Raw genomic sequence first — 72,089 nt, 5'->3', positions numbered from 1 at the left:
GCTATGCATGATTGTATCAAGAATGTGTTTACAGTTGAGAAAGGTGGCATGAAGTTTTCACTAATTTCTTTATAGAATGAGGAACTTGGTAGAAGGAACCTAAATTTTAGTAATTGAGTTGAATTGAACAAAGCTGAAAGGGTTAGAGATCAATGTGGAAAATAGACATGTCGTACACCATAGAAGGATGTGAAGAAGAAAAAAATATAGTTGACTATTGTTGGAAGTGGTTGGAAGAAGTGGAATAGAGGAAAGAGTGTACAAGTTGAGGTCTTGGAGGACATGTATGTGAAGAAAAAAATTGAGGATTATGTGTTGAATCCTAGAAGATGTTCTTCTAGTTACTAAGAACATCTTTTTCACACCTGGGGTGTGTAATGAAGAATCATCCTAGGGTAGTTGGAACTCTTGTATGTTGGGAGTTCATTGACCTTGGAGTTGGAGAACCCAATCAAAGAAGGGTTGATTCTAAGTTATTATAGCTTATTCTTGGGGTATAATGTTATCTAAGGAACTCATTAATCAAAGGACCTCAATGAATATTGAGCTCATGCTCTATTGATATTTCTTGGTCATCTCTTGGTAGTGCTTTTTAGACATGTAGGGTCAACAATTATTTGATTTCTCAATGATGCTTACTAAGAGAAATAGGTATGTTGGATTGACATTTCTTGTCTTGTTCACTAATTCTTGGGGACCTCAAAAGGCATGTTGGTTTGGTGATGTTTGAGTTGCTTGATAGTTTATCTAATGCTCAGTCATGTGATTTTCCAACTGTTACTCTTACTAATTTGATCAGTCAGCTTGGTTTATTTAATGTGTGTAGCATATCAAATCATGACATGGATTGATTATAGGGATGTGTTTAGACCTATTTGGGTCTTGGTTATTCATCCTAGGTGTATGTAATGATTATTTTAAGTTGACTTGTGGCATATTGGGTTTATTGGGGTTCTAGATGGTTCTATTGGCAACTAGATGACTTGTGGCCATGCAAGTCTTTAAGGAGGCCTTGGATAGAGTTGTAGGAGGATAATTTAGTTAGAGGGTTGGATAGAAAAGATTTAAAATTGGAATCTAGAGTTAGTATTTGTAAGCAGAGCTAGTAGTTGTGACTTAAGAAATAAGGAGATTGCTTGGTGGCTTGCAAGCACAAGTTTAGATCTTGCTTAAAGTTTCTACAGATTGTTTTTGTGTTATAGATCTAAGCTAGCTAGAGTTTGGGTTGGATCTTGAGGAATCTTGTAGAACTATTACATTTTTTTGTAATTGGGAAGGCCTTATAGCCCAACATATTGCATGTAATTAGATCATTTATAAATAAAGTATTTGGCATCAAATCTTGCATCTTGTGTGGTGTTTCCACTATATGGTTACTTACTGGAGGCTACAAAATTTCCTTTGGAGATTATCCTACCTTTCACTATGTTATACACCCCCTTAAAATAAACTCAAGGAGTAGCTAAAATCCTAAAAAATACTACTGAAGGTAGATTTGGGTCCTAATAAGGCTTGATAAGATACCTAACACAACCAAATATTAGTAAAGTTGAAAAATAGAGAAGACCACATAGAAAAAGTACTACTTCAAGAAAAGATGGAAAGAATGATAAAAAACTAGTGAACAACTATAGAATCCTCCAAACTAGAGAATCTCCTTGAAGATAGGAACAAACAGATGATCATGAAGCATACTATTAAAGAATGAAGGTAGATAAAAATACAAAGCAGCGTCACCTTTCAGGCTAACTTATTCGAATGACTAAATATGGGTATTTCTATCTAAATTGTTTTTTCAAATATATGATCTATATAAATTTATTCTAGCTAAGTTATATATGGTCTCACACCTTTCCAATTGGAAATGTCTATCAAATGCATGTTTTATACAAGTTTGTATCTAATTACTAAAGAAATAAAATTATTTATAAAAATGATGTCCCAATAACTCTTACCATTTGTTATGATATTTTTTTAATAACATATAAAAACCATTTTATACAGCTCAAAGTCAATAATATTTTCATATAGAGTTTATAGTTTTTCAATTAGATATTGTATATTGTAATTAAAAAATTCTACAAGTATGTATTTTGATAGTTAAGAAGATGTCAATTTTGAAAAAGAAAAAAATTATTAAATCATATTAAAAAAGTAAAAAATCATATGACTAGATTTGTTTTATAAAACATGGTGAAAGATGAAAACTATCAATTTGAGGTGAGTTGAAATTTGAATTGTTATAAAAGATAAAATATAGGTCCAAAGACAATTTTTATTTTTTATTTTCTAGCTATATATGTTACCTATAACATAGTGCAATATCAAAGGGAAATAAGTTTATTTCTATATAGTTTTGTGGTGGGAACTAGACCCCTAATTTTTAACATTTTTTCAAAACTAAAAAATTGACTTTAATAATTAGGAAAATATATCAATTTTTATTTTAAATAATTATGAAAAATTATAATCCTAAACTTCATCTATTTATATACATTTCATTAGTTTACTTCATTTTGAAATTCTAAATGTTACTACTAGTTTTATGTCATCGAAGGTGAACAATTATACTTTTGTTAGCCTTGTCCTTTGTAAAAGGCTGACACAGGTTTTTACTTTACCCAAATACAAAATGTTAGAATTATTTTAGAATAACTAAGAGTGGGGTGAATCAGTTATTCAAGGTCCAATAATGTCCAATACAAATTTTCAAATTTTTAATGGCATATAATTGAAATTATCATGCATGTAATTAAACATTAAACAATCATGAAAAGTAAACATGCATCACCACATAACACTAAGGATTTTGGAGGAATAAGAATGTAAAACTGGGGTGGGGATGATACTCATAAAATTACTGCTCAATAAATTTTAACCACTTCTGATGGTTTTCCCTATTAAAGGCCTACTCAATTAAAGGCTTTACACACTGTCAAATGTGACCCTGTTAAAGGATTTCTACACCCTGTTAGGAGTGTGCCCTATTAGAGGACTCAAGAACATTCAACTTAGAATGTCACCCTGTTAAAGGATTTACGTAGAGCTATTAGGCCCACCCAAATCCATGGGATTTATAGTCACCTTCTCAAATGAATCTTTTATCCCTCTCTAATGATCTCTTATCCTTCTCCTGGGGATCTTCTATCATTTTCTTGAAGCTTATCCACCTAGCTATTAAGCTAACTTAACAATGTAGGATTTCAATGCCTAATACAATGGTAAGAAAGTATTAGAAAGGCTTTGACCTGATAAAGATTCCAACTCTAACCTTTTAGATTACAGATCACAATTCAGTTCTTTCCTTTGTTTGGCTTTTCTTTGTTGCAGTGTTGACACGTTGTTCACCCTTCAAGATCTATCTCGTTGAGTTTGTCCACTCATTATCCCAATGTACTCTTTGGTAACTTGATCAACTGAGAGTCTTGATGCTCTGTGCTTACTCCTCACTATGTTCTCTTCTTGATACTTCACACTAGTCTTCTCTTGGCTTCTTTGCACGACCACACTTATGATCAACTCCCTCACTCTCTTGATCTCTGACCTATAACTCCTTATAAAGAATTTATGTTCTCCATTTCCTGCTCAAGTCTTCCCACTCATCAATTTTATTTGATCTGAGAGAACGATATTGTTTTCCCTCCAAATTGTTTCTTCCAAAAATGTCATGATAAGTCCATCAGTATTCACCTTGAATTGGTTTGCATGGTTTACATAAAATTCTATGACATCTACTCATCATCCTTATCATCCAACTAATTCACAAAATTCAATGTAACAAACTTATCGTTACTGATCTTGAAAATATTTTGACTTCAAAAATAATGCAGCAACTCAACATCATTCGTTTACTAATGCTCAACATTAACTGAGTTACTCGGCTTCTACTACTATTTATTGATGCTCGGCACCATCTAGTTCTAGATTGCTTGGCATCCTCTATAGTTTCTACTTTACTTGACACTTGAAGCTTTCCTATATTGTTTAGGTTCTACTATTTTCTTGAATCACTTGGCACCTGAAGGCTTGCTCAACATCTAAAGAAATTTTCTTAGAATCCACTACCTTTTCTAATGCTTGACATCTGAAGGATTGCTCAGCACAAACTTGAGTTGAACTTTCTTAGCTCTAACTAGCTTGCTCAGTACTCATAAATTAACTTAGTTAAACCTTAAATATTTGATGTGTCTTAGCATATCCATTCCCTGTGTCTTAGAGTATATCATCAATACACTATTTCATCAATGGCTTAGCTGATCTTTATACTTCATTACAACATCATAACTTCAACCTTTCTCTAGGTGCTCTAGTTACATCTAATTGATTTCCTCCTCCTTGTTAATGAACCAATTGATAGTATTTGGATCACTTAAGCAATTGTCATTCTTGCAAGTAGCAAGTTTGACATCAATGACAAAACAATGATTGAAAATATTTATTACTAGTTCCATTATTCTTCATTTATGATCTTTTCAATCATTTCCAACACAAAAAATGTGGAACTACTAATATGAAGAATCTCCACTCAATAAAGCATGACTACATGAAGAATACTAAGTCTAAAGAGATGATCAATTAAATATGGAAGATACCTTTTTGAGCTCCAAAATTAGGAATTAAAGAGTTGTAAGAACTTGCCTTAGGCAAAAATCACCAAAGACCAAGAAGCACAACAACTAGCACACAATAGACTAATAGAGTATGATTAGAATAACAATATGATATTCAATTGATGTACAAGTACACTAGGAGTGCCTGTATGTAAAAGCCTCTAGAATGCTTCTAGAATGTCTAGGAGCTAGCAATATAATAAGCCTCAGAACTAAGCACACATTCACCAAGGGTGGATTATCCTCCATCATTCACATGAGTTAGTATGATGATCAGAGGATAAGGCTACAAGGCTGTGTCACATAAAATTATGTTGTAGATATCATGTGCTTAATTAGGAGTGTGAACAACTGTGCTGTCAACATGAAAACTTATATGAGTACAGAAACTCCTAGGTGTCTAACCTAATAAATAATGAAATAATGCATTTATCCTAAGTAAACTTAAGTAAGTTATAAATAATAATTATTTATACAAACAACCCCCCTTAAGTACAACTTAGGGGAATGCACTTAAGCTCACAAACGCTATTATGAATTGCATAATTGGTCCTGACTACTAGGCAATGTTAGGTACCCAAGTACAATGCAATAAAATGCAATGCAATCACTCTACAAATAGAGAAAGACAGAAAACCTCATGGGAAAAACCATGCTCCAAAAGGAGAGATAAGTACAATAAGAAAAGATGCATGTATAGATTGAATAATCAAGGCCCCCCATTATGACATACAACATGGATATATAATAGAGAATCCCTCAATGAAATCCCCCTCTTAGTGAGGGATCTCCTGATTTGAGTGTGTGAAGACAAAAGAAAATCCAATGCCTACAAACAACAATTTTCCCTTTAGGAAGAAGATACACCAAGTATAGGTGCAAGTATGCTTCCCACAATTGATAGGAAGATGGAAGAGGGATCCATATATTGCATGGTGTGGATGCCTCCTCTAAAGTATACTCATATGTTGAGAAGTCCTTAATGAATGTAGATGCCATGAACCAATCTATTCAATGCCCAAAAGAAGGTGGCAAACAAGGGAACATGTCCATGGATGAAATTGAATCAACCTCCAAAGGCGATGAACCATCTTGATAAGAAGATGTAGTAAGAGAAGCAATGTAGCCTTCCCTCAATGATTAGGCACACCCATGAAAGAAGGTCCTCAATGACTAAAGAAGTTGCACCATGAAAGTTGAATGAAGTTTCTCCTTGTAGGAAGAAATGGTGCCATAGGTGTAGAAGTGAATGCTCTCGAGCTAGTAGGAAGAATCCTTAGAAAATATGATGTCTGAGCTAGAAAATCAAAACAAAACTGAATCTAGAGAGAAGTCTGAGCAGCAAAATGCAAGGTTAAATTTGACATCGAAATAGCCATCGTAGCAATGTAATTTGGCCTATAGATGATGGTCAAATGACCATCAAATTTAACATATTGATTGACTGATTTCAGCAAAAAATGGGTTCTCCTGTGTGATGTGGCAATGTTGTATTATTCGATCTAACATGTTAAATGATGTTAATAGTACAAAATCAGACATGGTGGTAGACTTGGAGCTAGTCACTAAGTTGGATTATGAGCTAGCCTTCTACAGACATGATCATGTCAAAGTCTTAGTTGGTGTCAATACATTACTACAGAGGTGTTGGGTGCCATTGACAGTAGATTAGGGGTTTGACATGGTGAGGTTGACCCATGAAAGGGTGCCAGAATGCATAGTCTTTTCCTTTGCTAAAGAGAATTTTTAAATAGCTGCAAGTGGGTGCTATGGATGGCTAGTGAACAGGTTGGAGGAGGGGTTCTGACAAACAAAAATCATGCCTATAGGTGGGGTCTTTATTCCCACATCAATTTTGTTGTGGATGTAAAGGTGTTCAAAAAATACAAAGTGCCAAGAGGAAATAAACTTGAAGCCGTCAGTTTTTGATATGTGTTTGTGAAAATGTGATCATAAGACTCATTATTGTGTGGTGCTTTCCAAAAAATATGATGCAAATGGAATATTTTGCCAAAATTTGTGGGATTGAACTATCAGTATCTGGTATGTTGCGGTCGGTTGGAATATGCCAATATTACAAAGAATATTCTACCTTCGAGGGTCAAGATTTCACCACTTGGTTCCTGCAAAAAAAAATCTTTGCAAGCATGATGGCCAAAAAAATTTGAAAATAAAAGTCTAAAAAATTGTAGAATAATGGAAGAGAAACTTAATATAGATCTGAAACAAAATAAATGTACATATCTAATAGATCATATCAGATTTGCAAATTGGGCCTTTAAGTGTTAGTTTGCAAAAAAAAATTGCCTCAAATTTGACTATGGCCCAACAAAGGCAAATTTATAGTCAATTTCACCGAATCGATGCTCTAGATGTAATGACAAGGTCCGCTTTGGCTCTAGATTCTCCCAATAACTACAGATCCTCTAGATTTGAATTGAGGTGTCCTTAGAGAGGTCAAGCAAGAATGGTTTCTAATGGCTAAGAAATGACACTTCTATGGCTTTAATATCATGTAAGAATTTGGCTTAGGAAAAAATATCCAAGACCAAGAAGCTTGACAACTAGCTCATAATAGACGAACAAAGTATGATTAGAATAACAATATGATATTCAATCGATGTACAAGTACACTAGGAGTGCCTATGTATAAAAGCCTCTAGAATGCTTCTAGAATGTCCAGGATTTAGTAATATGATAAGCTTCACAACTCTACACATGTTCACCAAGTCTGGATTATCCTCCATTACACATAGGAGTTAGGGTGATGATGAGAGGATAAGCCTACAAAGGTGTGTCACATAAAATCATGTTATAGACATTGTGTGCTAAATTAGAGTTGTTTACTCCTATGTTGCCAACATGACAACTCATATTATTATTTAAACTAACAAGAGTGTTTATATGGTAAATGATCTATCTCACCAAAATGCATATGTATCTAGTCACTATAATTTCCTAATAGATGGAATAAGTTTTTGAGATGTGGAGACTAATTAGATTGGAAGGTTCACCCAAATTATTTCTATGATGGTTCAGGGGAGTGCCTCTAAGACAAGGTCAAGGGGTAGCACACCTCTCAGGGTCCTAGGGCTTCATTTCATGCTATACCCCATAGAGGTTATTGTATTGATTATATCCAAGGGGATTTTGGGCTTGTTTATTTGGGGAATAATGAACCTTGCTAGATTTTTGGAAAGGGAAAAGTTAAGATTAAGTTGTAGAATGAGAATCATAATTAGCTACTACATGAGCTAAGACATGTTCCAAGGTTGAGTAGGAATTTAATTTCACCAGGGGAACTCAGTGATAAGGGTTGTGTATTTACTTTTATTGATAAAAATTGGAAGGTTTCAAATAGTTCCCTTGTAGTAGAAAAAGGTGTGAAGGTAGACACCTTATATCTTTGTATATGTCATATTGTTCCTTCTACTTTAATTATTTTAGAGAAAAATGAATGTTCTTAAATAATTACTACAATTGAGTAAGGAGAACAAACAATTGTTGTAGACTCTAATATATCATTATGGCACAACAGACTTGGTTGGGTACATGTGAGAAAGATATGAAATTAGTTCATTCAAAGAAAGTTTTACCAAATCTAAAATTTGTCAATATGGAATTCTCTAAAATTTGTGTATATGGAAAACAAAAGAGAACAAATTTTGTGAAGAGTGGGAAGGAAAAGAAAAATGAGAAAGTAGAGCTTGTGCATACAAATGTATAGAGACTAGCTAAGGTATCTTCCCTTGGTAGCTCTTAGTATTATGTTATATTTATTGTTGATGCAACTAGAAAAGTATGGGTTTATTTCCTTAGACATAAGTCTAATGTATTTATAAAATTTAGGAAATGGAAATGCTTGATTGGGAATGAGATTGGTAAAAAGCTAAAATGTCTTAGATCTAATAATGGTGGTGAGTATTCCAAAAAATAATTTTAATAATATTGTTCCTCTAATGGTATTCATAGACATAAAATTTTTCCAAGGACTCCATAGGAAAATGGAGTCGCTGAACATGTGAACAAGACAATAATGCAGCCTACAAGGAGTGTGAGGTTGCATGCTGGGCTACCCTTAAACATATGGGCTAAGGCTATCAATAGTTTTCTATATTTGATCAATAGAGGTCCCTCTACCCCTTCAATGGTTGTGGTATTCTAAAGGAAGCATGAACTAGTAAGAAGATGAGTTATTCTTTTCATAGATCCTTTAGCTATGAAGCATTTACACATATTGATTCAGAAAATAGAACCAAGATGGAAGCTAAGTCAAAGAAATATATATTTGTTTGATAAGGAATTGATAAACTTCATTATAGGCTTTGGGATTTTGAAAAACACAAAATTGTAAGAAGGATGGATGTCATATTTAATGCAAAATTATTGTACAAATATCTATTTCAACAACATGAGAAGAAAGAAAATGATTATGTAGTGTTGGGTGATACTCAAAAGGAAGATGTTCTAGTAGTCCCTCATTCTCTATGAAAAAAAATACCACACACCCTAGTGAATGTTATATGGTTAACAAGGATAAGTAGACCTCTACAAAGATTTTCTCCCTCTTTGTATTCTATTTTTTTAACCAATGTTGGTGAACTTGAATTTTATGATGAAGCTGTGTAGGTGAGTACAAAGATTTAGTGGGAGTCTACAATGAAAGAAGAAATGGACTCCTTACTGAAAATTAGATATGAGATTTATGAAAGTTGCATGTAGGTAAAAGGGCGTTATAGAATAAATGGGTTTACAAGTCAAAAGAACATGATTGAGGTAAGAAATGATTTAAAGCCAAGTTAGTTCTAAAAGGGTTTACACAAAAAAAAGGGGATTGATTTTGATGATATATTTTCTCATGTTGTTAAAATGACTTCTATTCATACTATTTTAAAGAGTATTTCTAGTAAAGATTTATATTTGGAGAAGCTTGATGTTAAAATAACTTTTCTTCATGTTGATTTGGATGAATAAATATATACGGCACAACCATAGGGATTCAATGTCAAAGCTAAGGAAAACTTAGTATGCAAATCAAGGAAAAGTTTATATGGCTTGAAGTAAGCATCTTGGCAATGGTATCTTAAATTTGATAATTTTATGCATGAACCTGGTTACATTCGGTGTTATTTTGACCATTTTGTTTATTTTAAGAGGTTAGATGATGATAAATACACTATTTTATCTTTATATGTTCATGATATGCTTAAAGTTGGGTCTAACATAGATCACATTAAGTGCTTAAAGGCATAGTTAGCACATTCACTTTCTATGAAGGATTTGGGAGCAGAAAAAAATCCTTGGTATGAAGATTTGCAGAGATAGAAAAAATATAAAATCGAGATTATATTGCAAAGGTGTTGCAACATTTATCTATAGAGAATGCTAAAACTGTCAGCACACCTTTACTTGCTCAATTAAAATTGACTAAGACGATGTGTCCCAAGACATAGGAAGAGAGGGCTAAAATGTCCAAGGTACCTTATGTTGTAGCTATAAGGAGTTTAATGTATGCCACGATATGTACAAGATAGGATATTACACATGAAATGGGAGTCATTAGTGGGTATATGAGTCATCTAGGACTTGAACATTTGAATGCAATCAAATGGATTATCAAATATTTGAGAGGAACATCTAGTAAGTGTTTACATTTTGAGGGCTCTACTAATGATTTATAGGGCTATGTTGACTCATGTTTGGCAAGGGATATTAATACCAGGTGAAGTACTATAGGTTATGTATTTACTATTGGTCGGGTAGTAATGAGCTAGATTTCTTGGTTACATAAGGTGAATGCTTTATCCACTATAGAGGTAACCAAGAAGACGAAACAACTTCAATTCTTCATCCAAAAAGAATTGAGACACCCATAAAGGGATTATTATTTGTATATAGATAGCTAGAGTGTCATTCATCTTGCGAAGAATTCTTCTCTACATCCAAAGATAAAATACATATAGCTATGCTACCATTTCATTTGGTCAGTTTTGGATGATGGATAGTTAAAGATGGAGAAGATACATATAAATGATAATCTAGTAGATATGATTACCAAGGCAATAACAAGGGGAGCTATTTGGCTTTAGTTGGTCTTCTAGAAAAAACAAAATAACAAAATAGAAAAATCCATAGTGGTTTGATATTCTAGTGAGAGCTATAGGTTTAGTTGTACTATAATCAGTCTCCAAGTGGGAGATTATTGTTGTGAAGTCTAACCAGTCTCCAAATGGTAGATATGTCTCTTAGAGTGCAAAAATACAACCCCTAGCTTTGACTACAAATATGGGCAATAAACCAATACCAAAATCTAAAATAATTGTGCCATCATAATGGGCTCAACAAGATTTGCTAACAATATAAGATTTGTTAAAAAATACCTCTATATGCACAAGATACGATAAAAAAGCTATCAACTAGTTTTTAGGAAAAAAAAAAATCAAATACGTGATGATTTAGCAACCATTAAAGTTATGCTCAAATATGATAATGTCACAATCTACATAGTTGTACCTATGTACTACTGATCTGTTAGTAATTGTATTACTAATGCAAGATTTTTAAAGCACTTTTTCACTTTATTTGTACACCCCTTTTAATAAATTTTTATAAAAAAAGCCATGCACATTTCTTTATAGAACAAAACATGCAATTTATAGGGAAGAGCCCATACAAAAACTATAACTTGTGCCTTTCATGTTGAAGGTCTTTGGTTCAAATCCATTGAAGCTTAACACATACTAATAATTAATTGTAATAAACAATAATCGTAATAATTAATCTAGACTTCAATCCATCATCAATGAATAGAAAAAGAAAACCATGCAATTTAAGTTAAAAAAATATTTAATTTCTTTGATATATTTTTAAAAAAACATGTAGCCACAATTTTATTGCCCAAGGCCTTATGGCATTTGGCCAATTTTTTCCCCATAGGTTTCAATGATGTCTAAATTGAATGTATTTTCTATAGAAATGGGGGGTTTTTGGGTGCCTTGAAATCAACAATAGTGTCTTTTTGAGCTCGAATTTCCCTAAAATAAAGGTCTCCCATAGATCCAATACAAAATCTTCTATAGAAAATATAGATCTAAAAACTAATGCCAAAATTATTGTTGAGAGAATAGGATCATGGAATCCTAAAGCTCTAATACCATGTTGAAGTTGAGGAAAGCTCAACCCATAAGTCTTAAGAATCAATTTCATACAAACACCTATCATAGAATGAGAGAATAAAAGCTATGGAGGCTTTCATTTAGAGATCCATATACGATTACACATTCTTGATGTGCAAAAGATAAATTTCATTTGTATTTAATGAATATCTTAGAAAGAGATATCAATCCTTATAAAATAAGATCAGAACCCTAAAAGAAACAAACCTAAGTTGTATTTAAATAATTAATAAAAGAATTAATTGTTGTATTTCTAATGTTTAGCTTAAGCAGAAAAGAGTTGATAAGTTACTTAATAATTAGATCAAAATGATTTATCTAATAATAAAAAACCTAATTACTCTAATAGGTTGAAGGTCTAGGTTTGAGTTATGGTTAGGGTTTTAGGTTATAGTTCTCAAATTATAACTAAGGGGTGGGGTGGGGATCAATTATCTTTTGGATGTTTCAAAAAAATCATCACACTTATTATAAATTAAACATGTCAATTAATGAACTTGATAATAAAAGTTAACTTAATATTTCTCATACATCAAATAGATTTTCTTCTTATACCAAATATTAGATTCATTACCTGACTAAGATAAATGATAATAATTTCAATATGCAAAAGAAAATAACATTCAAAATTACCATACACATATGAACACCATAATTTTTAATGCAAAAAAATTGATTAGGGTAAAAAATATTTAGCACTAGTAATCCAAAATAATTTCACTCTTCTAAAGTGAACTCAATTAAGAGACAACCCTGTTAAAGTTCACAAACACACTTGTTAGGAGTGACCCCATTGGGGGATTTTCAGAAAAGATTTCCTAGACCTTTTTACCCTTAAATGAGTGGCCTCTTTATAAGACTTACAAACATTCAATGGAATGTTACCTTATGATAAGGATTTACAAGTAAGAATAGTGTTAAGTGCACTTCATTAAGATATTTTTCTACTACAATGGTTATAGAGTAACAATAAATTAATCTGATAAAATGAAACTTACTTTACTTATTTAGAATTCAAATTTCCCCAATATCTCTACTCATTAAAAGTCTGTCACATCAACACTTTCCTTCTTCTCAAATTTTTACTTATATATTCTTAGAAGGATCTCATTTAGTAACTTTGCATCCACTTTATTATCAGTCTGACTAGAAACATTTACCTTCTTGTCTATTCCTTGTATAGGTAGATTTTTTCCACTTCATCTCATAGATTAGGGTTTCAATGAAATCTTCTCAACCACACAATCTCAAGTTCACTGGATTTGGCTTTAGATACAATTATTTTTGAATCTTGATAGATGTAGCTCCATGTTGGAATTTGTACCTTTTCTTGGGTGTCAAAGCACATATCATATCTTCACTATTAGATCGTTTCTTAATCATTCCAGCTGTTCATCGTGCTAAAAAACTTTTCCTTACATTAGAATCTTCTAGAATAGTCTCGATATTTCTTTATGTGTTCCCTTATTCAATCTATCACAAACTAGTCTTCATTTACCAAATGATGTTCTTCTTTCATCGACATCTTCAAACTCAATTAATACTAAACTCGATTAACATTGGAAAAACTCATTTAACACCCAACTTACTTGTTCAATACTATCTTTACTTATTTCACCTTTCATCCTCTTCATTTACCAACCACTATCTCTAGCTTGGTGTATAGTCTCTTTTCACTTTCCAACTTCGTTGCTTCTTTTAATAACCAAACTATCTTGTTTCTACATCATCTAAATACTTCATCAAATCATGTAAAACAATAAAATCAACATACTTCATCGAATCATGTAAAACAATAAAATCAACATTATACTATCATAGAATGATTCATCAATTACCCTACTAGGTTCTAATACTTGACATCACTTCTCAATCTTATCTTCATACTTTTTCTTGAGATTCTTTATCCAAAATCACAACCTTGAGATGATATACAACTTACATGAACTAGTATAGTCAAATAGCTTGATATCAATAACAATATAACACCTAATCTAACTCTTCCATATATACTTTATAGCTTAGTTGTTACAACGTAGTTCTTCATTGACAATATTTATGTCCATTAGTTTTAGTCATGTCTAACAATTTCCTCCTTTGACATTGATGGAAAAATATTATGAAACATACCATCCAACTCCAAACATCATAAAATTCATAACGACACATTATTTTTGTCTTGATCTTCCATTTTAGCATTGTTCTACATCCATCTCTTATTTTATCTATTCGTCTGGACCTTACGTAGTCATTTAAGATGTCCTAAACGAAGTATTTTTGAATTATCTCAATATCCTCTGTCACCATCAAGAGCATAATTTTTAGAGACATAAGATAAACTAGGATGCTCTGAAGATCAACCCTACAAAGTTGAAACCCACCCACCAAACTAACAAGTTTCCCTTTTCACTCAATGAGCTTTCTTTAAAACTTTCCACCAAAATATTTAACAAGAAGGAAGGAGACAAAGAAGAAAAGTGACAACCAAGTTAAGCGGTTAGAATGGAAGCACTTTTTTAAGTGAAAATGGAGGATATCTTATCATGGGTATCTTTATTAGTGTTAAAGGAGAACAACTTTCTTTTATGCTTTTTGTTAAAAAATGGAAACACTTTGATGCAGATAGTTCTACATTAGTAGATTGCCGAAGATACTAGAGAGGAAGAAGGATAGAAAGATGCTATAATTTAGAACTAAATGGAAAGTATGTACATGATAAAGATGCATGAGATAGAGATAGTTTTTTTGGCATCATTGTCAATGATCTGTAAACTCCTTGTTATGAATCACTTACAATTTTATGATTCACTATGATAGAGATTTAATAAAGATCGTAACTAATATTTCTTGTGAACTAACCAAATAATACTTAGACATGTGGAAAATAACTAAGTAGAAAGAAACATCCATCATAAAGAACAAGAGACAATGGATTTGATTTTGGAGTTCACCAGATCCTGGCTTGGTCTTCAGATCTACAAACTTGAAAGATCAATGCCATTATTATGATGCAAAACTCATACATCACCATGGTATTCCATGGAGTTATAATTTTCTTCCTGCTTCCACACTGTGATGATAGGAAGTTGCTAGCAAAATGTTTTTTCCTAGCTCCTTCACCACTTTTTACAATGCTAAGCAATAAAACTACAACTCTCTCTCAATGGGTTTTAAGCCTTTACAAAAATGACTTTAAAAATTATGAAAACTCCCTCAAGGAACTCACCAAGTTTTTCTCTCAAGAGACCACTTAGCTTACTTACAAAAAAAACTCTCACTTCCCTAAAACTCTTTATCAAGAGTAAAATAACTCTCCAAGAATTTAAGAAATAAGAATTTTCTCCTTAGATTTTTGTCCTCTCCAAGCTTTTATTTCAAAGGAAAATAATTCCCCTTTTATACTTGACATTGGCTATATTTGGCTTAAAACCATATAACCAATATAATTACTATTTTCCTGATTTAAAATAACCAAATAACCCAAATTTGCCAATTTTACTACTATCCTTGAAAACAATGGGCCTTATAATTTTGGGCTTCTATTATAACCTCCAACAAATATGGGAGCTCATTCAAAATTATATCCAAATAAATAACCTCCCTTTTTGGCGTTTATAATTTTAAGCCATACAAAATAAACGAACCCCTTAACAAATAACAATATACATCCCCTTTTTTTTTATAAAATAATAATCATAATAATATATGGTTCATATTAACCACATATTATATTTATATTTATATCATAATAATAAAATAAGGATGATGATATCATGATGACATCATCAAAATTTGTATTTTTCCTCCAATTTCAAATCACCCTAACTTTCACATATGGACTCCATTTTTGACAAAATGAACGCCCTTGGAAAGCTCTTGATTGGCTCTTTAATTTGAAACCCATTATTGACCACTTTTGAGATGAGAAAATTTCACCTTTTTGGTCAACACTTGGTTCACCAGTTTGACTAAAACTTTGACCAATCACATCTCAAGCAAACAAACTCTTTTTGACACACTTCAAATTGTGTCAGGAATGTTTTGTCATGCTCTATGCATTGTTGTGTGATTGATGATCCCTTAAGCACATGATGGTTAGGCATACAAGAAACTACATCATTTTCATTCTCCAAATCACCTTGTTTTCCCACCTTTACAGACATGAGTGAAGAATTTTTTCTAACATATATGAGCCTCTTCATTTTCCAAGTGTTCACCAATGGAGAATCAACTGCAATCTTGTTCTTTTCCTTTTTTGGACAAATCTCTGGATAAAGCTTCCAACAATAAGATTTTTGATTTTCACATTTTTTGCAATAAGAGAAAGATGTTTTCAACATCCAACCTTTCTTACCCTTCTCTTTCTTTTGATTTGGGGATGGTTCTTGATGCACTGTCTCTTTACTGGTTGACTTGAGCTTCCTATACAGAGTCATTCTTTTCCAACACTTCGCAACATTATGGTTATTCAACCCATAAAATGTGTATGGTTTTCTGAACCATAAACTTTTTACATTGTCAACTTTCTTAAAATCAAAAGAAACATTGGATTTACTAGGATTTCTATACCCTTCATGGTCACCCTTGGTGCATGCATGTTGAGAAGAATCTATGTTTTCTCTTCTCTTGGACATCTTGCATGTATAACCACTGCCTAAAGATGATGTACCATTTCCCCAATCAGATTATTCTTGAGATTTTTCTTCATCTAGAGAATTATTTGCATCCACTACATAGGAGCATTCTCCTTCACCAACCACCAATCTTGCGTCAAGAGGTCTACCTTCCACCTTCATAGGTTCAACCATACCTTGTTCATAAATTCCAAGGCCCTTTCTTTTGTTGCTAATCTTGGTTATCAACCTCAATCCATCATTTGAGATTGCTTCTGAGAATCACCAAGAGAACAAGGAAGAGAATATGAAGAATGAGGAAATTCAAAAAAGTTTGCATCTTTAGCTTCCTTCAAGAAGCCTTCTTTATTAGACTTCCATTCCTCATACATCTCATCAACCTTGGCTTTCATTGCCATGAATGCTACATTAAATTGTACATCAAAGACAAAAGGAAACTAATATTACTCCTTTGAAGCCATCATACCTCACTTTGCTTAAATTTTCTCCAAGTATCTCACAACCTACAACTTGTCAAACTAACTTTGATACCAAAATTGATTTGTAAACTCCTTATTATGAATCACTTACAATTTTACAATTCACTAGGATACACATTTAATGAAGATCATAACTGATATTGCTTGTGAACTAAGCATATAATACTTAGACATGTGGAAAATAACTAAGTAGAAAGAAACATGCATTAGAAAGAACAAGAGACAAAGTATTTGATTTCGGAGTTCACCAGATCTTGGCTAGGTCTCCAGATCTGCAAACTTGCAAGATTGATACTATTATTATGATGCAAAACTCATACATCACCATGATCTTCCATGGAGTTACAGTCTGCTTCCTCCTTCCACACTGCGATGATAGGAACTTGCTAGCAACATGTTTTTGCCTAGCTCCTTCACCACTTTTTATAATGCTAAGCAATAAAATTACAACTCTCTCTCAATGGGTTTTAAGCCTTTACAAAAATGACTTTAAAAGTCATGAAAACTCTCTCAAGGAACTCACCAAGTTTTAATCTCTCAAGAGACCACTTAGCTTACTTATAGGAAAAAATTTCACTTCCCCAAAACTCTTTATCAAGAGTGAAATAACTCTTGAAGAATTTAAGAAACAAGAATACTCTCTCTTCTTACAAGAATTTTCTCCTTAGATTTTTCTCCTACCTAGGCTTGTCTCTCAAAGGAAAATAATTCTCATTTTATACTTGATATTGGCTATGTTTTTCTTAAAACCATATAACCAATATAATTACTATTTTTCTTATTTGAAATAACCAAATAACCCAAAACTCCCAATTTTACTACTATCCTTGAAAATAATGGGCCTTATAATTTTGGGCTTACATTATAACCTCCAACAAATATGGGAGCCCATTCAAAATTATATCCAAATAAATAGCCTCCGTTTTTGGCTTTTATAATTTTAAGTCATACAAAATAAACCAACCCCTTAACCAATAACAATATGCATCCCTTTTTTTAATAAAATAATAATCATAATAATATATGGTTCATCTTAACCACATATTATATTTATACATTATTTTAAAACTTGTTATATTATTAAGAGCATAAAATGAGGATGATTATATCATGATGACATCATCAAAATTTGCATTTTTCCTCCAATTTCAAATCATTATAACTTTCACATATGAACTCCATTTTTCATGAAACGAATAACATTGGAAAGCTCTTGATGGGCTCTTTAATTTGAAACCCATTATTGACCACTTTTGAGATGATCAAATTTCACCTTTTTGGTCAACCCTTGGTTCACCAGTTGACCTAAACTTTGACCAAGCACATCTCAAGAAAACAAACACCTTTTGAAACACTTCAAATTGTGTTAGGAATGTTTTGCAGTGCTCTATGCATTGATGTCAATTTTGGCATATTTTGAGTGGGATTAATTTTTTAGATCTTCAAGATCCACTTGGATCAATTAAACTTAGGATACTAATAAAGATTTGATACATTGAGAGTGTTAATTGAGACAGTACAAGATTTGGATTTTTGGTAACTTGTAGTATTCCTAAAAATATTTTAAGAAGCAGTGTCATCAATACTAAAGAGGGAGATTTTTGGAAACTAAAATTGGAATGTAATTGTTATGTTCTCATTTATGTCAAATATATTGATGAGACAAGTTTCTATCTAATCTAAATGTCATATCTATTTGAGTGATGAAGATGATTTGAGAAGTTGGTCATAAAAAAATCATCTATAGGATATTTTGAGTTATGAAGAGGAAACTACAAATGAACATTTGATTAGTTGGACTTTGAAAAGATAAAGTGATTGTTTAAATTATGTTGCAAGTGGAGAAGATAGTAATGTACAATACTTGAAAGTATGAGAAAAGATATATCAAATATGTAGGATTGACTTAGTAACAGAATAAAAGACTAAAGAATTTTTGTGAACATATCAAGTGATGCTAGTGTCAACTAAATAAGAGTAAGTGTTGAAAAACTTTAAGTGATGACCAAGAATCAATATCAATTGAGTGATAGTGTTGATTTCGAATGAGAAGTTCTATAATAACTAAGTAACCTAGTAATTATTGAGTGTCAGAATGTAGTGTTGTCCAAGGAATGACATTTTGATTCATTGTGAGAAATTATAATTTTTAGATGACTAAGTTGATATCTTGAGATATGGAAAGCATATTGAAGATGAGGATCAATGATTTGGATCATTCAATTCTAGGAGAGGATTAGGTAATTGACCTAAGAGATTAATCCAAATAGTTGTCTCTAGAAAAGAAGAGATAAAAAATGACAATTAGATACAATGTATCTGATGGATTAAATTGTGAACCCTAAGGTCTACAGTGGTGTTTAAGTGACAAAAGATCAAAACTACTTATTTAAGGAGACACGAGAAAAATTTGAAGAGAGCTTGTGTAGAGAGGAGAAAGGATATGTGTGTATGAAGATATTGCATAATATTGGAGTTGTTGCTAACGTTGTTAACTGGTGAATCTTAGATGAATGCTTAATTGATTTGAGAATAAGTTAATGGTGATTTTTTTAAGGGTTGCTAAGTGAATATGAGATAGACATGACAACAGAGGGTAGAAAGTGAATTAGAACATGGGAGTTGAATAGAGATTTGTATATACATAGTGAGTTGTACTTAATAGATCAAACCTATTGTTACTTTCTAACCATTGCAAATAGTATTTGAAATCCTTTAATCAAGGTTGACCTAACAATCATAAGGACTTAATAGTTTTTGTAGATCCTTTAACCAAGTGATATTCTAATGGGTTATTCTAAAGTCCTCTACCAAGAACATCCCTAATAGGGTGATTAAATCCTTTAATAAGGTCACATTTAATAGTGTTTATTGAAACCTTTAATATGGTTTGCTCCTAATAGGGATCACTTTAGAAGAGTGAAAATTGGTGACTATGTTGCTGGTGGTTTTTCCTAAACTATGTTCCACATTAAATCCCAATGTCAAACTTGTGTGGATTTTATTATGATGTTTTACTAATTAAAATTTAATATTCTGCAAGTCTATTATTTTATAACAATGGACAACTAACCAATGTTTCTAATAGTTTACATTAGAGGCTGGGCAATGGAATGATGAGACTTCAAATAATTTAAGTGTTTGTTTGTTCAATTAGTACATCTAGACCTTGGATAACTAATTCACCCCACCTCTCAGTTATTCTAAATATTATATCAAGTTTGATCTATAAACTACAAATCACTTTACAAATTTAGATCTCTATTCACTCATCTAATGATTCATTGACTGACCTCCATTGGCATATCAATCACTAATATTCTTAGCATCTATTCAAGAAATCACTTCTTCACCCTTCTCTTCACAACTTCTTGTTAAGATCACCAATAAAAAAAAAAAACCCTAAAAAATATCTCTTATCCATCCTTAAATAGGTAATTTTGATATTTAGCCACTTAAATGTCATTTTTGATCTTAGGGTGACATCATCTTCATCAAAACCTTCCATCTTTTTTTCTCCTCCTTCTACTAGAAATTTTTGATCAAATCCTTTCCTTCAATAACTTAAGAAACTCTATTCACACCTTAAATATGCTAGCTCATCAATCTTTATCATCCATGCACTTTGACTAACTCAAAATTCCAACTATTTCAGCCTTAAATTCAAATATTTTTCAAACTAAAACTTTTTTTGTTACTCAGAAATCACTATGCTCTTTTTCTTAGTAGCTATTGGGTAGCTCGACAAACACTATATTGTCTCACTCGGAATCAGTAGGCTCACTTAACCATTACTATACTTGCTTGCTACTAATACTTCTTCATACATTTTTTTAGCAATAACTAATGGTCAACTTAAAATATTTTATTCTACATGTACAGAAGCTCCTTAATCTTCTACTTCAACTCCTTCATTGAACAGCTGATGATGATACTCAGGTCAAGGTTATCCTTATGACCTATTTTGACTCTAAGATTAATCCAACTATCTTCTTCACTTAATGTATTGATTGAATAACACATTATCTCATCAAGGACTAATTTATTAAGTGATCATTGTATTTCCATTATACTTAGCACATCTCAACTCAAATTTTCACTAGGTCATCTCATGATCTCTTCTTTTCAAATCCTCTTCATCAATTAAATGATATGACACTCTACACTATTAGTGAAATGTCTCTCCAGTAGATTTGACGCTCTATCTTACCAATAGATTTAACATTATTGACAACATAATAGTCTCTCCAAATTTAGTTTTGAACATGAACCATTAATAAGAGCATTCATTCTCACGTTCTCTTTTAGGGCCCAATGAGATGCAACCAATTTTACCACTTGGCCAATAGAAGGTCTAAAGAAAAGGAACCTTTCCACAAGGGTTAGTTCCATTTTATGAAGCAAGAAATATAAGATTTAACTATTATCGTATTCAATGAGGAGGTTTCATTGTTCACCTCCTCTATAAATAATACTCCTTTTCTATTGGATAGAAGTGAGGAATCATTACTGTCAATAGAGGTAACATATCAAAAGATGATTGTAACTAAAATCAAGCTAACATAAGGTTAGGAATCCACCTTGGCAACATAGGTGGTTTTGAGACAAGTCATTAAGAGGATAGGAAAAGTGAGAAAGAGCCCCAACCAACCTCCAAAAGAGGAGGCATGATAGGAAGGAACTAAACATAGAAAAGGAACCCCAAAAGAGGATAGTTGTAGAGCTAGGCTAGTATATTTTCTTATGTTACCAAGCATTAACTTGATGAACAAAGTGTTGTAATGAGTTTCATAGGTACTAATCATTAGAAAAGAATCGGGGATGTCTCTGAATGTCCATGATACAACTAGTACTAATAAAGTCAAGAAAGGTATGTTCAAGTAAATTTACAATGTGGTTGTTGCAAAACTAGTAACAAGCAATACGTGATTTAGTTGGTTTGTCAAATCTACAATGAGTGTAATGTCGTGTTTCCTACTCAATCTAGTGATTGTGTGATTATTCCATCACTACAACTAATGTTGGCTAATTAGTTTGGTAGAGGGAACATTCATTCACTATTACCTATGATTTTGGGACTTCTCCAGAGTGCATAATGCTTTCTAGCTAGTTTTAGACACATTGTTTTTTTTGGTACAGTTCGAGGGACTTACCATCTATAATATAACATTTATCTTTGTATATACTATATTTGGAAATGGCTACTAGAGATAGTCATGATAGAGTACATATTGGCACCAATTATAGTTTCCTACTAACTTTTTTGGAGAATTTCTAAGGACTTGATATTTATAGTAAATCAATTAAGAGGGTAGGTAAATGTACAAGGGTACTTAATGATGAGTCAAATCACTATTCATAATGGTGATTAATGATTAACTTGGGAGTTATTGAAAATAATGAAATTAAATAACATATAATAATCACCTAGATCGAATGAGTGCTAAGTGTTCCATTTATTAATGTGACAGATGGATTCATGTTGAATCACTACTCATGAAACATGGGTTAATCAGTTTGACTCAAAAATCACATAATTAAATCCTAATAGCAATATAACAACATATAATAATTCCATGTTAATAATCATTTGAAATGGCAATGGAACCATGAACAATCAATCAATTATTTAAGTGATTTAATTTTATTTTCAATGATGTCTAAGTTAAAACTATGGAGAAGAACAAAAGGATTATATAAGTTATTAATCATCAAGGTTACAATGAATAAAAGTATTTACATTTTGGTCTTTCCACGAAAGCTATCTACTTTGTGGACATTCATGAGAAGTTCTGATTAGATTTTGAGAGGAAATCTTAGCGATACTGATAATTTTTTAATTACAAATTTTTGCTAAAGTTGGCTTTACTAAATTTAGTGAAGTTACTTTTTACATGTTCATCATTAAATTTTTGGTGTACAGATATATGATGTCTAAACTTATGATAAATACATTGATATTATTTCCAAAGAAAATAAAATCTCAATGAATCATTTGAAGTACACCCTCTATTTGTGGGATTGGGAATATGGCATAAAGTGTAATAATGACTCCTTCCATTTCAAGGGCACAAAAGTTTCCAATTTTAATGCTGAAGGTTTCTTGAGAAAATTGGAAGATTTCATGATAAGTATTTTCTATATTATGATTCTTGGAAAGATATTCATAACAACATTATTCAAGTGGCTCTTGGGCTCTCTGAAATTTTATTCATAATTAGCGAGGGTTCTTCCAAAGGTTTGAGGTGCGAGTTTAAAATGAAAAAATATATTGTTGATCAGGGTATTTTGATTTTTAATATTGATCTTCTTGAAGAAGTCCAGACATTTAATAAGATTTATATTATGGGAGGACCTCCAAAGTTGGTAGAGTCAAGAAGTTATAAGGAATTATTGTAGAATAGGGAAATATGGAAATACTTTGTGAGGATAGGTATGAAAAAATACATTGAGGCTATCAAAATCCATAATTTGATACTCTTGGAAAATTATCTCAACTCTTGGTACAATGGTATGGTCACCATTGGTGTTACCCCTTAGTTTATTGGCGAGGTGACATGACTACATTGTCAAGGGCAGAAGGTTGAGAGGAAGGGGACATCGAATGACAAAAGATTCAAGCATAAATTATTTGAAGGCATGAGGAAGTCAATCAAGATTAAATTTGGTAATGAGTCTAATCATTTATCCCTCTGTAGCAACTTTTCCATTGTTTTCTTGTGGGTTATATTTAATATTTTACTCTATAAGGGAGGTTAACCACTTACCATGGTAACCACTTCCTACTTCTTAATATGCTAAGGCATGAGGAAAATATTGATATGCCATTTTTTCTTTACTCATACTTTGTCAATAGTATTAAAAATGATGATAATTTTCCCATTCATTAGTGTTTGATTTTTGTTTCTTACCACGATGTGTTCTCCCACAACCTAGATTTTGGAATATGTTTTACATATAAGGAAAACCCTATCCCCTAACCTCCTAGGAACTCTATTTTTAATCAAGAAATAAAATGTTAGAATAACCTGGATAATTCTCAACTATGACTCATGAAACTCGTAATCCCAAGCATAAACCTAAAAAACCCTAAAGGTAAAACCCAGACCCTAGAAGAATATTTGTTTATTGAAACTTTGTGTAAACACATAAATCCATTAGCCAACACTAGTTCAACTGGCACTCCAAAGAAAAATAAAATCCTTAAGGATATAATTGAGGTAGACACATATGATTTGGAAGGGTCTAAAGGTCAAGATGGAGACAAGAGAGCTAGGCTCAGGTTTATAAAATTGAGTATAGATCTAGGGAGAGAAGGATTTCTAGGATGAGGGTTAAAAAGGTGGACAATTACGAGGAAAGTAGAGATGGCATACAAGATAAATAAGATGAGGATATTTATGAGATCGAGGTTGAAGAATCATTAGAGAAAAATGATAATAGTGCCACTGACAAGGAATTTGAAATGAAAGTGAACATGGAAGATTTCAACGAGGTCAAGAAGGATACTTAGAAGGCTCATATTGAGGTTATTATAGAGCCAAATGTTAATACCCCCATTCCTAATAATCCTATGGGTGAGGAAATCTTACTAATGCCATTGCTAGAAATGAGCTTGTTGTTCCTATTTTGATAATAGCATGGTCTAGAAAGAAACGACGAGGAAGGTTATCTTTGGCACTATTGGGTCAAAGAAAAATCAAGAATGCTAGAATGTAGAAGGAAAATGTGTGTGTGAAGATGAAGAGTGTGGAGGATGTTCAGAAATGGATGGAAGATCTTAAGTACCTAGTTGAGGATTAGGAGAATATCAGTTAGACCTAGTTTTTGTGAGCCTTTGTTTTCCCCTTTTACTTATGTTTTAATGATGAGTAGTTTTAGTTTCTTACTTTTGTGATTATTTTGATCCTACTTGTAATTTTGAGACATGATTTGAAAATTGTTATGTTAAATTTAGACATTGTTCATGACTAGTACGCTAAGACTTAGTTATCCTTTTGGTTTATCAACAACATTTTGGTTGATAAGTTAGACTATGATACTCACAATGCTTTACCTAGTTTTCTATTAAGTTTTTCTCTTTGGTAGGTCCCTAGTAGTTTGTGTTAGAGAAGGTGTTCTCTACTACTTGGCTATAATGGCCCAAAGTAGAAAAATTATGTTGTTTATTTGTTGTTACTTAGTTTCGGGACCCTTATCCTACCTCCTTTAATAAAACCATCAAATGAAATCAAAGAAAATGAAGTGAGTCATTAAAGTGAGTAAAGAAAAATGGTGGAAATATTACTAAAAAATGAATGAGAGAAATTGGATTATTATTCTATTGTGTGTTTTATTCCGTTGATTTGGATGAAGAGAAGAAACAAAGGTTTCAATATTTTAGACTTACAAATTTGTGGGTTGATCAAAGTTTTACATGCATTTGAGGTGTTGAACTAAACATTGGAAATCACTATAGTGTGGACTTCATTCATTAATTCAATTTCCCCTTATAGATAAATAATCAATACAAGATTTGAATGAGTTTTTAAAAAATATGGTAGTGATATAAACTTTATACTCTATGCTATTATAGTTGATTATATTGAAGCTTAGGTGATTGTTGTAAAGAGAGTTTGTGGCACTAACACTTAGCTACTAACCCACACAAGTCATTACATGCTAGAATATTGTGTCTCAAATAGAATAATCTCATCTTTGGCATTAAACTTCATATCAAAGTTGGTTATTGAAAAATTAAGATATTGTTCGAGGTTTTTGAAAAATCTTAGGCTCAAAAGTTCAAGAAATTGTTTATTTAAAAATCAAGTTCTATATATAAATTTCATAGAAAATTAGTAATTTAAAGAATGAAACAAAAAAATCCTCTCAAAATTGAATGAATTGATGAGACAGACTACGAGCTTCAAAGCATTTAGTTAAAATCATCTCCAAGACAACATCCCCTCATGAAGTTATCGTGTGAATTGACCTTTCCCTAGCAATAGCCTAGACAAAGATTTTATGTTGTGTCATAGAATACCTGGAATAAAGTTCTTGGTTACAATTCATTATCCTATGAAACTACACTTTTTAATTCGTGAGAGGATAAATGTTATACTAGCAACCCTTCTCCCTTTTTTTATTTTTTAAGATAAGATTTAGTTGTCCATGCCTATTTTTAAATTTTGGGAATTATGTTAGAGTTTGTAATTTTGATACTATCTTTACATTTTAAAATTCTTAATCTTTTGATTTAGAAACAAGTTATTTCATTAAATATGGAATTAATTCTTTATCATGTATACTTTCTATTTTTTACGACTATTTTTTTAACTCTTAATCTTATGATTTTATTTTCTTCTATTATAGAAACCATTTTTTTCATTAAATCTAGAATAATCTTATTCTAAGATTTCTCTTTAGATAATTTCACAAAATAGAAGAACTTAGGTATTGGTTGCCCATTTACTATATTGAATGTGCTTTAAATTTTTTTATGATCATTGTAATTCAATTTTTCTTTAGTTATTAGTTCATATCGTAGGAGGTAAACTTATAGAATCATTCACTTTAATAAATGTTAATATGTAGATTAGTTTAAACATAAATTAAATCTTGAAATTATTTATGTTATTGACATATGTGTCTTAGATATTAAAATATAATCATATATATAATATTATATATAATCTTGATAACATATGTAAAAGAAATGATAATCAACCTATCTATCAGCCTTATGACTAATCGTATGCATTAACAAATGTATTATGTATCACTAGCCACTACTTTGAGAAGGTTATTTTGAAGGGCATCAGGGTGACATTGAGTCATGCTTAATAGATGTGACTCCAGCGCAAGCAATGATTATCGGTCATGTCTCATTGTCCTTCCCTTCCCTTATACAAAGAAATATAACAAACACAGAATAAAAATAGTCTTCTATTTCCTTGGTCAGTGTATTGCAATCTCTTGTGTTTTCTTCATTACTCATTTCGAATAATTATATCAATATTAAACGTGAAACTTTTAAAATATTATTAAAATCACAGTTAGATACATTAAGATGGTATCAGAGGAGGTTTAAAAAAAAGTTTGATCCTGATATTAGATTGAAAGAAAAAAAATTTAAATATTTTTAATAAAAATAAAAATAAAATGGTGAACGGTATGAGGCTAGAAGAAAGATTAGAAGGTGATTTAGATTTTACAGGTTATAAATTATGACTAAAGCTTATACTAAAAGAACATGGTCTAAATAAGTTTATTGAAAAATCATATCCGCCATCTAAAGGAATCAATGAATTGGAAAAATTGGAGAGTGACAACAATAAAGCAATGAAAATTATTAAGGATGGTGTTAAAACTCATCTTCTACCTATAATTTAAGAATGGGACACTACACATGAAATGTACAATACTATTGGAAACATGTTTCAGATAAATAATGTTATTTGAATCATCACATTAAAGTATAGAATCTCAAATATTAGAATGAATAAATGAGAGAAAGTTTCCTCTTACTTAATGTGAATAATTGATCTTCAAAATCAACTTTCTTCCATAGGAAACATCTATGATGGAAAGGAGTTAACTTTAATGGCTCTAAAAGGTCTTCCAAAATCATGGGATACCTTCAAATAAGGGGTATGCTCAATGTCAAAATTGCTTAAATTTGAAAGACTTAAAACTGAATCTATTCAAGAAGAGTGTATGCAAGTAGCTCAAGGTCAAAAAATTTCCTCCTCAAAAGAAGAGTTTAATTGCTCTCCACTCAAATAAATAAAAAGAAAATAAAATTCAAAGCAAAAAAAAAGTGTACTAATTTCTCCAAAATGCAATGTTATAGGTGTGATAAATTTGGACATCTAGAATCTAGATGTCTTGATAGAATTAAGTCACAAGCTTCATTTGCAACCACTCAAAACTATAATGAAAATTTTGAACAAAATTCTTTCTATTCAACACTCTCCGGTGAAGCATCATTCAGATCTAGTACCTGGGAAATTGATAGCGAAGTCTCTCGACATATCATAGGATTTAAAGGATAGTTAAACTCTATTCAAGAAGACTATGTTGATGAAGTAACCATTGGAGATGATACAAGCTACCCCATAATGGGAATAGGATCATGTACTATTCATCTAAAATGAGGGAAAACAATTGAACTTACTAAGGTACTATATGTACTTGGCATAAAAAGAAACTTGCTTTCTATCTCTGCTCTTGACGATGAAGGACCTAGAATTACATTTATGGAAGGAAAGGTCTTAGCTTGGCCTAAGAATTCTAACATAAAAAATGCATACAAAATTGGCTGTAGACATTGATGTCTTTATTAGATTAACTCTCACTCTCATTTAGCTCTAATTCATGATTCTTTCAAAGAAAATGAAATCTGGCATAGGAGACTAGGTCATCTTCATTTTTGAGGATTACCTTCCATAGGAAAAATGGTAATAGGTATACCTAAACTTAATCCTTACCATGAAGGAACTTATAAAGGTTGTGCTCTAGGGAAGAATATTAAAACTACATTCCAAAATAGTCAAACCAAATCCAAAGAAATTCTAGAACTTATTCATTCAGACTTATGTGGTCATATGTCAGTTCCCTCTCTAGGAGTTTCCCTATACTATATATATTTGTGGATGATTTCTCTAGGAAGACCTAGATATATTTTCTTAAAAGTAAAGAATCTGAAGAAATCTTGACTAAATTTAAAGAGTTTAAAGCCCTTGTAGAAAACCTTTTTGGAAAGAAAATAAAAGTATTAAGAACTAACAATGGAAAAGAGTACATTTTTAATATCTTTATAAATTATTCTAAAACTGTTGGGATCAAGAGGGAGTGTTATGTTCCTTATAATCCCCAAAAAAATGGAGTAGCCAACAGATAGAATAGATCCATAGTTCAATCTACTAAAGCAATGCTTCATGATCAAAATCTTGAAACTTTTCTTTGGGGTGAAGCTTCAAATACTATTTTTTTCCTTCAAAATAGGTGTCCTCACGCTTATCTTCAATTCAAGACCCCTAAAGAGGTATTTACTAGGAAGAAACTTGACCTTAGGTTTTTGAATTTTTTTGGTTACCCTAACTATGTAAATATTCTCAAAGAAAAGAGAACCAAACTAGAGCCTTATGGAAAGAAAGGATTCTTTGCAAGTTATAGTGGAACTTCCAAAGCTTATCATATCTATATCCCTCGACAAAGAAATATTGAACTAAGTCAAGATGTAATATTTGATGAAGATATAGCCTACAAAAGATCTAAAGAAGAATATGAATCAAATTTAGAAGAACCGCTAGAAGAAAAAAAATATGATAATGAGATGGAGTCTATAATGGAGGAAGATAAATAAATTGAACCCATGGACATTTCTCACACCTCTGAGGAAAATTAAATATCACTATGGGCTAGAAAGCTAATTGAAGAAAACACTTCCATTCCCTTTGACTTCATTAGGGAAATAAAATGTCCTAATATATACTCAAGCTACATTGCATTAATGAGTGAAATCTCCAAATTTGAACCATTTGATGTAAAAGAAGCTATAAAACATCAACATTGGTTGAAAGATGCCATGACAGAAGAATATAAATCCATACTTTAAAATGATGTTTGGGATATTGTTCCTAGACCCAAAAATAAATTGGTTGGCTCCTCAAAATGGCTATTTAAAATTAAACATGCTACAATCGGAACTATTGACAAGTACAAATAAAGTTTTTTAGAAAAAGGATTTTCCCAAAAGGAAGCAATAGACTATGAGGAAACTTTTTCTCCAGTAGTCGAATATACCTCAATCAGAACTATTTTAGCCATTGTTGCATCCAAGGGATGGAAAATTCATCAAATGGATGTAAAGACTACATTTTTGAATGGTGTTATAGACGAAGAATTTTACCTTGAACAACTTGAAGAATTTGAAGTTCATAATAAACAAACTCATGTATGCAAATTGAAAAAGGCATAATATGGATTGAAACAAGCTCCCCAAGCTTGGTATGAGCAGATAGATTAGTATCTAACCAAACTTGATTTCTCTAAAAACATTGCAAATCCAAATCTATATTACAATGTAATATGGGGGGATATGTTAATAATGGTTCTATATGTTGATGATCTTTTGATTACAGGAGAAGACCATCTAATTGAAAAATGTAAACAAGATCTCATATCTGAATTTGAAATGAAAGATCTAGGAATACTACACTACTACTTGGGACAAGAAGCATGGCAACATTCTAATGGAATATTCTTAAATTGAGGGAAGTATACTCTAGATCTTCTCAAAATATTTGGCATGTTGGACTGCAAGGCTATGAAAACTCCTATGGAAAGAAACCTCCAAAAACTAAAAGAAGCAACTAAAGATTATAAAAGTATTGATCCTACTCTATATTTACAAATAATTGGTTCTTTAATGTATTTGGTAAACACAAAACCTGACATTTTTTATGTTGTAAATGTCCTCAGTCAATTCATGTGCAAACCTAAGAAAACTAATTTAGTAGCAAAAAAACACATTCTCAAGTATCTCAGTGGTACAATTGGATATGGTCTCAAATACATCAAAAGTAAACTAAATCTAAGATGATATATAGATTTTTATTGGGTAGGAAACTCAAAGAATCATAAAATCACTTCAAGATGTTGTTTTACCTTGGGTTCAACAATGATATCCCAATTTAGTTAGAAGCAGACTTCAATAATACAGATTTTTAAAAAAAGCTGAGTACATAGCTACATCTATGGGTGCGAGAGAAGTTGTATGGTTTAGGAAATTTCTATTTGGATTATTTGGGAAGCCACTTCCACCTACTACTACTTATTATGATAACCAAAGTTAGATACCAAAGTTTCATAACAGATCAAAACATATTGAGATACCATTCCACTATTTTTGAGACATGGTTGAGAAGGATGTAATCAAGTTGGAATGTATTAGTATAGAGGATCAAATTTGCAAACACTCTTACCAAACCACTTGCTAAAACAAAAGTGAAGCATTTTCATAAAGAACTTGGTATGATTGTAAAATCTAAGGAAATATCTTAGAAAAATTGATTATTGTACAATTTTATATTATAAATTTATAAAACCTATGTTAATCATTAAGAAGTCACAACTTCAAAATGATTTCCCTTGTATCAGCAGAAGTTTTTGTAAAGTGACATCCTTACAATAACTTGTAGCATGACTCATTTTTGCAAAATTATTTCATGTAAAGGCTTTATCTTATAAATCAAACAACTAGGCAGTTGATATCATTAATTTGATTATCTACAAGTTGCTTGTATAGATATATTTTTGGTACTTGGTGAATATCTTGCCTTAATGTTCTGATAGGTCAATACCACACTAAGTACTTGGTGATCATCATTCAGTTGATGTTTCTGATAGGCCACTACTCTCAAGAGCTTGGTGAATATTTTTTTTATAGATATTTTGATAGGCCAACTCTCATGAATTATAATGTCAAATAAAAGTTGATGAAGATCATTTCATTGATGAATTAACTCTTATCTAACATTAAGAAGTCTTCTGATCAAAGACTACTTCTCTGTAATTTTTCTCTTACTAATATCAGAGGGACTATTAATGTGTAGATTAGTAAAAACATATATATATATATATATATATATATATATATATATATATAAAATCTTGATAACATATGTAAAAGCAATGATAATCAACCTATCTATTGGCATTATGACTAATCGTATGCATTAAAAAATGTGTTACGTATTACCTGCTACCACTTTGAGAAGGTTATTTTGAAGGGTATCAAGGTGACATTGAGTCATGCCCAACAGACATTACTCTAGCATGAGTCATGACTAATAGTTGTTACTTGTTGCCCTCCCCTTCCCTTACACAACCTTATATCACTGTCAAAGAAATATAACGAACATAGAATTAAAAATAGTCTTCTATTTCCTTGGTCAGCGTATTACAGTCTCCTGCATTTTCTTTATTACTCATTTCAATTAATTATATCAATATTAAACCTAAAATTTTTAGAATATTATCAAATCACAATATGATATGTTAAAAATATAAAAGAATTAAAACTTTTGATTAGTTAATAAATTTAAGATTGTTTTAAAGCTTTTAACTCTTGTGAAGTTTAAATTTTTTAATGTGTTTATTAAAATGAAAAATGATTTTAAAATCTTATTGGTTGAACTAAAATTAACAAGAAGAATTATTTATTTATTTTTCAATCTAAAATTAAAAATAATTTAAAAGTGAAATTTCTTAAAATTTGTCAATTACATATTTTTCTTATCTTTTTTCCTATATTTAAACTTTTTTTAAACATGCATACTTTATTTTGATAGACTATGTATTTTTGTATTGTACACCATAATTATCCCACTATTGTTGTAGAGTTTATAAAAAAAAATTTCTAGTTTTATTGCTTGTGATTTAGTGTTTTATTTTTAGAAATATTTGATTTTGGGACTTTTTTTTTTTCATTAGAGTTTAATTTTTATAGATTTTTTATTTAGAAACATTATTGTCGAGGGATTTTTCTTTGGTAGACAATTCTTGAAGAGAATTGGATCTTATAAAGTAGTGTTTTATTTATATGTTTTATAATTTTAGGGATCCTTCTTAATGGAGTAATGGGTGTTTTACTTTAGAATATTTTAAATTTTGAAACTTATGCAAGTCTTATTTTAAAAAATGTTATTAAAGGCTTTTATTATGGATACTTATGAATTAGAGTTACATTTTTAGAGTTGGATTTGGATACTAAAGGCTTTGACATTATAGATTTTTTATTTGGAAACACATACAAATAATATGCTTGTTGACTCATATGATAGAATTTCAATTTCGGGAGCTTTATTTATATAGATCATGCTTGTGCTTTTTGTCTAATTTTGAAACTTCATTAAAAAATTACATGAGTTAGAATTTATTAATTATTACATTTAAATATTTTAGTATGGTGCCTTATATGATTTAGTATTTCTTTTTAACAAATTGTAAGTGATTATGAGGTCCCATGGATTTAGCTTCATACTGGCTTGATACAATAGTGGTTGTCACATCTGCAAAGGTCATAATCATCATAGATCTAATCATAGTTATGAGTTAAGTAGTATAAGACTTTTGACTTCATTCCTAATCACAAATCCATGTATTAGGGCTTCACATTTAGAAGTCGGCTACCCAACCAACCCATTTCCCTTTCCATTGTACCCCATCCATCATCCCATCTTTATATGTGTTACCTCAACAGTTTAGAGGGAGGATTAATTACATTAATTCTAGAAAGAGAGAGATTAGTTCTCAGCTAAACCAACTTTCTCTCTCCCTATACCCCAACTTATAGGGAGAAGTTTGGGGTTTGAGTTTGAGTTTCATCCTCTCCTCAACATTTTACCTCTCCTTGTACTACCTCTCACTACATACTCCAACTTCTAGACAGAAGTCTAGGGTTTGAGTTTGAGTTGCCCTCTCTCATTCACAATCTTCTCTCTCCATATACTCCAACTTTTTAACCTAATCCTAAACCGAACCTCCCAACCCAAACTTCAACTTGAAAGAAACTACTAGTAGGAAATAAAGTTCACTGATAAAATTTCAAATATTGGTTATATTTGTAGAGAAGGCACTCACAGGTCAACCATGCTAAATTTAAAAGTGAAGACTGTGTTTTCAAAGATGCCAACTTTTGATAGAATTTCTTTAAATACTAGTTGTTTTCTCCATTTTTATTACATGGTGTGACACTATCTGCTCACAGTACATAAATTTTATTGGAATACACTTTCATAATTAGTTCATCATCTTTCTATCTAATGTTTTTCTTTGTATTTTTCTATATTCGCTCCTGAAATAGCATTATGAGTTGCAAATAGAAATTTGACTAGGCACATGAGTTGCTTGAAGAAATGATGAGTGTAAGAAATATGGGAAGTTTTCAAATATAAATGGGTGCACTATTTTAAATACATATTGTTCACCCATCCATGCAAGTCAAGACCTACAGTTCGACAAGTAAACTAGCACATGATTTATTAGAAGGAATGACAAACATGGGAGACATCAAGAAACTTAAATGATAATGGTGCATTGTTTGAGATACTTTTTATTCAACCATCCCATGCAAGTCCAAGCATATGAACTATTTTATTAAATTTCTCAAGTTCATAAAAACCACAGGCATGAACCAAGGCACATGAATAGTTTTATAGAAATCCTCAAAGCTAATGCAAATTCGGGAAAATGGAAACACAAAAATTATATGTAGGGTGTCCATGATATGTTTGATGAAATATCTCTTGATGTGTCACCTTGTGGATTATAATAACTTTTATATGTGAAGCACTATTGAACACAAGGACCTCTCTAATGAATAAGCACGATGGCATTTGAGTTGTTTGCAATGATCATAAGAAATATAGGAGCAATATGTTTGATGAACTACCTAATTTGGTGTCATTTGAACACTCTAAATTCAATTACTATGGGAACATTGGTCACTTTTAAGATTTCAAAAATTTCCAAGCCACGCAATGGGTTGTGTGAGGAATCTAAAATTATCTAAGATTTTATCCTCCTTCCTCTGACATTGTACATGAATCTCACCAAATTCAAAGTAAGACAAATTCCAAAGGAAGTCTTCTAAGTCTTACTAGATACAAATATATGCCAACTATTTGATAGAATGCCAAATTTGAAAGTGGCCACATTTATCTAACAAAGCTCCTGACTTGTTTGATTAAATGCTTCAACAATAGGTCATTACCGGATTAGTTCTATTATAATGTCAATGCTTAATAAGGAAACAAGAAAATCAATAGATCAAAGGCCTGCATATGGTTGGGAACTTTAAAAGGAAGACAACATAAATTGAAAAGGCTTTTCAAATCAAGTAGTGGGCTTGAGCCAGAGAAGGAAAGGCAAGTGAGCTTATTGGTATGAAACTTTGAGTGAATCCATGTGCTTTGAAATTTGAAATTAGATTGAAGGAGTGTTGATCAAAGTAATTGATAAGTGATGCTATGAGGTATAAATTTAAAGGTAAAGAACCTCCTGTGATATTAAAAACCACGCTTCCTAAAATATCCCACACAAAGATGGGACATATAGAAGTTGAAAACTTCTATAAAATGATGAGAAAAGTAGATAAATCACCCCTAGCACATCAAACATTGGAAAGTGGTCTAGCCCATGTAGGAGGACATCCACTTGTAGTTCAATGTGTGGAATTTGTTTTAGAACATATCAAGGCATATGTTCAAAATTTCAGAGACATCAAGACTGTAGGAGGTAATGTCGTGGTGAAGCTAGATCCAGTATCTATATCCATCACATTCAAATTTCAAGTAATAGAAGAACTCATAGGAATCTCTAAAGAAGGTACCCAAGAATACTTCCGTTAGAATAAGAAAACATGTCTGAATGTAGTTGGTAGGAGTTGGCTTGATCAACCTAGACAAGGGTAGTCATAGTTGCCAAGAGTATTACATAGAAATATCTTTAATGAAGACATTTCTGACATGATAATTATTCTCAATGGAGTGGTTGGAAATTAGACGGCTTTGGATTTTTAGGATTGGATATTTTTGTGAATTAGTACCATCACCACTAGAAAAATGTTTATAGATCAGGGAGAAATGATTAGAAATGCCCATCATCATTTGTTAACAAGCTTCAATGCAACTCAAGGGTTTTACATGTCCTCGTACCTAATGTACAAAATAGCTAGTATGAAATCATGCCCCAATCTAAATACTTATGGGGAGCATATCTTAATCACAAAAAATTATAATTATTAACCCCCCTTGAAATTAAAATAAAGAAATGCACACTTCCGTAGTGTGAATGATGCTTTTTCTATGCTCACAGCTAGAGAACTATAGGGAGATATAGCACTTTGAATTTCTCCTGAAGTAGCTTTTCTCAGTAGCACCTATAGTAGCTTCTTCATATAGTACCCAAGATTCACTTACATCTACATTGGAGGTTTTCAAGATTGTCCTCTCATGTTGCATCGCTTCGTAGATGACAGGTTGGTGCTTTCAGAAGTTTGCAGACCAATTGGTCAGGTAAACAAAAAGTGTAGGAAGAAAAAATCAATCCCTTTCCCAATTGGAATTGGAAATTAAAGTTTTCTTTCTTCCTTAGATGCTCAAAATATTGAGAGATCCATGGTGAACATGACTTTACACTCTTTCCATAGTCACTTCCCATTGATGGCAGTGGGTATGTTAAAAGTAACATGACACTTGGACCTGACTATCTTCATTTCCCTATAATGGAAGATTATTGGCTGAACCATGAAAATGACTTTGAAGTGAGAAAAAGGGACTAGATGAGATTCATAGTACAAAAAATTACTGATTACAAAATGGGATGGGATGTGACAAGCATAAAAGAAGACGGTTCAAATTTGATTGATCCTTTCTTCTTTGAGTAGATACAATTATTAGAATTGCCATATATTAATTGGTCTTTACCAGAATTGAAAGACTTGAAAGAAAGGACCTTCTTTTTGATTCACCAAACTGAAAGCTAGTTAAAGAATAAAGTTAAAGAAATCACTACTACTAAATCAACAGGAAAAGGCAATAAAAAGAATATTAATAATTCTCAAGAAGGTAAATTAGTTTTAGCCATTTTTCCTTCTATCCCTACTTCTTCGAGCTCTTTACATAGCATAGAAAGGGAAAGTGATGGTGAAGATCTAGATAATGGACTTAATCTAGTTTCAACATGTGAACTCAATGCAGTCACTAAGAATAAGAGATCAAAACCCAAGGAGAAGACTTTAAAACCAATTCAATAGATGATAGATGAAGCTCCCAAACACTTTACCATCATTTGTAGATGAGATGATTCAATCCATAGCATCTTCGGCATGATTATTATCTTCTGAAAGCATAGAAGCAATTCAAGAGGAGCCAGTTGTAGAAAATGCGCATAACTTCGATTTATAATCTATAATCTTAGAGGTTCCTTCAATAATTAGCCCATCTGCCAGTATTTCAACTTCTTGGTTACAACAAAGTTTGGAGAAAAAGAAGAAAAGGATGATTCAATTGGAAGCACCAAATCTGGATGTCATAGCTAAATTAATGCATAAAGGTGCAAAGATAAAGAAGACTAGAATGGATTCCAGATTGGTAGTGAATCCTACCCAAGGAAACTTATTTATTGAAATTGCACAACCAATTATAGAGAAGAACATAAATAAAGCAAAAGAATCTAATTTCAGCATCACTAAAGTGGACCTAGGCAAGACTACTCTTGAGGAAGGATAACACAATTTCCAAGTGTCAGTTGTTGTCCTAATAGAATAGTCAAGGAGAGAGTAGCAAGATAAGAATCAACTCAAGTGTTAAGTTTGAGAACTTCCTTCATGCATCCGATTGATGGTTGGTGATTCCTTCTCAAATCCTAGCTCATCTACAGAAATCACAAGAGATCCCAAGAAGATGTTTGATGAAGAATCCATTCAAGACATAGGAGAATGTCAAACTTATGGCAAGATGGTGAGAGCATGGGTTAAAAGCATGAAAAATTAGCATCAAGCTTATTTCAGGATGTTAAGGTTGCATTTTGCAAAGCGGGTCATATACAACAAAGCATTCAAAAAGAGCTAACAACTCTCAAGGAACAAAAAACATTCTTGAGAGAAATTGATGCTTGTTTAGTAGAGATTAACGAAATGGAAAAAAATATATTCAAATCACTAAAGTTAATCAGCACTGGAGAAGAAGAGAAAATTGATAAATGGCTGGAAAATATCAGATGGAAGAACGATAGCATGAATCAACAATTGGCTGAAGGAGAGCAATTCTTGAACTCCTATGAGTTACTAAAAATGAAAGCCTTAGGGGATATGCCGATGATTGTAGAAGGTATTCCTATTAGTGAACATACGCAAAATCTAGCCATATCTTCCATTTTGAAATACATAGAGGCAAAAATCAGCACTGAACTTGGTAGGAAATAAAGTTTGGATGCTAGCATCATGACAAGATTGAGTAGTCTCTTAGTGGCATTGGACTCATGTGCTCAAAACTTACTAGGTGACATCATAGAGTTGATGAAGTTAGAAAGAGAAACAAGCTCTGCAAGCTGAAGATGTAGAGTTTAATCATCATTAGAAACAAAAATTTGGCTCAAGTCATCAAATCATTTAGAGTGTACAAGGAAAACTTGACTCAGCTACTCACAACACCTATAGATCAAAGAGAAAGTTCAGGAAATATCAGTGATCACAGTTAAAAGTTAGAAGTGCATTTTTCTAAAGTTGTCCTAGGATTTTATTTATGTATTTTGTAAAAAGCTCAACTTTAGAATTAACTTTGGTTTTGGCCAATGTCTTAACATTTCCTAATTGTTGTTAAGCATTAAAAGTTAGAGTTGGTTACAAACTATCTTCAAAGTAGTCCAAACTCTAACTTTTTGAGAAGTTACAAAACCAAAAGGTTAGTTATTCTATAATAGCTATAAATTCCTAAAAATCAATGTAATAAGGGACTTTTTGGACTTGGAGACAAGGAACACTTATGCTTTGATAACAAAACAATTTTTGGAAAGTGTGTACAATTATTATTCTTGTAATCAGTCATTTCTTACTTTCTTGGTGCAAAGAAATCAAGGAAGAACATTTGGTGTTCTCTTTCTAATGAATCTAAAACATTGAACTATTGATTCATCATGTGAGTATTTTCATGGTATGGTGTGAGTATTCTTGAATCGTTGAATTAGCATTGTGTCAGTGATAGTTCTCAAGCGTAGTTCTTGATTTCTTTCATTAACAGTTTACATTTTTTTTATGGAAATATTGAAGTCATGTGGTGCATAAACTCTCAATGATTTCTTTTTTATTTTCTAAGTTCAATCCATCTTTATTGAAAAATAAAAAAAATCATCTTACAAGGGAGTTGCCCCTCCAAACGCAGAAGAAGGTTGGATATCAAGGGCCTATCCAACTGTTGTGAATGAGAAATTTCTATAGTGACAAATATATTTACCAATAGATTTTTGGTGACTCTGCTGGGGAGACTGAACAAGGAAAGATTGATAGTTGCTTGTAATTAAGCACAATGGTGCTACCACATGAGAACATTTTTCCTATTCTCCAAACAAATGTTGGTTTTAAGGACACCTAGGAGGATATTACTTCTAACTTAAACACTCTAGCATGGAGGTGTAGATGAAGTGCATATTAATACCATCAAGTAAATCAAGTTCTTGAAGAAGAAGAAGAGTTCATGGAAATCTTGAAAAGAGCACCTATTGGTCAGGATGTTGTAGTCATTGAAAGAATAGTAGTTATCTCATGGAGAAATAGGCAAAATCTTGGTCATATCCAAGGGCAAATAAATAATAACCACTAAGCTGGCTGACAAACCATACACTTGGGTAGACAGATAAAAGGATATGATAGACAAGGATTTTGAAGCCCTTCAAAAGTTAGATTTCAAGCCAGTTACTCCTAAAAAGAAGAAGAAGGTTAAGTCTACTAGTAGGTCATCTTCACCACCCAAGGCTAACATTTCTCTTGCGGCCTTTCAAGCTTTGATCCTGCCAAGTACCCTTGTACCTCTAGCCATAAATTTGCATCCTTTGAACATCATTCTCCTAACTATGGCACAACAAGCACCACAACCACTAGTCCCATGGGGCACTACTATTGGTCCATTAGCTTTAGGGAACCAATTACATGACATGCCCATTGGCTCCTAAAAAATTCTTAATAAGTTTTCTAGGGATGGGAAAGTCACTACTGATCAACACATTAGTGAATTTTTATAGCAAGTAGGGTTCTTGCAATTCAACATGAAGATTTTTTTGTTCATCTTTTTGTTGAAACACTCACAAAACCTGCGAAAGAATGGTTTGGTTAGCTACTAGATAGATCAATTACTTCATGGATAACCTTGATTCAAGCTTTCAAGAGGAGATTTAAAACTAATGAAGATGAACATTTTCTCCTTTCTCAGTTGACTCAAATGAGGAAGGAAATTCATGAGCTAATGCAAGAATTCATTGCTCATTTTAATCAAATGATAAATCAAATTGCTATCAATAAAAGACCCATTGAAGAAAATCAAATGACTCTCTTCGTCAATGCTCAACCCTCTTATGTAAGCTTTCAAATATGAAGAGTGAGACCTCCTAATCTAGCATCTATGCAAACTTTGGCCATCGAGGTGGAAGATGACTTGCCTAGTTTAGAAAAATGGAGTCATGATCTACAAAAGGGATAAGGTCAAAAAACTCCTATCACTACCACCAATCCTTTATATCAAAAATTGGCTAATGATGTGTTATAGATTAAGAAGTAGTTGCCCCATAATCCTCTACCTCTTTATCAAGATATCCCAAAGAGGAATTATATGCCATATTAGCAAAACAAACTAAATGGCTAGCCCAGTCAACACCAAGATTAGCCATTGAACATCTTGCATCATCTAGTAAACAAACTGCTATATGTGATTTTCACCTAATGATAGATCATGATGGTGCAAGCAGTCTAGAGATGGCCAAATTCATGCAAATGCATTTGACAGTGGAGAAAATAGAAGAATATGTGGCTCCTAAAGATGTAATAGAACCTACTATTGGTACTTCATCCATGATTTTTTTAGAATATGAAACTGCTGATGAGAAAGCCAAAGATATCAACAATCATTCTTGCAATGTGGCTACACCAAATTGGAGATAGAGATTAGAAGAGAAGTGGGCAAAAGAAGCAAATGATAAAGCTTTTGATGAGACTACTAAGAGAATTTTATCTTGTAAGCATACTTTGGAAGAACCTTCACAAGCCAAAGAGACAAATAAAGGTAAAACATCTCCAATTATTGAAGACTCTTAATTTTATTGATCATTGTAAGAAGACCAAAGTACAAATTTCTCAGTTGGACTACCTAAAAGCTGACCCACATCAATTAGAAAAGTTGATTCAATGTGTTGGTAAAGGAAAAGGTTCACCTAAGATCACTATCAACCATCAGTCAGGAGTTTCTCCAGAAGAGGAAGATAATTTGTAAGGGCTCATGACTGAGCAAGAATCATTTGTCGTAGCTTCTTTATTAGATAAACCCGATCCCTTCTATGTTTCCCTCCATATAGCTGGATGCAAGTTGAGCAATTGTATCATTGATTTGGGTGCATATGATAATGTCATGCCTTCAAAGGTGGCACATGCCCTAGGTCTCTCATTAAACAAACAATTAGTAAAAGTGTGTTTTGTGGAGTTGAAACAAGTTCCACTAGTTGGCCAATTAAAAGATGCTCAAGTAGCACTTGCAACAGATCCTAAGAAGAAGTTAAAATTCAATATCTTGGTCACTGATATCCTAGCTAGTTATGGGATGCTATTGAGAAAAAGTTTTTGTAAAGATCTTGGTGGTGAAATGAAGATGGACATGTCTGATGCCCTTATCTTGATTGGAGATGAAAAGGTTAAACTCAATCCTAAACCTAAACCTAAATATACAGTCTTGAAATTAGATGATCCAAGGGCTGAAATACTATTTGTTGATACCAGAAATGGAACATATATGATGACATCCAATGAAGAAGATGTAGCTAATATTCTTATGTCTGATATAACTAATTAATTATGGTCAATGTAGTTTGATGGAAGTTCTTCTTCTTTTGGTTCATGTGTTGGGATAGTGTTGATATCACCAAAAGGAGAGAAATTCCTAAAAGCTTATAAGTTGGTTTTTGAAACCACTAATAATACTATAGAATATGAAGCTCTTCTACTTGGCCTTGAGTATGCAAGAGAAAAAGGAATTAAAAAACTCAAGTTATCTTAAGATACAAAAATAGTTGTTAACTAGGTGTGGAGGCAATATCAAACTAAGAATGAAATACTAAAGCCATATAGAAATAGAGTGTGGGATGAGATTGAGCATTTCAATTCTTTTTCTTTTTCTTCTATTACTTCTTAATAGAATTCCTAAGTAGATTATATTGCAGTTTTTGCCTCTCTCCTTATTCCTCATCCTGAGTTCAATAGAGATGTTTACATAGTAGAGATGATTCATAGACCTAGTATAATTGATAATGATCAGCATTGGTAAGTTTCCGATGATGATGTGAAAATCATTGCATTTCTCAAAGGAAGACCTCCATTTTCAGATTTGAATTTTGAAGGATCACAACATTGTGATGGAACACTAGATGATAATCCTGAGATTATTCAACTACAAAGAAATGTTATTCCTAGAGGATTAGTCACCCTTGAGAGTCTTTTTGATAAAGAAGATAAAAGGAAAGAGAAAGTTGAAGATACTAAATATTCTAATTCTTTGGGTTATGAGAAGATAAACATTAGTTTTGAAGAAACTCACAAGATGGTCCTAATAGGGAAAAATTTGTCATTAGAAGAAAAAGAGAAATTCATGAATTTTCTAAAGGCTTACCAAGATGTTTTTTGCATGGGGTTATGAGGATTTGAAGGAATTGATAAATGGAAAATTTAAACATCGGATTCCACTAAAAACTAGTTCAACTCCCTTTTGACAAAAATAGAGGCAATTCAATCCCAACAAAGTTGATGCTATATTCAATGAAGTTGATAAAATGCTTAAAGTGAGGATTATCTATCCTATACACCATTCAACATGGGTAGCCAATATCATGCCAGTCAGGAAGAAGAATGGTGAGATAAGAATATGATTTGATTTCCAAAATTTGAATTAGGCATCACTTAAGGATAATTATGGGCTCCCTGTCATGGATCATATTTTGCAATTGGTATCTAGTTCTGAGCTCATGTCAATGCCAGATGGTTTTTCTAGTTATAATCAGATTAGTGTTGCATCAAAAGACCAACATAAATTAGCTATTACCACTCCATTGGGTACATTTTCCTACAATCATATGCCTTTTGGTTTGATAAATTCCAAAGCCACTTTTCAATGGGAAATGGATCATTCATTTATAGATCTAAAAAACAAGATCATTTTCATGTACCTTGATGAACTTACAGTGTTTTCCAAACATAGAGGAGACCATGTACCTCATTTAGAATTTATCTTGCATAGATGTCAAACCCATGGCATATCATTGAATCCTAAGAAGTCCATATTTGGAGTGATAGAAGGAATACTACTTGGACACTTAGCTTCCAAGAAGGGTGTTCGAGTAGAACCTGAAAGTGTGAAAGCTATCCAATATTTATCAATTACCATGAGTAAAATAGGGGTCAGGTCTTTCTTTGGGAAGATAAACTTCACTACTAGACTTCCCTGAGATTACAAAGTCAATTGTGGATATGATGAAAAGGATTACAAATTTTTAATGGATGAAGGAAGGTAAAGCTGATGCCCCTACCCTTTCTTATCTAGATTTTTCTAAATATTTTCATATATATTTTATGCATCTGAGAACACTTTATCTACTATACTTACTCAACCTGACAAAGAAATGTTGAGGCCACAATAGCATTTGTGTGTCTCCCTCTTAAGAAACCTGAATTGAAATATTCTTTGATCAAGAAGAATGCATATTCTCTAGTTAGAGTAGTGAAACAATTTAGGTTTTAAATCCTAAATTCCTAGTCCAAGGTGTTTGTTCCCAATTTGGCAGTAAAGACTATTCTAACCCAATAGGAGATCAGTGTGAACAAAATCACCTCTTGGATATCTAAAGTACAAGAATATGATATTGATATCAAACCTACAAAGCTTGTTAGAGAAAAAAGTTTGTGTGAAGCTATCGCAGAAGGATCCTCCTCAAATGAAGAAGAAACAAAGAAAGAAATGTCATTAGTTTTATTCATTGGTAATGTTGATGATTTGTTTTCCAATATCACCTATTTTCTAACTTATGGAGAATGCCCAGCTCATCTATCACCCAAAGAAAATAGGACCTTAAGATTGAAATTTGTGAAGTATGTTATATAGGGTGACACTTGTACAAGAAAGGGATAGATGGTACTTTTTTGAGATGTTTAGATTCTAAGCAAAGAAAAGAGTTGCTTCAATTTTTTCATAATGAAGCATGTGGAGGTAATTACTTAGCATCGGTAATAGCTTATAAAATCCTAAGAAACTATTTCTATTCGCTTGGAATATTCAAAGATGCAAAGGAATGGGTCAAGAGTTGTGACTCTTGTCAATATTTAAAAGGAAGAGTCCAATTAGCAGCACTACCCTTGAAACTAGTAGTGATTAGAGAACCCATTCAACAATAGGGTCTATACTTTATTGGTCCCATCCATCCTTCATCCATTGTTGTACATACTCACATTTTAATGGCAACTGACTATTTCACTAAGTGGGTAGAAGCCATTTTGGTCAAACAAAAAACTTCAAAAGTGGTATGTAGTTTCATCAAGCAAAACATTTTGGTTAAGTTTGGGATCCCTAACAAGATTGTTACTGACAATGCTAAAAACTTATCCTCATTAGATATTAGACTTCTACTATCAATATGGGATCATTTTCTCTCACTGCTCAGATTATTCCACACAAGGAAATGGTCAGGAAAAATTGAGCAATAAAAATATTATGACCATTTTGTGGAAATTGATAGATTTTAATTAGAGGTCTTGGCATAAAAATTTATATGATGCACTTTTGGTGGATCATACTACCAAGAAGAGAGAAATAGGGTTATCTCCATTCAAAATCCTATACGGTACTGAAGAAATTTTCCCACTTCCTCTAGAATTATCTGCTTTGAAGTTACATAATAATATTGAAAATCATAAATTCAGATATGCTCTTTAAAAGAGAATATTATATTTGACCAAGCTAGAAGAGGAAAGAGAAGTAGTTGTGGATAGGATATGAGAACATTGGTCCCAAGTAAAAAAGTTATTTGATAACAAAGCTAAACAAACAGTCTTCCAAGAAGATGATCTTGTTTTACTTTGGGACAAGTGTAGAGAGCCAAAAGGTCTACATGGAAAGTTTGACTCCTTATGGAGAGGTGCACTCTAGATTAAAGAGGTATGTGGAAACAATTCCTTCACTTATCATATCTCAATGGTATTCAATTTCCCTTGCCTTACAATGGGTAACATTTGAAGCATTATCATCAGTAAGGTGTGTAGTCTCTAGCATTGTATAGATCTTAGTTAGGAGTTTTTATTTTTCTTTCCTTTGTTTTCTGTTTGGTTGTGTTTCCATTTTTTATGTGCTTAGTCCCTTTTTCTGAGATTTATCTCCTTTTGGGGTGACTCTATATCTCTTCTTATAAAGCACTATTATTTCTTAACTCTAGGTTCGTTTAGCATCTTGCACAGTCTTCGCCCCTAGATAGAGCCAGTTGCTACCTAGACATTTCAGAGGGAGGATTAATTACATAAATTTTGGAAAGAGAGAGATTAGTTCTCAGCTTAACTAACTTTCTCTTTCAGTGTACCCGAACTTGTAGAGAAAAATTTGGGGTTTAAGTTTGCATTTTATTCTCTCCTCAACATTTTCTCTCTCCATGTACTACCTCTCACTACATACTCCAACTTCTAGAGAGAATTTTAGAGTTTGAGTTTGAGTTTCCCTCTCTCATTGACAATCTTCTCTCTCCATGTACTAAAGTACTCTCTCTCCATGTACTCTAACTTTTTAACCTAATCCTAACTCGAATCCCCAACCCAAACTTCAACTTGAAAGGAACTGTCGGCTGGAAATAAAGCTCACCAATAAAATTTGAAAAATTGATTTTATTTTTAGAGAAGGCACTTGTAGGTCAGCCATGGTGAATTTAAAAGTGAAGAATCTATTTTCAAAGGAACCAACTTTTGATAGAATTCTTCAAAGTACTAGTTGTTTTCTCCATTTTTATTGCATGGCGTGACACTATTTTCTCATGATACACAAATTTTATTGGAATACGCTTTCATAATTAGTTCATCATCTTTATATCTAATGTTTAACTCTGTATTTTTCTATATCCACTCCTAAAATAGCATTGTGAGTTTCAAATAGACATTTGATCAAGAATGTGGGTTGCTTGAAGAAATGATGAGCATGATAAATATGGGAAGTTTTCAAATATAAATAGGTACACTATTTGAAATACATATTGTTTACCCATCCATGCAAGTCAAGATCTATGGTTTGACAAGAAAGCCAACACATGATTTGTTTGAAGGAATGAAAAACATTGGAGATGTCGGGAAACATAAATGATAATGTTGCATTGTTTGAGATACTTGGTATTCATCTGTCCCATGCAAGTTCAAACATATGAACTATTTTATTAAATTTTTGTCAAGTTCATAAAAATTGTAGGCATGAACCAAGGCAGATGAATGATTTGACAAAAATCTTCAAAGCTATCACAAATTCAAAAAAATAGAAATGCACAAATTATATGTAGCGTGTCCATAATATGTAATGATGAAATATCTCAGGATGTGTCACCTTGTGGATTATAATAATTTTTAGATGTGAAGCACCGTTGAACACAGGGACCTCTCTAATGAATAAGGATGATGGCATTTGAGTTGTTTGTAGCGATCATAAGAAACATAGGAATAATATGTTTGATGAACTACCTAATTTGGTGTCATTTGAACACTTTAAATTCAATTACTATGGGAACATTGGTCACTTTTAAGAATTCAGAAATCTTTGAGCCATGCAATGGCTTGTCTGAGGAATCTAAAATTATCTAAGATTTTATCTTCCATCCTCTGAAATTGTACATGAATCTCACCAAAGTCAAAGTAAGACAAATTCCAAAGGAAGTCTTCTAAGTCTTATTGGATAGAAATATAATGGAGAAGCCTACCAACTATTTGACAGAATGCCGAATATGAAAGTGCCCATGTTCATCTAATAGAGCTCCTGACTTGTTTGATTAAATGATTCAACAATAGGTCATTAATGAATTAGTTCTATTATAATGTGCATGCTTAATAAGGAAGGAGGAAAATCAATTGATCAAAGGCTTGCATATGCTTGCAAACTTTGAAAAGAAGACAACATCAATTGAAAAGGCATTTCAAATCAAGTAGTGGGCTTGAGCCAGAGAAGGAAAGGCAAGTGAGCTTATTGGCATGACACTTTAAGTGAATTTGTGTGCTTCAAAATCTGAAATTACACTAAAGATGTGTTCATCAAAGTACTTGATACATGATAAGTGATACGACGAGGTATACATTTGAAGATAAAGAGCCTCCTACAATACTAAAAAGCACACTTCCTGAAATATCATACACAAAAAATTAGATATATAGAAGTTGTAGACTTCTAAAAAATGATGGGCAAAGGAGATAAATCACCCCTGGCACATCAAACATTGTAAAGTGGTCTAGTCCATGCAGAAGGACACCCACTTGTATTTCAATGTATGGAATTGGTTTTAGAATGTATCAAGGCATATGATCAGAATTCCAGAGACATCAAGACTATAGGAGGTAATTTTATGACGAGGCTAGATCCAGTATCTATATCCATCACATTTATACTACTAATAAGAGAAGAATTCATAGAAATCTCTAAAGAAGGTGCCCAAGGATACTTCCATCAAAATAAGAAAATATGTCTGAATGTCATTACTAGGAGTTGGCTTGATCAACCCAAATGAGGACAATCATACTTGCCAAGAGTGTTATACAAAAATATCTTTAAAGAAGACATTTCAGATATGATAATTGTTCTCAATAGAGTGGTGGGAAATCAAATGATTGAGGATTTTTAGGATTGGATGTTTTTGTACATTAGTACTATCACCGCTGGAAAACAATTTATAGATTGGGGAGAAATGATTAGTGATGCCCTTCATCACCAATAAAAAAGCTTCAATGCAACAGAAGGGATTTACATGTCCTCGTACCTAATGTACATAATTGCTAGTATGAAATCATGGCTTGGTCTAAATCCTTATGGGAAGTATAGCTTAACCACACAAATTTATAATTATTACCTTTAGTTGCAATCAAGATAGGGAAATACACGACTATAGGGTGAATGATGCTTTTTCTATGCTCATAGCCAGGGAGCTATAGGGAGATAAAAGTTCAAATTTCTCTCGAAGTAGCTAGTCTCATCAACACCTATGGTAGTTGCTTCATACAGTAGCCCTGATTCACTTACATACACATTGAAGGCTTTCAATATTTTCCTCTCATGTTGCCTTGCTTCGTAGATGACAGGTTGGTGCTTTCAAAAGTTTGTAGGCAAATTGGTCAGGTAAACATAAAGTGCAAGAACAAAAGATCAATCCCTTTCCCAATTGGCATTGGACATTATAGTTGACTTTCTTTTTTGGATGCTCAAAATATTGAGAGATCCATCGTGAATATGAATTTACACTATTTCCATGATCACTTCCCATTTGATGGCAAGGGGTATGTTAAAATTAACTTGGCACTTGGACCTGACTATCTTCATTTCCCTGCAATGGAAGATTTTTGGGAAAACTATGAAAATGACTTTGAAATAAGAAAAAGGGACTAGATGAGATTCAAAGCACAACAAATTATTGAATAAAAAATGGGATGGGATGTGATAGGCATAATAGAAGATGGTTCATACTTGATTGATCCTATTGGAGTTTGAAAACGTTACCCATTTCCAATTACCCTGATGAGAACAAGATGCATCTAGGGGCAGCCAACTCCCATTATCAACACATCCATTCAGACACTAGGCCAACTATAAGGCATGACCCTTCTTCTACTTCAGGCTCTGCAAAACCTAGGTAGGTAGACCTGTAGATTCTTTATATGGTACCAGTTGTCAAAGAATACACTGAATCTAATATGAAGCAGATAAAAACCTTATTTCTTCTATACTCAACCAGGAATCATAAGCATGAACTAGCTAAGAACATAACTCATGAAACTGGCAAGCTAAGTGTGGGTTAACATTGAGTAGCTTTCAACATAAAAGGGAAAATTGATTTAATATGTTGATAACAGCAAGACCCAAGTATGAACAACAGAACTTAATGATCCTATCTCTGACCGGTGCCTTATCTATTGGGAAATTAAATGAATCATAACCATACATCTCCTAGAAACCTCAAACGTATCTCTACATTAAGATCCCTGATCTATCTTTCACCTTGTGAATAGACATCTGCTACAGAATTAATCTCATACTCAAAAAATCCTATCATAAAATCTGCAAACCCTGTGACAAATATCAAGAAATTACATGGTTCTTTGTTCCATAAGCAAGACATTTTAACCACATACATTTCAAAATGTAATGCAACCTAATTCATGCTCTTTGATCACAAATTAGAAGAAATAACAGAGCCATAATTAGGAGACAAGATTCAAACTAAACTTCAAACTTTTGCTGCACTTTATTTGTTTTCCTTGAAATCAAATACATGAAATGTACAGAAAATAACTCATAGATCACCTAACAGAAAAGAACTATCTGCAAAACTTAAAATGCTGTTCAATACAAGAAGAAATGCTGAAGAATGGTTTCTCAGTGCTGAAACTAGAACCCTTTCAATGGAAGCAAGAAAGAAAGATATAGAAGAGAAAAAATTCCCGGATCTGTTCTGAAGATGACAAGTGTCCACTTGAAATTGAATCCTGTGCAACTGAAAAACTTCTTTCTTCCTTCATCCCTTCTGATTTGATTTTGTTTCATCATTAATCTGTAACAAACTTGCAAAATATCCTTGCTGAATGATGAAAACCTTTTACTTGCCAAAAAATCTGATTGCCCCATGAAAAAGCCAGTGAAAATGAATTTTTACTGAGTAAATCAGAACAAATTCGACCCTAACTGCATTTCCATTGCCTTCTACTAATATCCAGGTCACTATCTTGACAAAAAACAAATCTGAACTTCCTGGTATGAAAATGGTTTCACTTTAGGCACCTGATAGAAAACCTCGTGTAGCTCAAACTGACTAATACCTGTGCAAAAACTGACTCTAGAATTGGAAAGTTCATCTTCTCCCGATTTCGGCGATATATAACATTGCCTATTTTGGTTATCGGAAGCGCCTGAAATTGCCATTTGAAAATGCCCTCTCTGGCTAGAAACTTACATCTGCACATTTAATTTTTTAAATTTCAAAATTTAAATTATCTAATGTTTGAACATTAGAATGGATCTCTTTTAAAATAATTTTTAATATGTGCATATTTTGAAAATAATTTTAAAAAGAAATTTTAAAATTATGTTATTTTGTCCAACTCTTCATTTTCGAGGTCAAAGCTCTATTGACCCATGCCACATGGCTGCATTTGATTGGCCCACATGGTCGACATCATCTTACATGTCACCAACTGCTCTGGGACCACTTGCCACATGTCATTTCCTGATTCTCCCTTGCTATGTTGCCATCTGACTCAACAACCTCCACATCATTGGCGACATGGTGACGAAATGACACGTCTTATCCTTTGCCACCTCAGAACTCATGCCACGTCAGCCTCGCTATCTTGCTATAGCTAACTAGCGAGCATCTTCACATGGTGAGGTAACGAGGGCCGCTCGATTCGCCACATGTCATCATCTTGTTACCTAGATCACATTAGTGCGGCAGAAATTTTGTTTAAAACTATGACATCACAACCTCCAGCTAGTCGTCCAAGGCCCAGACCCAAGCCGTAGCCTTTCCAAAAAGCACCTGTCTTTAAGACAACCTCTATTTCGAGTGCGTTTGCTTTTAAAAACTCTAAAATGTCCACTCACGATGAATGTGGGATTAAGCGTTCAAACTATCCCCTGCGGCTACCTCACTACGGCTTCATCCACATTGAATCTCTCTTAAAAAAGATTCCTCGTTGATCATGTAGAAGCACCCTCTCCATGTGCTTTCTCACTTAAAACATGAGGCTCCCTCCTCTTTCATGCTGCGTGAAGACCTTGTATTTGCAAGTGGTGGGCGGCTTCTTTCCAATGCGCTGCGGGTTGAACATGTTACCTTCCCTGGAACGTATTGTCTCTTTCTTTTGGAAATAGCGTGAGCCCTCTTTCTTCAAAACAAGAGGCAAAACTTTACTGCATGTTCTTGGCTTGATCCTCTATTCAAAAATGCAGGGTGTTTCTCTATTTAGTGCGTTGACTGTGGCTCCAAGTTTGGCTCGAAGTCTCTTCTTTCTTGTCGGCGGCTCTGGGTCCTTTTTAAACATTGATTATTCTTTTTTCATGCCTTATACTATTATAAATAATGTCTTCCCTACAAGCTGCGGCCAAGGAATTTTTTTGGCTCCCTGCAAGGATCGTTCCATACCTTCAAATTGTCAACTTGAGCTTTTAGAACTCCCTGCCTCCTTAGCCATCCTCTGCCTCTTATCTAACGCTATCCTTCTACATTTTATGCATGGGTTATTGTAGATGGAGGTCGATCTTATCTATTGCCACAGCTTCTCACGGTGTCCTCTCCTGCTGTTATCGTTTCATTACAAAATGTAGGTATCTTCTTCATGGTTGAGAAACTTAGCATTATAACAGCATATAACAGGCTTATCAATATGAGCACCATGTCCTTCTTTGGGAACAAGTTGTAGCTTCTCGCATATTGAAACAAACTCCCTCAAATATGATTGGGAAGTCCTGATAATCTGGAGTCAGACAGAATTCTAAATTTTCTCTATTAATACCTATCTGGAATTGACTCCATCAATTTTTTTTTTTAAGCAAGCTCGATAAGAGCACATTGATCAAAGAGAACCATGATGGACTGATCTTTGTAATAGTTTGCCTTTGTTTAAAACAAATGATGGAGTCTACGCCCCCATAATTTCATGATATTTGGAGCATGAATGTTTAATACTACTTCTTTTATTATATGCACGTTTCTCTTCTTGTAATTGTGCATAACTTTTTTCTTTTAAGAAAATCCTCCATTCGCCTCAAAATCCATCAATCCTGGCAGAATTAGTTGGGCCCCAAAGTGGGTTCGGCTAAAAGAAAAATTCATTTTCAAACAACTGATTCTTCAAATTGATCCACTGTACTCAAGTTATTGAATGAAGTCAATTTGTACCACAGAAACAAATTTATAATTTACTTTTACACCTGACTGCAAACTATCAACTTTGTGCTAGGAGGTGTTTGGACTGGGCTTAAAAACTGACCCAAACAACTGATCATGATCTGAAAATTGGCACATTGAATCTTTGTTCCGCATACTTGCATCTCGCAAAATCTCATCTCATGATGAATTCCCAGTCAAAAGATATTGACTGTCAAAATTGTCTTCTCAGAAATACCTGCAAGCAAACACGTCAGAAAACAACAAATTGGGTTCGGATTTGGCTCCAAAAATTGGGCAAACTGACATTTGGAAGGACGAAAACTGGGGAATTGGAGCTCTGTCATGAGGTGAGTATGACTATGAAATTTTGGGTCATGACGAATAACTGGGCGCAAATGGAAGATGTTCAAAGTAGGCTATCTGGATTTGGAGGACAAAGGACATCAGTAACATATCATTTTTTGTGAATGGAATGACCGTATTAAAGTGTGAAGACGGATTCGTCAAGTTCTAAAAACTGGCACACTTGTAATTTTAGAGGACAATAAAATGGTACAATTCATTTGATCTCACGTATCATGAACCAGGAGATATGACGCCATGAACAGTGGTACCAAACAATCTGTAAATGCTGACACCAGTCAAAACTTATAAATTGCATTTGGAATCATGCTTGAAAACTGACCAAACAGATTCGTCAAAAGCTGAAACTTGAAACATAATAAGTCTCTAATGTCTACAATACAATGCAAAAGGAATTTTTTTATTTGCCTCAACTGGTCAAAAGTTACAAAATGTCAAACAAGGCTTCCCAGAATTATGTGTAAAGTGCATCAGCATGAAAACAGTAACTGACCAACTTTGAGGGATTCAAAACCTAGTCAAACGGACTCGAAACGACTTGAAATCTGAAAAATAGGTTTTTAGATATGGATATTAGGTACTCTCAAAGTGGCGAGTTATGATACAATTTTGGACAAAAGATATTCGGGTTCAAACACAGCCTCTTGTCGCTGTTTTACAGGGCAGAATTGCAAATTTGACAAATGCTTGAAACAGGACTTCGTCAAATGACTCAGAAACTCAATTTAACTTCACGAAACACTTAGGCATGTTAAATGAAAAGTGCTAGGAGCATAAAACACCTCATAGGGTTCAAAGGTATAGCCGGGTACAATCTCATTTAAAAGCATTTATAGGGCTAATTTTTCCTAACAGGGCTCAAAATTGACCATGCAATTTTTAGCGCCAACAATGGCTCTGTCTGGGAATGCATGCCCCTTTAGAGCATGGCAAGGATTCAGATCTTATGAGGAAGCAGACCATTCCCAAAAACTTCAGAACTTCCCTCAAACAGCTTATTGAAAGCAAGGAAACAACTACAACTACCAAGACTATGTACACACGATGGCCCCGGGCCATCAAACTTCAGCAAAATTGTTTACCTCTATCATAAACATGATTCTCATCTGTAATTTCACGAGGTAAACTGAAATTTCTTCTCCTATTAGTTTCACCAATCATATTATCATCGTATAACAAATCACTTGGCAAAACAAAATCAGCACTCTTACTTCTATAATGCATATAAAAACTTGCTTCATTCTCTTGCTCACTATGAAAGTTCTGATCAACATGCTTGAATATATCAAACTGTAATTGAAAACCTTCCCTAACAAATGACTCGTGCATGCTATCAATTTCGAATATGAATGCATCATATTTAACTTATGGAAAAGGATCACTCATACCTTGAAAATATGTTTCCTTATGCATAACCGAATGATATTCAAATGAACATTCTGACTTGTACTCACACATGTCATCAACATCAAAATTTGAAACTAATCCACAATATTCCATTGGTTCTTCACAATCAGCAAACAGATTAGTCTTCGCATTAAAATATTCATCATAAAACTTAGTACAAGATGCATGTTGATTTTCAAGAATAACTTTGTCAAACATCTTGTCATCTATCTCATTAGATGCAACATCATAATCATTTTCTCTGTCAAACTTAGAAGAAAAACATTCTGATCTCTTATAGCAATAAGATAAAGTATCATCATCAAACTTATTCTCTGCTAAATCTGAAACTTCCATGTGTTCTTCAAAAAGAGGATTGATAACTCCATGCAAAGCATCTTTGTAGACATTAGGACAAGTAATGTGCTGATCAACATCAAAGTCCTCACCATATAATGGATTAGTGAAAACTTTAAAATCATTTCTAACATCACTGTCATGGACACTTGTAGCATATGAAGAAGAAAAATCAGAATCATATGAAGACTCAACATCCACTCCGTCAATGAAGCATGTAGAATATAGATCAAAGTTACTTTCATTGTCTCCATATAGGTGATTCAAATGTCTTGCAAGAAAATCATCATTTATCTTACCAATAGGTGCTGATGCATTAATCTCAGAGCCAATCACATACTGATCATCATTACACTCATCCTCAAGACACTCTTCTACACAATTAGGTAATACGTCTTTATGGATAACCTCTTTGTCTTCATATTGTGTAGACACATTTTCTTCATAACTTTCAATCTCAAACTGGTTTACACAATTCTAATATGGAAACTCACTTTCAGATTTAGAAATGGCATTCGTACCTTTATTAGCAAGAGAACACTCACTTCCATCATTGCTCTCTTCTTCCCAATCAACATCTGATTCACATGAAGACGGACACATACTAGCACTATCCTCTTCTTGACTTGAGTAATAACTCTCATCATCAGCTTCATATGACACCTCTTGATAATATATTGGATCAGCAACATAATTATCACTTGGTAAATGACTCTCAGCTTTATCATACTCACATTGATATGATTGTCTTTCAACTTCAGATTTAATAACGTTCTCAACATGATGCAATCTCTCAATGAGATAATTCATTTCTTGCCTATCCTGTTGGTCAAGAGAATGCATCTCTACCGCTGAAACGTTATCAACATATGAGCTTAGTTCTTCTTACTATGACTGAGATACATATGATTTACATTCTTTATATTGTGTCATCTTGCCATGACATGTCGGATCAGCCATTTCACCTTTATCACTTGATAGATAACTTCTGGTTTGCTCCTCCTCATACTGCGATGAATACCTTTCCTCTTCCTAATTTATTATGTTTTCAACACAATGCAAATTATCATTGGGAAAATGAATGGCCGGATTTATATCTTGCATGGATGACTCATCAAGTGAATCAATTCTATCATTCGCTGTTGTAATACCATAAACATGTGCATTTACTTCAGCACGAATGGAACATGTTTTTATTTCTGAGGCTTCAACAAAACTATTCACAATAGCAGGAGTGCTTATTTGCTGATCTGAAATCAAACATTCCTTATGACATTGGCTTGTGCTTTGCACCTCATATTGCCAGCCAATATTTCTAGAGAAGTGACTCTGGGTTAAGCCATATTTTATGTTATTCTCAATCTCTATAGCTGTCATGAATGCCTGATGCAAAGTCTTGGGTCTTTTATCTCTCAACAGATAGTTCATCTTCCTATCAAATGCACCGAGATAAACCACTAAACACATTTGATCATCCGGCTTGTAACTTTCAGGAAATTCACTCAAAATCTTTGCAAATCTGATATTAAATTCAAGAACTAACTCACCATTCCTGATTTCAATTTTCAAAAACTTATCAAAATATTCAGAGATGCTTACTCTTTCCACGAACTGCATCATGAAGGTTGACATTAATTCATCACAAGATGAAATTGAACATGCTGGTAAAAAAGAAAACCAGTCCCTAGCATCATTTTCTAAAGTCTGAACAAACAATTTCATCTGAATGTCTTCATGAGCAATTTCAAAATCACCAACCAAGTCACTAAACAACTGAACATGATGACTGGCTGAATTTTCATGGTTCCCACCAAACTTAGGCAAATACTTTCTAAGGTTACAAGGCATAGTATTTGGGAAACCATGAATACCATTAAAATTCAATGGCATATACCTCCTGGTAGAAATAGATCTAAAACTTTCACTAACAGGTTGCATATTAGATGAGATAAAACTTAACATTCTTCAAAGTCAAGACTCATTCACCTTTAAACACTTCTAGAATTTATTAATTGCAGCAAATCTGGAGTTCTTTCTACCAATTCAAAACTTCAAACATACTTTGGCATATAAAACACTTTTGCTGAATCTACTTTCCACAAAGCATGTTGAACTATACTGAACCAATCTCCTATTTAATGCTATAAACCATTTGATGGAGAGAACTTTTGAAATCTTACTTTGATGTAAATGAGAACACATGAAAGTGGAAAATACTTTTTAATATGGATGCCTGAAACTACTTCAATGTTGCAAATAATAGCAGATTCAAATCTTAACCAGATTTATTAACACTTGCACTGCATCTCGTTTCATTCTTTTACCCAGTGTCAAGAACTTGAAATGAATTCTTCAAACCTGCCTTCCCACTATTGTTTCCTTCAAAATACCTTCACATTTTGAAGCACTAGTCCAGAGATATACTTAGAGTTGCCACTCACTTAGTGAGAAAAGATTAACCAATCTTGCAAAACAAAACAAGATGGTCCAGAACTTACAACTGGTATTTGCAAACTGTATTTAACAATAGGGGAATTTCACATTCTTGACATACTAAAAGAACATGACATTAACTCTAAAATTTGACAGCAACTTATCAAAACTTCAAGTTACTTTGATATTGAAAATCATTCAATTCAATTAAACTTCTACTATCAATGAATAAGAACACTGGGGGACATGAATCTTCAGCAAAGAAATGGAAAACACTTCATGACCTTGCTATTTATACCAGAAATTCCAGTAGTTCCAACAATAAATTTCTTCATAGAGTCCCCAGCAGAGTCGCCATTTTGTTGGTGTTTGAAAACGTTACCCATTTCCAATTACCCTGATGAGAACAAGATGCATCTAGGGGCAGCTAACTCCCATTATCAACACATCCATTCAGACACCAGGCCAACTATAAGGTATGACCCTTCTTCTACTTTAGGCTCTACAAAACCTAGGCGGGTAGACCTGTAGATTCTTTATATGGTACCAGTTGTCAAAGCATACACTGAATCTAATATGAAGTAGATAAAACCCTTATTTCTTCTATACTCAACCAGGAATCATAAGCATGAACTAGCTAAGAACATAACTCATGAAATTGGCAAGCTAAGTGTGGGTTAACATTGAGTAGCTTTCAACATAAAAGGAAAAATTGATTTAATATGTTGATAACAGCAAGACCCAAGTATGAACAACAGAACTTAATGATCCTATCTTTGACCAGTGCCTTATCTATTGGGTAATTAAATGAATCATAACCATACATCTCCTGGAAACCTCAAACGTATCTCTACATTAAGATCCCTGATCTATATTTCACCTTGTGAATAGACATCTGCTACAGAATGAATCTCATACTCAGAAAATCCTATCATGAAATTTGCAAACCCTGTGACAAATATGAAGCAATTACATGGTTCTTTGTTCCATAAGGAAGACATTTTAACCACATACATTTCAAAATGTAATGCAACCTAATTCATGCTCTTTGATCACAAATTAGAAGAAATAACAGAGCCATAATCAGGAGACAAGATTCAAACAGAACTTCAAACTTTTGCTGCACTTTATTTGTTTTCCTTGAAATCAAATACATGAAATGTACAGAAAATAACTCGTAGATCACCTAACAGAAAAGAACTATCTGTAAAACTTAAAATGCTATTCAATACAAGAAGAAATGCTGAAGAATGGTTTCTCAGTGCAAAAACTGGAACCCTTTCAATGGAAGCAAGGAAGAAAGATATAGAAGAGAAAAAATTCCCGGATCTTCTCTGAAGATGACAAGTGTCCACTTGAAATTCAATCCTGTACAACTGAAAAACTTCTTTCTTCCTTCATCCCTTCTGATTTGATTTTTTTTCATCATTAATCTGTAACAAACTTGCTAAATATACTTGCCTAATGATGAAAACCCTTTACTTGCCAAAAAATCTGATTGCCCCATGAAAAAGCCAGTGAAAATGAGTTTTTACTGAGTAAATCAGAACAAATTCGACCCTAACTGCATTTCCATTGCCTTGTACTGATACCCAGGCCACTATCTTGACAAAAAACAAATCTGAACTTCCTGGTATGAAAATGGTTGCACTTTAGGCACCTGATAGAAAACCTCATGTAGCTCAAACTAACTGATACCTGTGCAAAAACTGACTCCAGAATTGGAAATTTCATCTTCTCCCGATTTTGGCGATATATAACATCGCCTATTTTGATTACCGGAAGCGCCTGAAATTGCCATTTGAAAATGCCCTCTCTGGCTAGAAACTTACATCTGCACATTTAATTTTTTAAATTTCAAAATTTAAAATATCTAATGTTTGAACATTAGAATGGATCTCTTTTAAAATAAGTTTCAAAATGTGCATATTTTGAAAATAATTTTAAAAAGAAATTTTAAAATTATTTTATTTTGTCCAACTCTTCAATTTCGAGGTCAAAGCTCTGTTGACCCGTGCCACATGGCTACATTTGATTGGCCCACATGGTCGGCATCATCTTCCATGTCACCAACTGCTCTGGGACCACTTGCCACATGTCATTTCCTAATTCTCCCTCGCTATGTTGCTATCTGACTCAACAACCTCCACAACATTGGCGACATGGCGACGAAACGACACGTGTCATCCTTTGCCACCTTAGAACTCATGGCACGTCAGCCTCGGTATCTCACTATAGCTAACTAGCGAGCATCTTCACATGGCGAGGTAACGAGGGCCACTCGATTTGCCACATGTCATCATCTTGTTACCTGGATCACATTAGTGCGGCAGAATATTTGTTTAAATCTATGACGTCACGAACTCCAGCTAGTCGTCCAAGGCCCACACCCAAGCCGTAGCCTTTCCAAAAAGTGCCTGTCTTTAAGAAAACCTCTATTTCAAGTGCTTTTGCTTTTAAAAACTCTAAAATGTCCACTCATGATGAATGTGGGATTAAGCGTTCAAACTATCCCCTGCGGCTACCTCACTACGGCTTCATCCACGTTGAATCTCTTTTAAAACAAATTCCTCGTTGATCATGTAGGAGCACCCTCTCCATGTGCTTTCTCACTTAAAACGTGAGGCTCCCTCCTCTTTCATGCTGCGTGAAGAGCTTGAATTTGCAAGTGGTGGGCGGCTTCTTTCCAATGCGCTGCGGGTTGAACATGTTGCCTTCCCTAGAACGTATTGTCTCTTTCTTTTGGAAATAGCGTGAGCCCTCTTTCTTCAAAACAAGAGGCAAAAATTTACTGCATGTTCTTGGCTTGATCCTCTGTTCAAAAATGCAGGGTGTTTCTCTGTCTAGTGCGTTGACTGTGGCTCCAAGTTTGGCATGAAGTCTCTTCTTTCTTGTCGGTGGCTCTGGGTCCTTTTTAAACGTTGATTATTCTTTTTTCATGCCTTCTACTGTTATAAACAATGTCTACCCTACAAGCTGCGGCCAAGGAATTTTGTTGGCTCCCTGCAAGGATCGTTCCATACCTTCAAATTGTCAACTTGAGCTTTTAGAACTCCCTGCCTCCTTATCTGTCCTCTGCCTCTTATCTAACGCTATTCGTCTACATTTTATGCATGGGTTATTGTAGATGGAGGTCGATCTTATCTATTGCCACATCTTCTCACGGTGTCCTCTCCTGCTGTTATCGTTTCATTACAAAATGGAGGCATCTTCTTCATGGTTGAGAAAATTAACAATATAACAGCATATAACAGGCTTCTCAATATGAGCACCATGTCCTTCTTTGGGAACAAGTTGTAGCTTCTCGCATATTGAAACAAACTCCCTCAAATATGATTGGGAAGTCTTGATAATCTGGAGTTGTACAGAATTCTGAATTTTCTCTATTAATACCTATCTGGAATTGACTCCATCAAATTTTTTTTTTAAGCAAGCTCGATAAGAGCACATTGATCAAAGAGAACCATGATGGACTGATCTTTGTAATAGTTTGCCTTTGTTTAAAACAAATGATGGAGTCTACGCCCCCATAATTTCATGATATTCGGAGCATGAATGTTTAATACTACTTCTTTTATTATATGCACCTTTCTCTTCTTGTAATTGTGCATAACTTTTTTCTTTTAAGAAAATCCTCCATTCGCCTCAAAACCCATCAATCCTGGCAGAATTAGTCGGGCCCCAAAGTGGGTCTGACTAAAAAAAAATTTCATTTTCAAACAAATGATTCCTCAAATTGATCCACTGTACTCAAGTTATTGAATGAAGTCAATTTGTACCACAGAAAAAAATTTATAATTTACTTTTACACCTGACTGCAAACTATCAACTTTGTGCGAGGAGGTGTTTGGACTGGGCTTAAAAACTGACCCAAACAACTGATCATGCTCTAAAAATTGGCACATTGAATCTTTTTTCCGCATACTTGCATCCCGCCAAATCTCATCTCATGATGAATTCTCAGTCAAAAGATATTGACTGTCAAAATTGTCTTCTCAGAAATACCTGCAAGCAAACATGTCAGAAAACAACAAACTGGGGAATTGGAGCTCTATCATGAGGTGAGTATGACTATGCAATTTTGTCTCATGACAAATAACTGGGTGCAAATGGCGGATGTTCAAAGTAGGCTATCTAGATTTGCAGGACAAAGGACATCAGTAACATATCATTTTTTGTGAATGGAATGACCGTAGTAATGTGTGAAGACGGATCCATCAAGTTCTAAAAATTGGCACACTTGTAGTACTTTTAAAGGACAATACAATGGTACAATTCATTTGATCTCACATATCATGAACCAGGAGATATGACGCCATGAACAGGGGTACCAAACAATCTGCAAATGCTGACACCAGTCAAAACTTATAAATTGCATTTGGAAGCATGCTTGAAAACTGACCAAACGGATTTGTCAAAAGCTGAAACTTGAAACATAATAAGTCTCTGATGTATACAATACAATGCAAAAGGGATTTTTTCATTTGGGTCAACTGGTCAAAAGTTACAAAATGTCAAACAGGGTTTCCCAGAATTATGTGTAAAGTGCATCAGCATGAAAACAGTAACTGACCAACTTTGAGGGATTCAAAACCTAGTCAAACAGACTCGAAACAACTCAAAATCTGAAACATAGGTTTTTAGATATGGATATTAGGTACTCTCAAAGTGGTGAGTTATGATACAATTTTGGACAAAAGATATTCGGGTTCAAACACAACCTCCTATCACTGGTTGACACTAGGATAGAATTGCAAATTTGACAAATGCTTGAAACAGGACTTCGTCAAATGACTTAGAAACTCAATTTAACTTCACAAAACACTTAGGAATGATGAATGAAAAGTGCTAGGAGCATAAAACACCTCATAGGGTTCAAAGGTACAGCCAGGTACAATCTCATTTAAAAGCATTTATAGGGCTATTTTTCCCTAACAGGGCTCAAAATTGACCATGCAATTTTTAGCGCCAACAGATCCTTTCTTCTTTGAGTAGATAAAATTATTATAATTTCCATATATTAATTGGTCTCTTCTAGAATTGAAAGACCTAAAAGCAAGGACCTTCTTTGTGATTCAACAAACTAAAAACTGGCTAAAGAATAAAGTCAAAAAAAATCACCACTACTAAATCAATAGGAAGAGGTAGTGCAAAGAATAATAATAATTTTTAGGAAGGTACATGAATTTCAGCCATTCCATCTTCTACCCTATTTCTTTAGGCTATGTACATAACATGCAAGGGGGAGGTGATGGTGAAGATTTGGATAAAGGAATTAATCTAGTTTTAGCATGTGAACTCAATGCAATCACTAGGAAGAAGAGATCAAAACCTAAGGACAAGACTTTAAAACAAATTCAACAGATGATAGATGAAGATCCTAAAATGAACACTTTACCATCATTTGTAGATGAGATGATTCAATTCATAGCATCTCTTGTACACTCATTATCTCCCAAAATAAAAGAAGCAATTGAAGAGGAGCCAGTTGTAGAAAATGTGCATAACTTGGATTTATAATCTATAATCTTAGAGGTTCCTTCAGTAATTAGTACATCTACTAGTATTTCAACTTCTTGGTTACAACAAAGTTTGGAGAGAAAGAAGAAAAAGATGATTCATTTGGAAGCACCAAATCTCGATGCCATAGCTGATATAATGCATAAAGGTGCAAAGATAAAGAAGACTAGAATGGATTCTAGGCTGGTAATGAATCCTACATCGAGAAACTTATTTTTTGAAATTACGCAACCAATTACAAAGAAGAACATAAATGAAGCAAATGAATTTGATTTCAACATCACTAAAGTGGACCTAGGCTAGATTACCCATGAGGGAAGAGAAAAAAATTTTCAAGTGTCAACTACTATCCTCATATAACAGTCAAGGAGAGATAAGCAAGCTAAGAATCAAGTCAAGTGTCAAGTTTGAGCACTTTCTTCATGCATTAGATTGATGGTCGGTGATTCCTTCCCAGATCCTAGCTCATCTATAGAAATCACAAGAGATCCCAAGAAGATGTTTGATAGAAACCATTCAAGACATAGGATAATGTCAAACTTATGGCAAGATGGTGTAAAAATGGGTAAAAAGAATAAAAAAATGAGCATCAAGCTTATTTTAGGATGTTTTGCATTTTTCCAAAGTGGATCATCATATACAACAAAGAATTCAAAAAGAGCTGACAACTCTCAAGGAATAAAAAGCATTCTACAGAGAAATTGATGCTAATTTAGTAGAGATTAAGGGAATGGACAGCAATATAGTCAAATCACTAAAGTTAATCAACACTTGAGAAGAAGAGAAAATTGATATATGGCTGGAAAATATAAGATGGAAGAATAATACCATGAATCAAAAATTGGGTGAAGGAGAGAAATTCTTGAACTCTTGCAAGTTACTAGAAAAAAAAATCCTTGGGGGATATACTGATGATTGTAGAAGGTATTGCTATTAGTGAACACACTCAAAATCTAGACATATTTTCTATTTTTTAATGCATAGAGGCAAAAAATTGCATCGAAGTTGGCAGTAAAAAAAGTTTAGATGCTAGCATTATGACAAGATTGAGCAATCTCTCAATAGTATTGGACTCCTATACTCAAAACTTGTCAGGTTATGTCATAGAGTTGGATGAAGTTAGAAAGAGACATGAGCTATGAAAGTTAAATATGTAGAGTTTAATCATCATTAAAAATAAAAATTTAGCTCAAGTCATCAAATCATTTAGAGAATACAAGGAAAACTTGACTCAGCAACTCAAAGCACCTACAAATCAAAGAGCAAGTTTAGGAAATATTAGTGATTGCAGTTAAAAGTTAGAAGTGTATTTTTCTAAAGTTGTCCTAGGATTTTATTTATGTATTTTGTAAAAAGGTCAACTTTAGAATTAACTTTGGTTTTTGTCAATGTCTTAACATTTTCTAACTATAGTTAACCATTAAAATTTAGAGTTGGTTAAGAACTATCTTCAAAGTAGTCCAAACTCGAACTTTTTGAGCAGTTACGAACCCAAAAGGTTAGTTATTCTAAAATAGCTGTAAACTCCTAAAAATCAATGTAATAAGGGACTTTTTGGACTTGGAGATAGAGAACACTTATGCTCTGATAAAAAAACAATTTTTGGAAAGTGTGTACAATTGTTGTTCTTGTAATCAGTCATTTCTTACTTTCTTGGTGCAAAGAAACAAAGGAAGTACATTTGGCATTCTCTTTCTAATCAATTAGAATTGTTGAAGTGTTGATTCATCATATGAGTATTTTCATGATGTGGTGTGAGTATTCGTGAATAGTTGAACGAGCATTGTGTCAGTGATAGTTCTCAAGCGTAGTTCTTGATTGCTTTAAGTGATAGTTCTCAAGTGTAGTTCAATCCATCTTTATTGAAAAATAAAAAAAATAATCTTATGAGGGAGCTGCCCCTCTAAATGTAGAGGAAGGCCAGATATCAAGGGCCTATCCAACTGTTGTGAATAGTTTGCCACATACACTCCGTTGGACAATTTGTATAGTGACAAATCTGTTTACAAATAATATGCCATTTCCCATTCCATGCAACTTGTTGTTTTCCTTATGTTAAGCTGAAATTAATTACTTACTACCCAGTCTACTCGTGGTTAAATCATCATAAATATGCCATTTCACATTCCTTGCAACTTGTTGTTTTACTTATGTTAAGCTGAAATTAATTACTTACTACCCAGTCTACTCGTGGTTAAATCATCATAAATTTAGTATTATTTTTGTGAATTGATTTTTATTAAAATTAAATCAGTATATGATAAATTTAGATTTGTGAATTATAATCCTCAAGAGATAATAATAAAGTTATTTTAGGCTCATAACCAAAATAAAATATTAAATAGAATGACCAAATTAAGTTAAGAGATATTAGTCAAGAAAATTTAATTTTACTATCTATTAAATTTTTAATAATATTAACATGTGTATATTTTAAATTGAAATATATACATTTTGTCCATACATTTATAAAATTTTAATAAAATAATAATATTGTCATATTCATAATGTTAGATTTTAGTTAAAATAAATAGGAATAATTTTAAAATATTCAAAAAATAAGTTAAAAAGTTATTTACATACATTTTTATTTTTTTCAAATATTGGTAAATAAAATAAAGGTATCTATAAAATGAATTGTATTTTAAATTATTTTTAAAATTTATTATATAATTTTTGATAAATAAGATAATATATAAATTTTTTTAAAACATTATGTTTTTCTTGTTTTAACATATATCAAAACAAAACAAAAGATATTTATGTTAATATGGTATTTAGAGCATTATTTTATTAATGCAATTACTTGGAATTCAATTTACAAAACTATTATAATAACTTATTTCACTAAGAATTTAATATACAATTTAGTATATTCTTACAAAAATATTTTACTAAAAAATAAATAAAATTATTTTTATTTATCAAGATATAATAAAATATCTAAACAATATATAAAAGGATAGATATAAAGGTTCAAATTTTTTTATGGAAGATAGATATATTATTATTATTATAAGTAAATGTATGGTACATTGTTCCATATTTTTATTTTTTATTGTCTGTGATGTGATAAAAGGTAATTCAAGGTGGACTATAATGAGGTGAGTATAGTAATGACTTAGGAAGAGGATTTATTTTAGATATTCTAATTTTGAAAAAATGACTAAATTTCAAAGCAAGCCTTTTCTATATGATGAATAGTAGTAGTACCTTATGAAATAAATTATGATGCTTATTTTCAATTAATAGAAATATTTTTGACATATCATCCAATAATCTTAAAAATCCTTAGCCGTGTGAAAATGAAAGATGGAAAAGTTAGAAAATGCTTAACTATGAATTTTAAGGGAAACCTTTAGGTGATAGAAGACTAGAAACATTCACTATTCTAGATTTGTTTAGAAGACTAACATTAGGTAAAGCCTTAATTATAGATTTGTTTAATTTTTAGGTAATCTAATTTATACTTTATTTCATGATGGATAGATGACTAACACTATTCATGTGGGATTTCTCAAATAACATAGATACATTCTCTTAATTTTTAATTTACAAATTATCTCCTACCTTCCATTCTAATTATATGCATCATAAAATAAATTAATGTGCACACAAATTTAAGCACTTTCGATTATATATATTGGATTATTTAATAAATTTATACGAAATATTTCTTAAGTAACAGTTATTTTCATTCAAACTTGGTTTGTTTGTAATGATTTGAGATCTTAACCAATTTTTGGGACAAAATTATTCAATATAATTCACAATATTATATGTAATAATTTAGAAATGATTCCTAAGAAATTATTAAGGAATATAGTAGAATAATATCAAAAAATGAGTTCTAAATGTATAAGAGAATAATAAAAAAATCATTAAAGATGAACGATTTTACACTTATTCAACAAATTTTTATTTAATTCGTATAATATTCAATGATTGGTGGTCTACACTTCACCTCAAATCTAGTTTACATATAGATTTTTATAATTAATATATTTAGATCTTTTGATATGAAATTGTAAAAAATACCAAACATACACAAATAAAAATAAAGATTACAATTTACCAACCTGGTCTATCCTTGCTTTTTTACTTGAATAATTTCCAACTGAGGAATTAATTAAAATCTTGAAATTTAATAGATTTTATTTTAATCATTTGTAAAAAAAATAGTCATTCATTTTTAAATGTAATAAAACTCCAAAATATCAAGCCTATATATTACTTTTATCATTATAATTTGTGTATTCATTTCTTCTATCTAACATAAAAACTCTTAACATTTCTCATTGATTAAAAATCTTTTTTTCCAGATAACATCATATATTTAACTATGAAAATAGTTCAACCTTAAAACAAAATAAATCATCTATCGATTACAGACATGAATTTACAACTTACTACCGAGATCCACTACTAAAGAAATTAAACTTCGTTGAGAAGATAAAGTTCAATACTTTATGTTTCAATGTATTAAGATCAATTAGTACATTTTGGCACCAAAAATACTTACTAAATGCTATGGAATAGATTTATTTTGAGTTCATTTTAGTTTTTCAATAATATAAAAATAACAAATTGAATTATATGGGGGATGTCATATGGAGATGGGATGACTAGGTAACCGACTCCTCACATTTATATCTACGTTGTTTATGAAAGCAAACTAAAGTTTAAATATAGCAAGAAAAAATTCTCTCTTGGATTTTTTATTTAATTCCTACATGTAATCCTTGTTTGGACCCTAGAACATATATTCTTCTTAGATTTTTCATGTTTCATCTATTGTAGCAAAATCTTATAGTTTAAATAATTTTTGAATGTTTAGTCTCCAATATTCATCACAAGAATTGTGTTTGTTATTGCTTGAATAGAAATCACCTTAAAACAAGTGCCACATAATGGCTAAGTACTTGCTGTTGTAATTTTGTAGCAAGAATATTGATGAAAACTAATATTGTAATATTTTAAAATCATTTAAATAAGTTTTACAATTATGTTGGATATTTTACTTTGTAAGATATTAGAAATATTCCAATCAAGACAATTGAAAAGGAAAGATAAGAACCAACCCCATAAACATCACTGCTTTGTTTTTATATCCATTAAAACTACCCACTTAGCTTTTGACATAACCAATTTTCCATATTATAGGCACATCTACTTAAATTTTAATTTAGTCCTAATGCCTTTTTTTCCAATACATCATCATTGTTTTTAGATTTAGTTTATAATGATTTTCTTATTATATATTCTATGTTTACATTTTTTATTTTTTAAAAGTCAATTAGAATAATTCTTATTATTTAAATAATTAATATTTTTTATTAGATAAGATTAATTTTTAGATAAAGAAATGTAAACAAATTTATTTTTAAATAATATATGAAAAAAATAGAACTAAAATTAAAATTGAACTAATTATTATTTTCTAATGGATTAATTTAATATAATATATAAAGAAAATGAAAAAAAATGGCGAATCAAAGTAGATTAAGTGATAAACTTTAGGGCAACAAGTAAAAACTACTTGCCAAATTCAAGTAGACATGTGAAGAACAAAAAATGGGCAAATGGAGATGTCAAGTATCATAGTAGCCCTAGGAAATTTCATTAGGAAATTTTATCCCTTGAACTCTGAGAAAGGATACAAATCAAGTAACACTCAATATGCTCAAGGAAACTAAAACACATTCTCCATTCTTGTTGAACCATTCATAGGGATTGGAATCATGATCAACAGATTGATGGGTTTGTTAGGACATGTCTAGAGATTGGGATTTGCCAAACCAACAAACCACATTGCACAAAATCCTTTGGTTTGTTTCAATCAAATATAATTTTCACCATAGAAAGTCTAAACCATCAAATAAGGGTTTTAAACATGACTAAGTACACATTTCCAAACAACTGCAATGCATTATCTACTCCATCTGAAGTGTCTAGGGTACTAGTAAATTCTTCATTTTTGGATGCACTAGATGTACCCAGTAATGCAATCCCTAAACCCTACATTCCCCCATACCAAAGATTGAATAAGAAAACTGATAACAGTATGGAAAACTCCCTAAGAATTCACCCCATTTTCTAGACCCAATAGATACAATCTTGATTCAAAATGAAGAATGTGAAGACGCGTAGATGGAATGCAAAAACCTTGGAATCTTCACAATTTGGACTAGATCTAGAGAAGAAATGTTCTTCATGTCCAATTGGCTAGAAGAAAATTGCGAAGGTTAGGTAAGTACTACTCACTTTGGTGATAATGTTCTCTATCTGAACTACTATGTTGTCAAATTTATTGAATGGCCTCCTAATTTTAAATTAATAGATTTAGATATTAAGTGTCCCGTTTGGTTTAATATTTGATCCCTTCCTCCAGAATTAAATTAGATTGAAACACTTAAACTAATTGGGTTTGTGTTAGGATAATTTATAGGAATTGATGATTCATTCTGGTCTAACAATAACGTGAAATTATTAACAAATACCAAACTAAATCTTGAATCTACAATACATAAAAATGGTAAGACTAATAGGGTAGTATATAAAGTAAATCTACACAAATCCAAAGGTGTAATCTCAAAGATCATCAAAATAAAGGATCATAATGGCATGGGACTCCAAAATCTCCCTCTTACTTTATATTTTTGAACTATATTTCCTATGAGCTTCCAATTGAGAAATAAGATGGGTATTAAATTTGCAATTTTTTAATCCTATTCTCAGCCTGTAGTCAAAGATTTTGTTTTGATGGATATGCGGAACTCAACAGTAGGAATCATAGCATGTAATGATAGAGTAAAATTCATTATAGTTAATTAAGATTCTCTAGTATTACGCCAAGGGCAAGAGAGGCCAAAGAAGCATAATCCTAAGAAAAATAAGAAATCAATTAAACCTATGAAAGAATGGATTGAGGTGAATAATATGGTAGAGATGGCTAGCAAAAATAATTTGGAAGAAGTAAATTAGAATTAGATAGCAAGCAAGGACAAGGGAGTTTTAATAGCTCCTTCATCAATCATGGCTCAAACAGAAGATAAGGATCATGATAAGGAAGACCTATGCAATACCAGGAAGATATTTATAGGTGAAGTAGATTCAAGAAAATCTCAAGCTAGGGCATCAAGAGGCTTAGAGGATATTGATTTAGTTGAGGTAGAAAATTCTTTACTTTTTGCTTCTCCTAAGGATGTGGATGAGGATAATGTAATAAAAAATAATAGACAAGAATCACAGTAGTAGCTTCAAGATATGGATATTGAGGGTGAGGAAACTACTCCCAGTTAGAAAGGATTCAGAGTTTCTTCTAAATTCTGGCAGACTCCAGATGATCACATTACGTCATCATTTACTCGAGAGATTAAGTAGAAAAAGATGTTGAATAAGGGTGATAAAATGGAAGGCTCCATTGTTATAGTGGTTCAGAGTTTATTAAACAAAGAAGCAATAGAAGATGATAAAGATTTAGAGAAGCTTTCTAAAAAACTATTCTAGGTCTTTAGTTTTGACAATATCAACAATAGTGCAGCCTCCCGGAAGGAAAACTTGATACAAAAAGTTATCAAACTAGGAGGAAATGGTTACACAGTTGAGGATCTTAGAAAGGATATTTTTAGGATTGAGATGGAGGATACTTTATTGAAATAATATGAGAATTGTGAAATCAAATCCAAAGTAAATCAAGAAAGGAACAGAGTAAGCATTGGTAATGTGATAGAGCTTAACCTTGTGGTTGTAGATAGGAATGGTATTGGATGTATGATTCTTAGTGAATTAGATAAGGAGGAGTTTGAAGGATCAGGGGATATCAAAACCCCTTGAGCATATAGCCCAATTCATTATTAGGAAGAGCTCAAATTAGATATGAATGAGGAAGGATTGAGTTCTCCAATTTATGGCAGATCAAAAGGAAAAAGAGGAAGGAAATCATTGAAGGAATTAAGAGAGGTTGATGGACTATGTAGAGAATAGATAGAAATTGATGATTTTATGAATATAGGGAAGGCGAAGTGCCTTCCCAAGTTGCCATGAGGATAACTACTTGGAATGCTAAGGGATTAAATGCCCCTAGCAAAAAAGGGTTAATTAAACAATATCTAAAAATATTTAATTTAGAGATAATCATAATTCAGGAAACCAAATTAAACTAGACTAAAGGTTTTTAACTAAACAAGATGTTAGAGTATGGGAATCTACATTCTAGAGGCAATAGGTACATCTGGTGGTTTAGGTATAATTTGGAACTCTAAGAAAGTAGATTTGCATTACTTAAAAGACAATAGCAATTGGATGTGTTCTAGTGTACAAAGCCTAAAATCTAACTTGAAATTTACTTTAATCAATGTCTATAGTCCAAACAATTGTATAAGGAAAAAATCTATTTGGGATGAATTAAGTTTAGTTTTTCTTAATAATAATGATAGTCCTATTGTAATGGGTGGTGACTTTAATACCATTTTAAGTTTAGATGAGAAAATAGGAGGTATGCAATACCTAGCTCTATTTTCTTTAGAATGTAAGGAATGGACTGATAAACATAATATGATAGATATCCCTTTAAATAATGGTTCTTTCACGTGGAATAATAGAAGAAAGGATCACACTTATATCACAAAAAATCTAGATAGGTTTTTTTTATTTTAGGTAATTTAATAGATTATAATAAAAAAATTCAATCCTTCATCCTGCCATATGCAAGATCAGATCATTTCCCAATTTGTGCTAAGTTCACAAAACCCTTCAAACCAGTCAGAAATCCATTTAAATGTGAAAAGATGTGGTTTCAAGATCCAAAATTTATTGAGCTTATTAGGACTTGGTGGACACGAGAAAGTTTTGAAGGTTCTAAAATCTTTATCTTTATCTCTAAATTAAAATTAGTTAAATAAAATATATTAAGGTGGAATAGAGAATATTTCAATAACATCTTCAAAGAAAAATTGGAAACTGTAGAAAAGTTTAAAAAAATTGAATCAAGATATCATAAAGTATGGTATGAATAATGAGAGTTATTTTTTAGAAAAAGAGCTTCTTGTGAAATAGGAAGAGATCCTCTCCAAAGAGGAAATTTATTGGAAGTAGAAATCTAGGGATAAATGGTTGGATGAGGGAGACAACAATACAAAAAAAAATCATAATTCAACCATTTACAACATAGCTCAAAATAAAATCACTAGCATCATTAACCATCAAGGTTTTCATATGGAGAATCCTCAAGAGATAATAGATACATTTGTTTCTCACTTTAAGGGATTATCAAATAATTATGACGGATCAAATAGGGAGGCTCAATCTAAAATGCTCAAATTTATACCTAAATTAATTACTTTTGAGACCAGCAAAAATCTAAACAAACCAATTTCTTTGAATGAGGTATGATCCCTATTTTTAATATGAATCTCAACAAATCTCCAAGGCCTGATGGTTTTTCAGGCCTTTTTCTTCCAAAAGTGTTGGGATATTTTAGGGGAAGATCTTTTCAAAGTAATTGAAGCATCAAGGAATGGAGGATCTCTATTAGTTGAGATAAATTATTCCCTTTGTATGCTGATTCCAAAGAAGAATGGGCTGGAACATCCAAGAGACTTCCATCCTATTGCCCTATGCGATATGATATACGAAGTTTTTTCTAAAATTATGGCTAATAGGCTCAAAGGTCTATTGCAAAAATTGATATCTGAAGAGCAAATAGGTTTTGTGCCAGGAAGATCTATTTTGGATGGTATCCTCACAATCCAAGAAACTATCCACTCAACTTCAAAAGACAAAGAAGTATGTATGTTTATTAAGTTAGATATACAGAAGGCTTATGATATAGTTGATTGGAATTTTCTATTCTTATCAGTGGAATGCTTGAAGGCTTTTTCAAAGTTTCTAGGGGTATTAGGCAAGGAGATCCACTATCTCCATCCCTCTTCATTATTATGGCTGAAGCCTTTGGTAGACCAGTCTCATATGCATATCTTAATCAGAAGATTTCTAGCATCATTGTAACTAGAAATCTTCCCAATATTACACTCCAAAAATATGCAGATGACATAATTTTACTTGGTAAGAGTACTATTCACGAGGCTCTAGGTTTTAAAAATATCATTCATTCATAAATGGGTGCCTTAGGATAGAAAGTCAATAAAGAAAATTCAGAAATATTCTTTTTGAATACTTATCCAGATATGTAGGATCATGGGTTATAAAAAGGGACCATTTCCATGCAAATAT

The sequence above is a fragment of the Cupressus sempervirens genome, chromosome 8 (assembly GCF_028749045.1).
Source record: "Cupressus sempervirens isolate cs-2001-9-10 chromosome 8, ASM2874904v1, whole genome shotgun sequence".
NCBI lineage: Eukaryota > Viridiplantae > Streptophyta > Pinopsida > Cupressales > Cupressaceae > Cupressus > Cupressus sempervirens.
Note: the sequence above shows the minus strand (reverse complement) of the source record.